Genomic DNA, 72,089 nt, shown 5'->3' with positions numbered 1-72,089 from the left:
TGATGTCATGTCGTCCTCTGGCAGCGCTCTCTTTGTGTTTTATTGATTTGATTTTATTAAGGATCCCCATTAGCTGGTGCCATAGCAACCAGCTAGTCTTCCTGGGGTCCAAACATACAAACAAATTAGTACAATTGCAAATGTAAAATTATTAAATGTCAGTACTCAACACAAAATACATAATGAACAAATAAGATAGCTAAAAATTACATCGAAAAAAAAGAAACAGAAAACAAAAACAAATACAGATACTTTACAGTGTTAAATAAACTTTAAGATTCTTTTTAAATGTTAATTTACTGTAAATGCAACACAGGTTTAGAGGCAGGTTATTCCAAAGTGTCAATGATCTAAAAATAAAAGATCTCCTTAAAGCATTGTTTTTCGGAGACGGTAATACAAGCTGCCCATTGCTGGATCCTCTTGTGTAATGGTCATGCACAGTATTACTAAAGATTATCTGTTGATGTATAAAAACTGGAGTTTTACTGCTCATGACTGACTTAAACATCACAAGTGAATTGAAAGACAACCTATTCTCAACTGTAAGCCAGGAGAGGCAGGCATGCATACGGCTCACATTAGACCTTAGTGGGCAGCCCAGGACCAGCCGTGCTGCCCTGTTCTGGACCACCTGGAGCTTCCTAAGGTCACCACTTGCAGCAGATGACCACACCATAGAGCAGTAGTTAAGATGACATAAAACTAAACTTTGAACTATCTGACATAAAAGGGGACGGGCAACAAAAGTAACACATTTTCTGGAAACACCAATAGCTCTTCCCATTTTTGAAACAATATAATTGATGTGGTGAGACCAAGACAGAGTGGAATCCAGCATTACTCCAAGGAGTTTAGTACTTTCAACTTGTTGAACTGCCGAATTACACAAGTTTAAATCAAGCTTTGGGCTTGTAGACAACCTGTGCCTTGTTCCCAGCACAATACATTTAGTCTTGGAGATGTTAAGGACAAGTCTGTTACATACTACCCAGTCATGCACAACTTTTAGTTCTTTGCTCAAGACTTCATTAAGTACATCACATGATGGTGCAGCGTAATACAATGTTGAATCATCGGCATAAAGAACTGTTGTGGCACATTTTGTTATCCAGGATAGGTCATTAGTAAAAACTGAGAAGAGCAAAGGTCCGAGGCAACTTCCCTGCGGAACACCACACTCTAGACCTCTGCTACTAGACAGGCTGCCATTTAGATACACCTTCTGTGATCTGGAGGACAAATAACTTAATATCCACTTTAAAGCAGAAGAATTAAAACCATAACATTTAAGTTTCTCAACCAGTAGAGAATGATCAAGAACATCAAATGCAGCACTAAAATCTAACAGCACAGCTCCCACCAGCATTGAGTTATCTATAGCTTTAAGCCAATCGTCAGTCATCTGTATCAAAGCAGTAGAAGTTGAGTGGCCAGCTCTATAGGCATGTTGATTGTTTGTTGCAAGCTTATTTGATATAAAATAATCTTGAATTTGGGAATGCACCAACTTTTCCATAATTTTGCTCAAAACAGGTAAAATACTAATGGGTCTAGAATTCCCCTCATTAAAAGCAGCTTTGGTATCCTTAGGTAAAGGAATAACCTTAGCCTCCTTCCACATCTTTGGAAATAGGCCCACCTCGAAACATTTATTAATAATATGACAGACAGGAGAAGCTATGATACCAGCAGTCATTCTCAGCAGTTTACTATCCAGGTTATCTAGGCCTGCTAACTTACTATCAGGAAGAGAGCGGAGTAACCTCTCCACCTCACTGACTTCAACCTGAAGAAATTCAAATTCACAAACCTTATTTTTCATTATAATATTCTTAATACAGTCATTTGCTTTGATATTGTTTGAAATATTCATAGCCTTCCTTAGTTTAGATACCTTACCCACATAATAGTCATTGAAATGATTTGCAATATCACCTGGTTTAGTGAGAACAAATCCATTTGATTCCACTAAGGGTGTGCACACAGTTGTCTTTCGACCCATGATTTCATTAAAAACATTCCATATCTGTTTGCCATCATTTCTTGCATCATATAACCTTTGTTTGAAATAGTCCCTTTTTTTCACCTTGTTTAGTTTTGTGACCTGATTACGTAATGTACAGTATTTATGCCTGTCATCAATGGATCCAGAACTAACTGATGCTTTTTTGGCCATGTCTCTCTCTGTCATTAGGGTCCTAAGACTGTTGTCAAGCCATGGAGCAGATCTATTTTTTACTATGAACTTTTTTAAAGGAACATGCTTGTTTACAACATTCATATATATTGACATAAATAAATCCAGTGCAGCTTCAGCGTCACACTCACTACACACCATGTTCCAGTTTATACTAGATATTTCATCAATAAATAAAACTTCATCAAATCTCTTATAGGACCGTGTTAAGATGATTTTAGCTTTAAGTTTTGGAACCTTTGTCATTCTAGTTACAGCTATTATATTGTGGTCACTGAAACCTACAGGGACAGAGACGGCCTTAGAGCATTGTTTAGAAACATTTGTGTAAATATGGTCAATGCATGTCCCAGAAATAATACCATCACTGCCTACACTTATTATTGTAGGAGATGCAACAATTTGAGACAAATTACAAGCATTTGATATAGAGAGCAACTTATTCTTGTTGGGACATGACTGCACCAACCAGTCTACATTCATATCACCCAACAAGAAGATTTCTCTATTTTCATCTGATATCTTGTCAAACATCTCACACAACCCATTCATATACATAGCATCGCCACTAGGAGGCCTATAGAAACAGCAAACTAGAATTGGTTTTAAATGAGTGTGATGTCGTCCTCTAGCAGCGCTCTCTTTGTGCTTTAGTGTGATGTCATGTCGTCCTCTGGCAGCGCTCTCTTTGTGCTTTAGTGTGATGTCGTCCTCTGGCAGCGCTCTCTTTGTGTTTTAGTGTGATGTCGTCCTCTGGCAGCGCTCTCTTTGTGTTTTAGTGTGATGTCATGTCGTCCTCTGGCAGCGCTCTCTTTGTGTTTTAGTGTGATGTCGTCCTCTGGCAGCGCTCTCTTTATGTTTTAGTGTGATGTCATGTCGTCCTCTGGCAGCGCTCTCTTTGTGTTTTAGTGTGATGTCGTCCTCTGGCAGCGCTCTCTTTATGTTTTAGTGTGATGTCATGTCGTCCTCTGGCAGCGCTCTCTTTGTGTTTTAGTGTGATGTCGTCCTCTGGCAGCGCTCTCTTTGTGTTTTAGTGTGATGTCGTCCTCTAGCAGCGCTCTCTTTGTGTTTTAGTGTGATGTCATCCTCTAGCAGCGCTCTCTTTGTGTTTTAGTGTGATGTCGTCCTCTGGCAGCGCTCTCTTTGTGTTTTAGTGTGATGTCGTCCTCTAGCAGCGCTCTCTTTGTGTTTTAGTGTGATGTCGTCCTCTAGCAGCGCTCTCTTTGTGTTTTAGTGTGATGTCGTCCTCTGGCAGCGCTCTCTTTGTGCTTTAGTGTGATGTCATGTCGTCCTCTGGCAGCGCTCTCTTTGTGCTTTAGTGTGATGTCATGTCGTCCTCTGGCAGCGCTCTCTTTGTGTTTTAGTGTGATGTCGTCCTCTGGCAGCGCTCTCTTTGTGTTTTAGTGTGATGTCGTCCTCTAGCAGCGCTCTCTTTGTGTTTTAGTGTGATGTCGTCCTCTGGCAGCGCTCTCTTTGTGCTTTAGTGTGATGTCATGTCGTCCTCTGGCAGCGCTCTCTTTGTGTTTTAGTGTGATGTCATGTCGTCCTCTGGCAGCGCTCTCTTTGTGTTTTAGTGTGATGTCGTCCTCTGGCAGCGCTCTCTTTGTGTTTTAGTGTGATGTCGTCCTCTGGCAGCGCTCTCTTTGTGCTTTAGTGTGATGTCATGTCGTCCTCTGGCAGCGCTCTCTTTGTGCTTTAGTGTGATGTCATGTCGTCCTCTAGCAGCGCTCTCTTTGTGCTTTAGTGTGATGTCGTCCTCTGGCAGCGCTCTCTTTGTGCTTTAGTGTGATGTCATGTCGTCCTCTGGCAGCGCTCTCTTTGTGTTTTAGTGTGATGTCATGTCGTCCTCTAGCAGCGCTCTCTTTGTGCTTTAGTGTGATGTCGTCCTCTGGCAGCGCTCTCTTTGTGCTTTAGTGTGATGTCATGTCGTCCTCTGGCAGCGCTCTCTTTGTGCTTTAGTGTGATGTCATGTCGTCCTCTGGCAGCGCTCTCTTTGTGTTTTAGTGTGATGTCGTCCTCTGGCAGCGCTCTCTTTGTGTTTTAGTGTGATGTCATGTCGTCCTCTAGCAGCGCTCTCTTTGTGTTTTAGTGTGATGTCGTCCTCTGGCAGCGCTCTCTTTGTGCTTTAGTGTGATGTCGTCCTCTGGCAGCGCTCTATTTGTGTTTTAGTGTGATGTCGTCCTCTGGCAGCGCTCTCTTTGTGTTTTAGTGTGATGTCATGTCGTCCTCTGGCAGCGCTCTCTTTGTGTTTTAGTGTGATGTTCTCCTCTGGCAGCGCTCTCTTTGTGTTTTAGTGTGATGTCATCCTCTGGCAGCGCTCTCTTTGTGTTTTAGTGTGATGTCGTCCTCTGGCAGCGCTCTCTTTGTGTTTTAGTGTGATGTCATGTCGTCCTCTAGCAGCGCTCTCTTTGTGTTTTAGTGTGATGTCGTCCTCTGGCAGCGCTCTCTTTGTGTTTTAGTGTGATGTCGTCCTCTGGCAGCGCTCTCTTTGTGTTTTAGTGTGATGTGATGTCGTCCTCTGGCAGCGCTCTCTTTGTGTTTTAGTGTGATGTCGTCCTCTGGCAGCGCTCTCTTTGTGTTTTAGTGTGATGTCGTCCTCTGGCAGCGCTCTCTTTGTGTTTTAGTGTGATGTCATGTCGTCCTCTAGCAGCGCTCTCTTTGTGTTTTAGTGTGATGTCGTCCTCTGGCAGCGCTCTCTTTGTGTTTTAGTGTGATGTCGTCCTCTGGCAGCGCTCTCTTTGTGTTTTAGTGTGATGTGATGTCGTCCTCTGGCAGCGCTCTCTTTGTGTTTTAGTGTGATGTCATGTCGTCCTCTGGCAGCGCTCTCTTTGTGTTTTAGTGTGATGTCGTCCTCTGGCAGCGCTCTCTTTGTGTTTTAGTGTGATGTCGTCCTCTGGCAGCGCTCTCTTTGTGTTTTAGTGTGATGTCATGTCGTCCTCTGGCAGCGCTCTCTTTGTGCTTTAGTGTGATGTCATGTCGTCCTCTGGCAGCGCTCTCTTTGTGTTTTAGTGTGATGTCATGTCGTCCTCTGGCAGCGCTCTCTTTGTGCTTTAGTGTGATGTCATGTCGTCCTCTGGCAGCGCTCTCTTTGTGTTTTAGTGTGATGTCATGTCGTCCTCTGGCAGCGCTCTCTTTGTGTTTTAGTGTGATGTCATGTCGTCCTCTGGCAGCGCTCTCTTTGTGCTTTAGTGTGATGTCATGTCGTCCTCTGGCAGCGCTCTCTTTGTGTTTTAGTGTGATGTCGTCCTCTGGCAGCGCTCTCTTTGTGTTTTAGTGTGATGTCATGTCGTCCTCTGGCAGCGCTCTCTTTGTGCTTTAGTGTGATGTCATGTCGTCCTCTGGCAGCGCTCTTTGTGTTTTAGTGTGATGTCATGTCGTCCTCTGGCAGCGCTCTCTTTGTGTTTTAGTGTGATGTCGTCCTCTGGCAGCGCTCTCTTTGTGTTTTAGTGTGATGTCATGTCGTCCTCTGGCAGCGCTCTCTTTGTGTTTTAGTGTGATGTCATGTCGTCCTCTGGCAGCGCTCTCTTTGTGTTTTAGTGTGATGTTCTCCTCTGGCAGCGCTCTCTTTGTGCTTTAGTGTGATGTTCTCCTCTGGCAGCGCTCTCTTTGTGTTTTAGTGTGATGTCGTCCTCTGGCAGCGCTCTCTTTGTGTTTTAGTGTGATGTCGTCCTCTGGCAGCGCTCTCTTTGTGTTTTAGTGTGATGTCATGTCGTCCTCTGGCAGCGCTCTCTTTGTGCTTTAGTGTGATGTCATGTCGTCCTCTGGCAGCGCTTTCTTTGTGCTTTAGTGTGATGTTCTCCTCTGGCAGCGCTCTCTTTGTGTTTTAGTGTGATGTCGTCCTCTGGCAGCGCTCTCTTTGTGCTTTAGTGTGATGTTCTCCTCTGGCAGCGCTCTCTTTGTGTTTTAGTGTGATGTCGTCCTCTGGCAGCGCTCTCTTTGTGCTTTAGTGTGATGTCATGTCGTCCTCTGGCAGCGCTTTCTTTGTGCTTTAGTGTGATGTTCTCCTCTGGCAGCGCTCTCTTTGTGTTTTAGTGTGATGTCATCCTCTGGCAGCGCTCTCTTTGTGTTTTAGTGTGATGTCGTCCTCTGGCAGCGCTCTCTTTGTGTTTTAGTGTGATGTCATGTCGTCCTCTGGCAGCGCTCTCTTTGTGCTTTAGTGTGATGTCATGTCGTCCTCTGGCAGCGCTCTCTTTGTGTTTTAGTGTGATGTCATGTCGTCCTCTGGCAGCGCTCTCTTTGTGCTTTAGTGTGATGTCATGTCGTCCTCTGGCAGCGCTCTCTTTGTGTTTTAGTGTGATGTCGTCCTCTGGCAGCGCTCTCTTTGTGTTTTAGTGTGATGTCATGTCGTCCTCTGGCAGCGCTCTCTTTGTGCTTTAGTGTGATGTCATGTCATCCTCTGGCAGCGCTCTCTTTGTGTTTTAGTGTGATGTCATGTCGTCCTCTGGCAGCGCTCTCTTTGTGTTTTAGTGTGATGTCGTCCTCTGGCAGCGCTCTCTTTGTGTTTTAGTGTGATGTCATGTCGTCCTCTGGCAGCGCTCTCTTTGTGTTTTAGTGTGATGTTCTCCTCTGGCAGCGCTCTCTTTGTGTTTTAGTGTGATGTCGTCCTCTGGCAGCGCTCTCTTTGTGTTTTAGTGTGATGTCGTCCTCTGGCAGCGCTCTCTTTGTGTTTTAGTGTGATGTCATGTCGTCCTCTGGCAGCGCTCTCTTTGTGCTTTAGTGTGATGTCATGTCGTCCTCTGGCAGCGCTTTCTTTGTGCTTTAGTGTGATGTTCTCCTCTGGCAGCGCTCTCTTTGTGTTTTAGTGTGATGTCGTCCTCTGGCAGCGCTCTCTTTGTGCTTTAGTGTGATGTTCTCCTCTGGCAGCGCTCTCTTTGTGTTTTAGTGTGATGTCATGTCGTCCTCTGGCAGCGCTTTCTTTGTGCTTTAGTGTGATGTTCTCCTCTGGCAGCGCTCTCTTTGTGTTTTAGTGTGATGTCGTCCTCTGGCAGCGCTCTCTTTGTGCTTTAGTGTGATGTTCTCCTCTGGCAGCGCTCTCTTTGTGTTTTAGTGTGATGTCGTCCTCTAGCAGCGCTCTCTTTGTGCTTTAGTGTGATGTTCTCCTCTGGCAGCGCTCTCTTTGTGTTTTAGTGTGATGTCATCCTCTGGCAGCGCTCTCTTTGTGTTTTAGTGTGATGTCGTCCTCTGGCAGCGCTCTCTTTGTGTTTTAGTGTGATGTCATGTCGTCCTCTGGCAGCGCTCTCTTTGTGCTTTAGTGTGATGTTCTCCTCTGGCAGCGCTCTCTTTGTGTTTTAGTGTGATGTTCTCCTCTGGCAGCGCTCTCTTTGTGTTTTAGTGTGATGTTCTCCTCTGGCAGCGCTCTCTTTGTGTTTTAGTGTGATGTTCTCCTCTGGCAGCGCTCTCTTTGTGCTTTAGTGTGATGTTCTCCTCTGGCAGCGCTCTCTTTGTGCTTTAGTGTGATGTTCTCCTCTGGCAGCGCTCTCTTTGTGTTTTAGTGTGATGTTCTCCTCTGGCAGCGCTCTCTTTGTGCTTTAGTGTGATGTTCTCCTCTGGCAGCGCTCTCTTTGTGTTTTAGTGTGATGTCGTCCTCTGGCAGCGCTCTCTTTGTGTTTTAGTGTGATGTCATGTCGTCCTCTGGCAGCGCTCTCTTTGTGCTTTAGTGTGATGTTCTCCTCTGGCAGCGCTCTCTTTGTGTTTTAGTGTGATGTCGTCCTCTTGCAGCGCTCTCTTTGTGCTTTAGTGTGATGTCATGTCGTCCTCTGGCAGCGCTCTCTTTGTGTTTTAGTGTGATGTTCTCCTCTGGCAGCGCTCTCTTTGTGTTTTAGTGTGATGTTCTCCTCTGGCAGCGCTCTCTTTGTGCTTTAGTGTGATGTTCTCCTCTGGCAGCGCTCTCTTTGTGCTTTAGTGTGATGTTCTCCTCTGGCAGCGCTCTCTTTGTGTTTTAGTGTGATGTCGTCCTCTGGCAGCGCTCTCTTTGTGTTTTAGTGTGATGTCATGTCGTCCTCTGGCAGCGCTCTCTTTGTGCTTTAGTGTGATGTTCTTCTCTGGCAGCGCTCTCTTTGTGCTTTAGTGTGATGTTCTCCTCTGGCAGCGCTCTCTTTATGTTTTAGTGTGATGTCGTCCTCTGGCAGCGCTCTCTTTGTGCTTTAGTGTGATGTTCTCCTCTGGCAGCGCTCTCTTTGTGTTTTAGTGTGATGTTCTCCTCTGGCAGCGCTCTCTTTATGTTTTAGTGTGATGTCGTCCTCTGGCAGCGCTCTCTTTGTGCTTTAGTGTGATGTCGTCCTCTGGCAGCGCTCTCTTTATGTTTTAGTGTGATGTCGTCCTCTGGCAGCGCTCTCTTTGTGTTTTAGTGTGATGTCGTCCTCTGGCAGCGCTCTCTTTATGTTTTAGTGTGATGTCATGTCGTCCTCTGGCAGCGCTCTCTTTGTGTTTTAGTGTGATGTTCTCCTCTGGCAGCGCTCTCTTTATGTTTTAGTGTGATGTCGTCCTCTGGCAGCGCTCTCTTTGTGTTTTAGTGTGATGTTCTCCTCTGGCAGCACTCTCTTTATGTTTTAGTGTGATGTCGTCCTCTGGCAGCGCTCTCTTTATGTTTTAGTGTGATGTCGTCCTCTGGCAGCACTCTCTTTATGTTTTAGTGTGATGTCATGTCGTCCTCTGGCAGCGCTCTCTTTGTGTTTTAGTGTGATGTCATGTCGTCCTCTGGCAGCGCTCTCTTTGTGTTTTAGTGTGATGTCATGTCGTCCTCTGGCAGCGCTCTCTTTGTGCTTTAGTGTGATGTCGTCCTCTGGCAGCGCTCTCTTTGTGTTTTAGTGTGATGTTCTCCTCTGGCAGCGCTCTCTTTGTGTTTTAGTGTGATGTCATGTCGTCCTCTGGCAGCGCTCTCTTTGTGCTTTAGTGTGATGTCATGTCGTCCTCTGGCAGCGCTCTCTTTGTGTTTTAGTGTGATGTCGTCCTCTGGCAGCGCTCTCTTTGTGTTTTAGTGTGATGTCATGTCGTCCTCTGGCAGCGCTCTCTTTGTGTTTTAGTGTGATGTCATGTCGTCCTCTGGCAGCGCTCTCTTTGTGTTTTAGTGTGATGTCGTCCTCTGGCAGCGCTCTCTTTGTGCTTTAGTGTGATGTCATGTCGTCCTCTGGCAGCGCTCTCTTTGTGCTTTAGTGTGATGTCATGTCGTCCTCTGGCAGCGCTCTCTTTGTGTTTTAGTGTGATGTCATGTCGTCCTCTGGCAGCGCTCTCTTTGTGTTTTAGTGTGATGTCATGTCGTCCTCTGGCAGCGCTCTCTTTGTGTTTTAGTGTGATGTCGTCCTCTGGCAGCGCTCTCTTTGTGTTTTAGTGTGATGTCATGTCGTCCTCTGGCAGCGCTCTCTTTGTGTTTTAGTGTGATGTCGTCCTCTGGCAGCGCTCTCTTTGTGCTTTAGTGTGATGTTCTCCTCTGGCAGCGCTCTCTTTGTGCTTTAGTGTGATGTCGTCCTCTGGCAGCGCTCTCTTTGTGCTTTAGTGTGATGTCGTCCTCTGGCAGCGCTCTCTTTGTGTTTTAGTGTGATGTTCTCCTCTGGCAGCGCTCTCTTTGTGTTTTAGTGTGATGTCGTCCTCTGGCAGCGCTCTCTTTGTGCTTTAGTGTGATGTCGTCCTCTGGCAGCGCTCTCTTTGTGCTTTAGTGTGATGTCGTCCTCTAGCAGCGCTCTCTTTGTGCTTTAGTGTGATGTCGTCCTCTGGCAGCGCTCTCTTTGTGCTTTAGTGTGATGTTCTCCTCTGGCAGCGCTCTCTTTATGTTTTAGTGTGATGTCGTCCTCTGGCAGCACTCTCTTTATGTTTTAGTGTGATGTCGTCCTCTGGCAGCACTCTCTTTATGTTTTAGTGTGATGTCATGTCGTCCTCTGGCAGCACTCTCTTTATGTTTTAGTGTGATGTCGTCCTCTGGCAGCGCTCTCTTTATGTTTTAGTGTGATGTCATGTCGTCCTCTGGCAGCGCTCTCTTTGTGTTTTAGTGTGATGTCGTCCTCTGGCAGCGCTCTCTTTGTGTTTTAGTGTGATGTCGTCCTCTGGCAGCGCTCTCTTTGTGCTTTAGTGTGATGTCGTCCTCTGGCAGCGCTCTCTTTGCAATTTAAATCTAGTGAGGTCTGCCTAATGGGAGAGATGGGATCTGGTATGGGGCTGAGGTTTGACTTGCAGTGAGAGCATGATCTGTGTGGTGCTGGGACTCATATTTATAGACTGCATGGATCTTTGTAATTACCCCCACTGCACTGCCATGGCTTGTCTCTGTGAACCAGCAGCACTCTCCTCCATCCCGCTGGCCGGCAAGCCTCCCAAACAGGAATGCTAAATACATAGGACCAGAATGCCCACATGCCATTATAGGACAAACCTCAGTGGTGGCTGCGTTTCTGTTGCAGTCCACATTTTGCACTCCCTCTTCCACACAAATGCACTTGCAATGACAGTGAGAAAATGCTTCACTCGTCATACCATGCAGGCAGTCTTGTATCTAAAATATAATCATGTCATCCATGATTATCTTTTAGATATGGGCTTATTTCAGAAGTTCGGGCAGTGGTGGCCCGGGACCGGCAGGATAAATCTGGGTGGGGAAAGTGAAAAGGCAGCGCTTGCCCCTCCCTCATTACCACCACTGAGGTGCCCTTGAGCAAGGCCCTTAACCCCAACTGCTCCAGTGGAGCTGATCAGTGGCCAGCAGATCAGACTGTGGTTGTACTGGTCAGCTTCCAGGTGTGAATGTGAACAGGGCACTCCTGAAAAAGAGAGCATTGCTCTCCGTGAGACTCCCCCTGTATAAAGGTAAAAAAAAAAAAAAAAGTTCTGTGTTAATTATCACCAGTCCAATCAACACATTTAACCTTCTCTTGTATCAGGCGTGTATTTTGTAGCACAAACCTGCAACATCATGTTAAAAATAATAACAAACCTAATTGCAAACCATTATGTTTCCTATAACTAATGATAACTTAACACAATTAAAATTCATGATAAACTTATTATTGTTATTAGTAGTAATAGTAGAATTAGTAGTCGCAGCAGCAGTAGGAGTAATCAAGCTATAACAACAAATAAACAGGAATTTAGCAACTTTATGGTTTATTTTATTTTTGTAACAGTATATATTTGATTATATATCATTTATTTTTGTGTAACCCACACTGATCTTCTTGTCTATACATTGTAAAATGAGAACTGTATTTGTCCACATAGGCTGAGGTGTGAAGTTAGGAAGACATCCAGAATTCTAGGAAATAGCAAATATGATGTCATTGGTCAAATAAAGGGTCGTACAGCAAAGGGTGGGGAGAGCTCTCCCTCTGTACACTATCACATCTCTACAGCAGTTGGCTGGTGATAAGCAGTAAACACACACATCCACAAATTTGGTTTGCTTTTTCTTATCCACCCTGTGGCTGAGCCTAGGATGGATGAGAATAGAACAAGCATGGGGGTAGATAAGCTGTCCCTTCTGTTTCAGTAAATATACAGTATGTGCTGCTTTTCTGCATTATTGACATCATGGCCTCATTCTGATTGCACGCTGTGTCCACATTAGGGGTGTAACAGTTCACAGAATCCACGGTTCGGTTCGGTTCAATGCGATACAGTGGTGTCACGGTTCGGTACGTTTTCAATATAGCAAGAAATTTCCTTGATTTTAAATGTTTTAATTTATATGTATTTGTTTATTCTTATATTCTACTCATTCTACTATTTTTCATTTTCACAGTCTAGTTTCAATGTTTTATTTCAATTTACAATGTTTTTTTTTTTACACCTTTCGTCTTTTTCGTCTCCGTTTTAGTTTACCATAACATCCTTACAGACTAGCACTGTTCAGCAGTGAGGGATTCGTTCGGTTTGCAATGCATATCGCCTTGTACCTAAACGGTTCGGTATGAACATGCGCATTATTACACCCCTAGTCCACTGTCTGTATCAGCATGTTGTTTCATGTGACTGCATCCAAAGCGTGGCCATATGCAGGACTGGAATGTTCTCTATTCCCGAGTAAACACTGACCATATCCGCTCTCCCCCTGGCTGCTGGCTGCTGGCTGCTGGCTCCGTCATTGATCGGCCCGGACAATTTATTAGCCATTGTGACAGCTTCCTGTATGGCCAGTTGCAACAGGGGAAACGCAGAGGTATGCAGATAAAGTACTTCGAAACATGCACAATACCTATTGTGTTTTAATTGCAGGTTGAACTGCTACCTCTCGAATGTTTTCCACATACTTTTTAGTGTGCGTGTGTGCTTGCTTGCTTTGCCACAGACCGTACGTGTCCTACTGTGATAAGTTACGATCTATTCCCTCGGCATACTGAGTGATCGCATAGCATCTGGAAAATGACACGTTTAAGGTTAAAACATTCAAGAACAAAAGGAAAATACCGTGGCAAAGCAATGAAACCCTTAACGTCAGGATCCTTGAACTTCAGCTCTTTCCCTTGTGGCATTGTTAAGTTCTGTGAACAATTTCAGCGAGGAAATATCACAGGAAATATTTTGTGCTATAAATTAAAAATTTCAATTCTACTACAATATCCCACATCATCCAAGTCTTCCTTCGGGAAAGGTTATATTCAGACTAATCTATAATAAGATGTCAATGCAGCCCAATTACTGTTTGACCTTGTACTTGAGAATGACTAGGGCAATGACCTTTGACCTAGCCTGCATGGTTTACCCCAGTACAACACAATAGGGACATGCGGTGACATGCTCTCAGGGTTTGCTGAGGAGGGACGTAAGACACCTCCACAGCAGCTGTCTGGGCAGTTTAGAAACTGACTGACAAGCTGCTGTCATATTGGAGAATGTGAAAATTCTTTGTGTCAGACTGCGAGTCTCCTCTGCTCGTCTTTGACAGGAGCAACCAAGCCTGAGACGATGAATGCAAACCGCCGATCAGGTTGCATGAACTCAGCAGAGGTCAGACTTCCACTCACAGCTCAGCTTCAGGGGTCAGCGATTATCAAAAGTAAACATTTAGACGGAGCGCAAGTGTCAGAAGTAAATACTTGTATGGTTGGTTTAGCACAGTAATAAGTCATACAGACAGCTGCAGCAGTCATCTGTGTTAATGTGGTTTATGAGCAGATCCTCTCGCAGCAGAGGGCCAAAGCAGTGCTGTGGTTTATGAGTGAAATAGCGTTCATGTCTTCACCACATCATATGAAAACTGATTAGCATGAAGGAACGAGGATGCTGTACACTTGCTACAGCTACAGTACAACGTTTGTGACTTACAGTTCGCCTACCAGCCTGGGATCGGGGTGGACGACGCTGTCATCTTCCTCCAGCACAGGGCCCTCTCTCACCTGGAAAAGCCTGGCAACAGTGTAAGGATTATGTTTTTCAATTTTTCCAGCGCATTCAATACAGCCTGCGCTTCAGAGGAACAAGCTGGAAATCATGGGTGTGGATCCTCTCCTGTCAGCATGGATCCTGGCTTATCTCACTAACGGACCACAATATGTGAAGGCACGGGACTGTGTGTCAGATACGGTGGTCTGCAGTACAGGGGCCCCGCAGGGAACGGTCCTCGCCCCGTTCTTTTTCACTGCATACACTGCGGTGTTTTCACCGTGTGTGTGTGTGTGTGTGTGTGTGTGTGTGTCTGATTAGGGTAATTAACGATAATGTGTGTGTGTGTGTGTGTGTGTGTGTGTGTGTGTGTCTGATTAGGGTAATTAATGACTTTTGTGTTGTACTGTATGTACTGTAGCCTACAGTATTTATGTTTTTGTTGAAACAAAAACATAAATACAAACATAAATAAACGTCAACTTGAAACTATGTTTCAACTCCCACACACAGCCTATAATATTATAGCCTATGTTTATAAAAAAACATAGGCTCTGTAGGCCCCTGTACCAAATGCGTTGCGGCCCAGTACCGGTCCGCAGCCCGGTGGTTAGGGACCACTGACCTAGGCGACCATGCTTGTAGCCTATGCGGAGAGTGATACTGTGTAGATAGGAAGAAAGTGTATCAAGCTTGGTCCAGCACTACTGATGACATATACAAATTTATCATAGGTGAATTTTAATATTACACAGTGCACAAGGCTCAAACTCAGAGATTCTGGTAGGCTAAATCAAAGCACTTTTAAGTCCTTGATTATTTTTTTCTTAAATCCAATCACTGTGACCTGTGGCAACTTTATGTACTAATTACTTTTTTTAAGTGCCCCCAACATTTTGTAAATGCCCCCATTATTTAGACAGTGGGGCAAAAGCTCCCCCCAAAATATGTTTTAAATTTCGTACACTGGTCTGTGTGTGTGTGTGTGTGTGTGTGTGTGTGTGTGTGTGTGTGTGTGTGTGTGTGTGTGTGTGTGTGTGTGTGTGTGTGTGTGTGTGTGTGTGTGTGTGTGTGCGCGTGCGTGCGCGCGTGCGTGCCATCATGGCAAAATGTGGTCCTGGAGATAGAAGCCGTTTTGAGTACTTTGCCAGGTGTTTATATATGTCTCTGGACAGGTTTTGTCAACACGATAGCATCACAAGTTCAACTGTGCAATATGTAGTCACGAAACTTTACAAGTGTGTTCTTCACATTAAAATGAAGGCCGAGTACGAAGATGGGTGTGGTCCGAGCATGGGGGCCAGAAATAGGGGGGTAGGAAGCAGGGAAGGGACCATTGCCCCCCACTTTACGCCCCTGGACCACATTGGTTTGAAGTTGAGGGCGTTGTGGCTGGTGTGATCCCATTGCAAGATGGTCTCTATTGTCGGCTGCAATTCTCTTTCTATCACATATGCTTATTAGTCAGGTTATCATGGGCACTTACATCATTAATGTGCTACCCAAGACACAGAGGGACATTCAAGATCGTTAAGTTTGCAATATTGGAGTGCATATTGCCATGACAGTTGAGAAATGTGAACACTTTAGATCAGCTCCACTGTACAGTAAACATCTATTAGTAGACAATTGGGAGCCTCTCATTCACATTGTCTACAGTTATTCCTGACTTTGGTGACTAGTGTGTCACCAAAGTAGATCAGAGTAGACCAGAGACCAGAGACCAGTAGACCAGAGTAGACCAGAGTAGATCTACTGACAAGGGGAGAGATGGAGAAAGTGAAATGTGGAAGTGGACTCCCCACACGCTGTGAGATACACTGTATAGAGAATGGATCATCCTCCATCTTTAACTACATTAGCCTCAGCCTCGGGCCCCCTCGCTCCTCATTAGCAGCCAGCAGCTGCACGCTGCCTGGGACGTTCAGAGATGGAGAGGTTCATCTGTTGCTCCTCAGGTTCATCTGATGCTCCTCAGTGTGGCTGTTTGGGCTAATTCAGCATATTCTGCCTGCGGTTTGTGTCAACTGATTTGAGGGAAGGGGGGTAGCTGGGTTAGCTCAGCATATAGGCTACAGGAGGGTCAGAAAAGAAGCGGGTAAAGGCAGAACTGCACCTGCGCTGGCCATTTTTAAATTCTGGTAAATGTCAGCAAAGCAATCCTCTTGTGGGCTTTTATCTTATTCTTTTATTGGATATTTTCAAAACAGCGCAACAGGGGAATGTGTTGGCCACCACAATTTCGTGTCTTTTGCAGTGAGTCATTCTCTTTTTACATTTTTAAAGAGTGGTGATTCCTGCAGCAACTGTGGCAGAAGAAAATTGTTGACCAGACAGAAATTCTATAAGATTTCAAGGTAAATCCATGATGTAGTAGAGTATACATACTGGTTATACTAGATGGTTTAATAGGGTTTGTGAGGCAATGAAAACCTTTCACAGATCAACTACTGAGCAGCACATCTGGATCTGTTCCCAATGTTGAGGAGTTGATTCCATAGCTGGCAACGTCAAATATTTTGCATTGTAATACCTACTTAAACTAGAACGACCGTACCGCGGATATATGCCTCCACCACCAAGTGAGCAGTCGACATCCACGCCTGTCCAGACATGGACGTTTGAGCCAAATGTGAAGAAATGATGTCAAGGCGTTACTGAGATATTGCATTTACGAGCTTTAAAATGGCATTCGTGAGGTCACAGTGACCTTGACCTTTGACCACCAAAATGTAATCAGTTCATCCTTGAGTCCAAGTGGACATTTGAGGCAAATGTGATGAAATTCAGTTACTGAGATATCGCGTTGAGGTAGAAAATGGCGTTCGTGAGGTCACAGTGACCTTGAACTTTGACCTTTGACCACCAAAATTGGACGGACGGGCGGGCGGGCAGACGGACGGCAAACTATTGTACAATTGTTTTTGATCTTTTGCAAGTTTGTGTAGTTGGACAGAAGCAAGGATAGATAGATAGATGGATAGATATAAAGATAGATAGATAGATAGATAGATAGATAGATAGATAGATAGATAGATAGATAGATAGATAGAGAGACAGACAGACAGATAGACAGACAGAGACAGAGAGAGAGAGAGAGAGAGAGAGAGAGAGAGAGAGAGAGAGAGAGAGAGAGAGAGAGAGAGAGAGAGCAATAAAACAAGCTTTTCCCCCAGAATATATAAACATTTAATTTTCAAGTACAACAGTGCAACAACAGTGCCATCATCTGGGGGGTAATGCTATAACATCAAAAAGCCATAGGGAGGCCAAGGCTTGGGCTTCTTGGTCGTGCCCTGCTTCCACTATGAGTCTGCAACGTTGTGTTGCTATGAGAAGACAATGCATGAAAATGTCACAGAACATGAAATATCATATGAGAGGAGTCAGTGTCTCCACTCCAACTGGAGACAAGACAACTTATTGAGATTGTATGATTTCCTTTCAAAGAGGAGAGGCAAAATGGCTGGATTGTGTCCTCAGTCTTTTCCTCGTATCTCAGCCATTGGCAAAGCAACACTGGCTGCCCAGATGGGAAACTAAAAACAAGGACAAAACCAGGGAAGCCAGTAAAGACATTTAATATAATTAATGTTCAGTAAAAAGGGAGACTAAATAAATAACCTATCTAGGATTTTTTTTAACTTGTGCAGGAGTAGAAAAGTAGTCATAATCAAAAACTAGTCAAGTATTAGTTACATTGCAACAATAAGATGGTAACACACACAAAAGCAACCAAAAAAAATGCTTGTCATTGGTGCTAATTGAACCAATTAGATTCACAGTCACTTTCATACAATTACCAAATAAAAAGTCAATCAAATCAATCAAATCAAAACGCTCTGACCATTCACAAAGTGCCACTGCTAGCTACACTAATTCACACCCCTCGGTGAGTACATTCAAGGCACAAATAGGCTGAAAATAAGATGACCGTAATCCAATTTTAAAGTAATGTCATTTTCTCTGGATCTGTCATCAGAGCTGTAAAATTTTCGACAATTAACTTTTCAAGTCAGTACCTAATGTCCCGTTCTCTACATCAGTGCATGACTCTTTAGTTTCCTTTTTTTTGTGATCAAATTTTACTCTTTAGTTTCCTGAGAATTTGTACCCTAAATACACGACAACCTCCGTTCCTAGAGACTGTTACTGATTTTACACCTTTACCCTAGTGCTTGGCTCCAAGGAAGGCTCAGGAATAGGATCCTGCTGCTTTGGAGGATCTCCTGGTAATACAAGAACACACACACACACACACACACACACACACACACACACACACACACACACACACACACACACACACACACACATGCTAGAGGTGAGACGTTCTGCAGCACAGTAGGAGCTCTCAAGAGACTTCACCAAAGAGATTGACTTGGAAACAAAGTTGTTGGTACAGTATGCACGCATGCACGCGTGCACGCATGCACGCACGCACGCACGCACGCGCACACACACACACACACACACACACACACACACACACACACACACACACACACACACACACACACACACACACACACACACACACACACACACACACACAAAGCACATGGCAGCTTGAAATGGTAAATTGTAAATGCTCGGCAAGCCGATAAACGACCCAACAGAATGGAGAGAATGTGGTCAGCTCAGATACAAACTAGAAGCACAATGTTGTCTTTATGTTGCCTGGCCCCTCTCTGCCTCTGCTCAGTTTGTTATTGGGGCATGTGTGCTGATAGGGGGAATTCGGAGGACAGCTATCTGATAGGAAGTGAGTAGCATAGAAGACTATTGTTAGGGAATGGGCTGACACTCCAGCATTAGTGTGCATGACGCTGGCACTAATACGCAAGCTCAGTGAGGACTCAGGCACATGATGGCAGTGTCTCACAGACACTGCCAGTCAGTCACAAGCGGGCATTCACACACACACAAAACCCCTTAAACATACAAAATTGAACATTCTCAGAATTATTGCATAAATTATCAAGCGTAAATTATAAATCCCCCCCCCCCAGATATTTCCCCCCTTTTTCTCCCCAACTGCACTTGGCCAATTCCCTGCTAAGATGTCCCGAACATTGCTCCGATCTGCCGATCTGAAGAGAGTTGTAGACTCGCACATGCTTCCTCTGATACATGTCACCAGCCGCTTCTTTTCACCTGACAGAGAGGAGTTTCACCGGCAGACGTAGCGAGTGGGAGGATCACGCCATTCCCCCCAGTTCCGCTTCCCCCAAACAGGCGCCCCGAACGACCAGAGGAGGCACTAGACGACCAGGACACATACCCATAATCCAGCTTCCCACCCGCAGACACTGCCAATTATGCCTGAATGGACGCCCAACTATGCCGAAGGTAACACGGGGGCTCGAACCTGCAACCCTCGTGTTGGTAGGCAGGGAATCTACTGACTACTGCTGCACTACCCGGATGCCCTTTTTGTTGTTTATCAATATCAAAGGACAAGCTGTGGTAAGGATGGAGAGAAGGTGATAGTGCTGTTACCTTCAACCAGTAGCTGAGCTGCCTTCCTGTCTTGGGTGATGTAGAGTGCAGTCATGAGGAAAAACAGCCCACCCAGGACCCCGACAAAAGGACAGAGCAAGAAGCTGTACTTCAGACTGCGGAAGCTCCACTCCAGGGAGTCGGGATAGTATGCGCTCACAGCATCAGAGATCTAGTGGTACAGTGTGTGAAGGGAGAGGCAGGGGTCAATGACATTGGCAGTGCAGGATGAAACAGTCCAATTGAAGTCAATCAAAGTTGAAAAGTGGAATTATTTCTCACCGCTCCTACTAGGTAAGGGCTCCCAGCATCACCCAGCAGATGGCAGACTGTAATCTGGAGAGCCTCAGCTGTGGCCCTTCTGGTCGGTACAACAACGTACTGAAGAGACAAAAATCACAGAAGAACCCAAAGACAACAAGTTTCAGTTGGTTGTGCTATTTTTAGTCCCAAATGGAATAATCAAACTCACCAGGAGGATGTCAGCCAGAATGGGCCAGTTCAGCGATAGCAGTGTCTCTCCAATGAAAATGAACACCTGAAATAAGACAATAATCTTAAATAAATATATAATAAAAGGTCTGTGGAAGCTGCAAAATATTCAGATAACTGAATCCTTCACAAATAGAAGTATCATTTACTCATAGGACAGCATCTGGGACCAGTGTTGTAGTTGAGTCGTCAGACTCATTTTCAGGACTCGAATTGGACTTGAGCACTGATGACTCGGACTTGGACTCTTTGGACTCGGAAGTTGGAGATGAGGACTCAGACTTGTTAATTGATAAAGACTGTTTTTTTCCCTTTTCTTTTTTTGTAACAGGCCCTAATAATTTGGCATAAGATATTGATGACTATATTAATATTGTGACATTATTCAATTTCGTGGAAGGGAAGGCACATGTGTTCCACCTACATGTGGATTCACGCTCATGTTCAGTAACTCCAGATCAGGACTCAAGTGATGGGGACTCGACTTAGCCTAGGTAAACCCAGCCACCACGTGACCTGCTCTCTCAGTTCCCAGTCACTAGCGTCTAGACTCCGGGCCATTCACAACGATTTCTGGGGCGATTGAAAGACCCGCGCAGACCCGCAGCCACCCCGCAGCCAATGAGTGACGGCGTGACTGCCAACATCAGTCCTGCCGTGATCGGCCAATCAGAGAGTGCGTCTTTGTCAATGACGTGTAACAGCTGCAGCGGCTTAGCACTACCTAGCCGTTAGCATTTGGCCTCTCTAAAGCATAGCTCCCGAGCTAGCTACTAGCTGGCTAGCTATATGGCTATGCAACTACGTGAGGAAATTCAAGTGAAAACAGCTGTTGAGGTTGAGGTCTGTTGATCAAAATAACACCTAGCGTTATCGAAATCGGATTTTAGCGGACCATACAAGCCAGGGCTTCAGAGCTGATCACCTGGACACATTTTATGGCGAAATTATCTGATAAACTTGTCTGTGCTGCTCTGTGGTGATCAGCTAATGTCTTCATAGCATTGTGATTATGATTTAATGCATTATGGAAGATAAACGCTGGTTTAACATAATTAAAATAATTCCCTACCAAACATGTAAAGTGACGCTTCTGGGCAGTAGACCATTTGGGCATAACATTATGTAATGTGACATGAGATCACCACATTTCAATAAATATAACGTTTTTGCACATTTGAATGCTGCTGGTCGTTTGTTTAATGCTGTATATATTGGATATTTAAAGCTGATACACAACACAATTGTGTTGAGGTAATTCTGCAAAGCTCAGTTAAAAATATAACATGTAACACTTTACACAATCAAATCTAACTTATTCACAGCAATACACAGTCCAGTAGTACAGTGGGCTAATTGTTTGAATTATATCGAAATATATTTGCATGGTGTAGCATGTAATGCAGATAATGTAGCTAGATACTCTGACACAGAAAGGCAGACAAGCTAGCAGCAGGGATCTTGTCACACTGATTCCAGATAAACTCCTCTGTCTAGCCAGCTATACAATATTGATCAAAATAACACCTATATCGAAATCGGATTTTAGCGGACCATACAAGCCGGGGCTTCAGAGCTGATCACCTGGACACATTTTACGGCGAAATTATCTGATAAACTTGTCTGTGCAGCTCTGTGGTGATCAGCTAATGTCTTCGCATTGTGATTATGATTTAATGCATTATGGAAGATAAACGCTGGAAGGCTGGGTAGCATTAGCTGACGTCATCCAGGCTACAGTAACATTAGGCTATTATAGTTATGAAACGCTGATTCAAACGTTACAATAATAAGACACAATAGGAGCCAGTTACCCTACTGTAGATAGAGAGTAATTTCAGACCACCAGATATCACCATATTTATGTTATTAAATGCTGTAACGTTAACGGTAATTCTCATGTGTATGGTTTATTTATAAGCATTCATTGATTGAAGCAGAGTGCTGGTCGGTTAAGTTTCTCTGTAGTCATGTCCTCTGCTCCAATCTTCGTTCGTAGTTTCTTCTGTCTCTCGTCCAGCAGCTGCAGATGTCATCATTATCCACGTTATTGATTATTATTTATAAAAAAAATCTCGTGTAAATATTTTGTGAACGCACCAATAGTTAGAGAAGGAAACCTCTCTTTGCATTTTATTTTTTAATAAAAGTAGGCTACTTGTGATATCTCACGTGGTCGATCATCATTGCAAATTTATGTGAACAGCTAGGTTTAATGACAAATATGGAATATCACCCAAGGAAATACCACGGTTTAATGCCAACAGATAAACCATACAGATTTGTTGTAATTGTGAACACATAAGGGAGCAAAGACATGGTTTTCAAGTATAACACAACTTTTATTCAAAGACAGGATTGAAAAATATAGGTCACTTGTATTCACTTCAGTAATGTCAGGTCTCAGTCGCATTCACGCTAACCTCTTAACGTCTAGCTATAGCTAGGTTACATCTGGATTATGTATAATATACAGAATTAAAAAACCTTACTTCCAACAATTAACTAGCCTGCACTAACTACTGCACAGTAACGTGTACAAATATTGAACGCAACAGTCTCGTTCTGGAGCGAACCCCTCAGCTGAATTCACGTTGGAATATGATATCAAGGCTTAATACATTTGATTGTAGCTACTCATACAGCCGTGTGGAGCTTATCTAGCTAGGTTGCATCTGGAATATGATATCAAGCCAGTAATGTAGCTAGCTAGCGTTAAATAGGTTTATCTGTAACCACGCTGAAATGTGAGGGCATTAACGTTAATATTTCTAGCTAGGTCAAACACACCTTAACGTTATGAGTGTGGCCGTATTTGATTAACATTAAGTCCACGATCAAGTCTAGCATTTCGGTATATTCCTACCTCTTAACATCTAGCTAGCTAGGTTGGATCTGGAATATGATATCAAGGCTTGATACATTTGATTGTAGCTACTCATACAGCAGTGTGGCGCTTATCTAGCTAGGTTGCATCTGGAATATGATATCAAGCCAGTAATGTCAGGTCTCAGTCGCATTCACGCTAACCTCTTAACGTCTAGCTATAGCTAGGTTACATCTGGATTATGTATAATATACAGTATAATACTACGCTCACTACGTCATGACATTCACATTAACGCCTCCAAAAATCTACTGTAGCTAGCTAGCGTTAAATAGGTTTATCTGTAACCACGCTGAAATGTGAGGGCATTAACGTTAATATTTCAATTAGGTCAAACACACCTTACCGTTATGACTGCGGCCGTTTTTGATTAACATTAGCGTTAAGTCCATGATCAAATCTAGCATTTCGGTATATTCAGTGTGTGTGTGTGAAAAGGATGTTAGCATGCTAGCATTATTAGCACAGAATGTATACAGTCCATGGTACAACGTTAGGCCTTCAAGTCCTGAGGCGAACAGCACTGGAGGATGAAGTCTGCAGACTCGCATTCAGTGTCCAGCATAACAAGCACGCCTGTTTCCTCATCAGGTTGGCAGCAGCTGTATAGATGATGACTGTTCTTCACAGCCACAAATATCTCTCCAGATCTGCGGCCATCTGCAGCAGGGATCGAGGTTTGGGTCCGTGGAGACAGTTGTCCTGTTCCTCTTTCATTCCCTGACCACCGTCACGCGATGTTCTCTCTTCTTGTAGCTGGTTGTAACCATTTGCGTGCTAGCAGTACTGAAATGAAAAGTGTTAGCTCATGCGCTAACAACAAAGGTCGCAGAGTGATGACGCCATCTGCTGCACTGCGCATGTGCTCTGTGCACTAAACTGGTTGGATGATGGTTGCGTAATGGAGTGGTCTATCGGGGGGGGGGCCCAACAACCGCAGGAAATCGTTTAACAATGGTGGGAATCCAGACCATAGTGACTGAGAACAGGTCTGAGAGCAGGTCACGTGGGGGATGGGTTTACCCAGGCTAGACTCGACTCAGTCTCTTCTTTGGTGAGTCGGACTCCAACACGGGGGACTTGAGACTGGACTCGGAGTGGACTTGACTACAACACTGGCTGGGACAGAGGTTTGGCTCTTACGTAAGCGGCCGGGATGTTTATCGATGCCAGGAAGATGACAAAAAAGAGGCAAGGGGCGGATCCCAGCATGCCCACGGCGCAGATGAGGGGGTCGGCATTCGGCACCCGGTCCCTCCACAACCTGGAGAGCATGGCGCCGAGACACACTCCCAGAATGCCCGTCACCACTGTCACCGCGCCAAAGATGTAACTGTATGTGTGTGTGTGTGTGTGGGGGGGGGGGGTTTGGGGAGCAGAGGCAGGCCACATCATTAGAATTTGATTTTTGATGGAAAGGAGGTAAACAGAGGTGGAGGACGCGGGTCAAGGGTCACCCTGTACCTGTCTGTGGTGTCGCAAGGCTCCTCTGTGCACGGGGGACGGGTTCCTTGACTGACCTGGGCCCTGGCCAGGAAGGTAGGGGTCCAGAAAGCAAAGGCTCCAGTGAGGAAGGCCATCGCCGTCACTCCCATTGATGACCACACAAAACTTTTACTGGAGGGACAAGAGATGAAGAAGAAGATCTAAGAGCTGACATCTCACCTTTGTGGATTTTATAGTCTCTCAAGACAGATGCGTTGGCTCCTGCAATTTCCAAATGCCCCCGCATCCCCGTCAAGGGTCTCAAAGAAAATAAGGCAGGTTATCCAGTCAAAATAAGGCAGGATATCCAGTCAAAATAAGGCAGGATATCCGCTCAATTCCCAACTTGTGATTGGTCAAATATTATCGAACTTCCTTAGGGTGCATTGGAAGATTGTGGAAGAGACAGGCTTGAGAGACTAGTTTTTTGTTGTTGCAAATGACAGTATTGGTTTTCGTGTGCTCTTGCCTACTTTTTCAGAAGGTACTTGACGTCCTCTAGGTATGAGCTCTGCCCTGTAACCCCCTCTCCATGGGTTTCTGCAGCTCCTCTGGGGGGGTTCGGGCACACGAAGATCAGCAGGACAAGTCCCACTGTGCCCAAGATGGGAGTGAGCTGACAACACAGACAAATGTCAACACTGTCAGCGCTCAACTAACATTTATACCAGAAGAGTTATTCTTAGTTCAGAGACCAGTGCATTATTATTAGACACTAATAGAATAAATGTTCTCACCGTAAGAGCCCAGCGCCAGTCTCCTGTGAGAGTAGCTATTGATGAGCCCATTATATATCCAAGGCCACTAAAAACACACAGAAGGGTGAAACCATCTTAGATGTGTCATGATGATGTGACCACACAAACAAGTATTCCGTGCTCGACTACTCACCATTTTAGCATCTATCCATGATGGCAACCACCACTGGGGTTGCTGCAGTGTAATTATACTTATGGTTCTAACAGTTTTAAACATCCTCACACAGGAAAGGAGATCCCTATAAAAAGAGCTATTTCATGTCACACTAAAAGTCGCTCATTTATCTTATCCCTTTGCTCTTGTGGTAAGTCATATCTTGGTAAGACAAGTAGAGCACTGAAAACTTGTATTGCTGAACATAAAGGTCATGATTATCCAGTGGCAGCACACTTTGTTGAATTTAATCATCCTATCGCTTCTCTAAGATATATTGATTTTGGAAAGGTCTCACTCTCCTAAGAGGAGGTAACTTAACTTGGATGTTTTACTTTCCAGGAGGGAACACTATTGGCTTCGCCACTTGAGAACCCATACCCTCATGGATTGAATATAGACTATTGACTTGAAGTGTTTTCTGTAAAATACCTCTATTTATTGGATGTTTACCTTAAGTTGTTTATGATGTTCATCTAGAGCTGAAGTTGATCTTTTTCTATATATCTATTAGAAACCTATTATATTCTGAATGTATTTTTTTTTTTTAGCCTTTGAATATACTTGACCTTGGAATTGTAATGTTGTCTATATGGTATGAAATCTAATGTTCTTCTGTCACTTTGTTGGAACTTTGTTTTATGGTGATTTGATTGGCTGTTGTTTCTGACCTGTCACTGTTGGTGAACAGTTTTGATTGGCTAAAGTCCACTTGATTGTTTTTTCACACCCTAATGGTAGAGGATGATCCTCTAACCACCAGCAGATGTGTTAGGTGTGGCCTAGCCTATATAAGATACCCAGTGCCTGTGTCTTACTGCACTATTGTTGATCTTGAAGATGGCCGAAACATCAGCTATTTACTAAAAGAAGTGCATATGGAGCCAGAGTTTGCAACACTTTTTTCAACTCTCTTTGATTTCTAATGTTTAGCAAGTTAAGATAACCTCTCTTTTGTACGTGGCATTTCATGGAATTCAATTATGCTTCCTGTCATTTCACTAATTCAATTCCAATTCTGTTTCCAATTGTAACTCCAAAATGTACCATGCATTCTCAATTCAATACATGAATAGCCTCAACCCTGCTATGTAAGTTGATTTCACTTCAGTCATAAAAACTCCAGACAGCTTATTTACAAGGGATGGGGAAGAGTTGTGTTTTTACCCCTATAAGAGCTCTAACCTTCCGACAGGAATGAAGATGTAGAAAGCAGAGATCATGATGGTCCGCTGCGCTCCAGTATAGAGGTCTGCTATGATGGTGGGAGCAATGGTGGAGTAGCTGGCCTCTCCTGTCCCCACCAGGGCTCGCATCAGCACCAGAAACCAGAAGTACTGAGAGCAGGACACATCGGCATAGAAATGGTCCAACTGGGATTCATCTTTCATCAAATTATTCCCCACCCCCTTCTAGAAAACACTCAAAATGTGATCTGTTAGAAAATAAATTGTTGCTGTACGAGAAAGGATCCCTTTAGCTCATACATGGGCAACATACGGCCCGCGGGCGCCCCCTGTGTGGCCCGCGATGGAATTGCAAAAAAAAAAAAAAATTACAGTGCACCTGAACGCAACATGCAAGATACCCGCTGAATAAGTGTCCAAATGTTCATGTCATTCTGGCCAATACTCTTCTGTTATAGCATTTCAGTCTGGAATATGGAATATCTTTCAATAATATTTATGACTAAAAGGCTAAAAGTAATCTCATGTGTAAGAAATGACTGTTCTACATTGAAGTAGAAATTTAAAAAATTAACTTGTTGGTTTTGGATTTATTTAGCTTCAAGAGTGCATTTTTGTTCTTGTGTGACCCTCAACACAGGCTTTGAGAATCCCAGGCCACTTACTGATAGTTAAATGCTTAAATTAACCCACTCATATTCTGGTTTATTTCAAGAAAAACATTTCGGCTAGTGGAAATTCGAATTGGCTGGTAACTTTAACATCTAGCAGCCATATTGGCAGGTGGTGAAAAAAGTTAATTTCAAGCCCTGCAGGGAGAGCAGGTGGTGACATAGGAGTGAGTGAGAAAAGGATCAAATATTGGTGGTTAAGACTGAATAATGACATCACAACTGTTAATTTAAAATGAGTTATTCCTCTAAACCTGGCTTCAAATGCCCAGAATTTTTCACGCTGGCGCCGTTCAGCCCTCAGCAAAAACTGGTAGCGAGGACATTTTTTTGTGGCCCTCTCTATCATCAAAGTTGCCCATCCATGGGTTATGGCATGACAATATTTGTTCGGCCCCCGGCAACAATCTGGGTTTCTCATGTGGCCCCCCATGAAAAATAGTTGCCCACCCCTGCTTTAGCTTCTATGATATATGGCAACCTGTACTGACTTGCATAGAGAAAATAGACGCTTCTAAGATTTCAACCATTGATACTCCATGAACCACTTCCTCCTTCACAAATTGTTTATATTATTACTTTATCTGATTAATCTATTTATTTACTGACTTATTTTGTTTGTTTTTTCTTTTCAATGTGTGTATATGTATAGCTTTTTACTAAATATGATACATTGGTGCAATGGGGTGGGGCTCTGTTGGAGATTGAATGGGAGGGGGGCAGGGTAAATATATTGTAAACATTTTTTTTATATTTACATGTGCAAAGGCAATAGAAATAGAAAAAACCTATTGTCTTTCATACTCATATGTCATCTTTAAAAAAAAGCCTTCAAAACCCACCTTTTCACTGTTGCTTTTGACCTATAATCTTTTTCCCCATCTCATCTATTTTAATATTTTCTCTCTTTATTAAAGTTGCTTTATACTGTGTTTGTAAAGTCTTTGAGCACAAAAGCAACAGTGAACAGTGAAGCGCTATATAATATAAATGTACATTACATGTAAATGTAGTGTACAACATTACATTACTAAACATACAATAATGAGTATTAATGTTCTGTAATTCTACTCATATTGTAATATTTCTTATATTTCCTTTCTTATACTTATTAAACAATAACTACAATAATTACTATCTGATTAATAACACTAACAATAATAAAACAACAATAACAATAATAATGACTTTATTATTATTATTAGTAGTAGTAGTAGTAGTAGCAGCAGCAGCAGCAGCAGCCTATTATTATTATTGTTGTTATTATTAATAATACTTTATTATTCAGAGACCAATTGTTGTAATTATTGTACAATAATAATTCCTCTAAATCTGGTTTCAAACAGCAAAAAAAACTGCCAAAATGTTTCGCTGGCAAAGAGGGAGAGAGAGAGAGAGAGAGAGAGAGAGAGAGAGAGAGAGAGATACCATGATGATGCCAGCCTTAAAATGAGATATTCCTCTAAATCTGGCTTCAAACGGGCCAAATTTCAAATGTAAAACGGCTGACTCCTGCTCAAGCGGGCCCCCCAAAGCTAAAAGTCAAACTCCGCCTATGCATACACGGTAGTGCAAAGATCATCTTTTACTGATGCAGTTTAGGGGCAAGAAAATTAATCTCTTCTCTCCTTTATCTAGCTCTTGGAGACAGTGATGTATAGTATGTTAAACTGAACTGTCCTTAGACAACCAGTGTTTGAAAGCTGAAGTTCAGGGCTGTTTCCCTCTGAGAAGCCAGCAAAGATGAAGCTGAATGATTGGGAATGAACAGGACATGCAGGAAATTCTAGTGTCTTCTCCTACATTGTATGAGGAAACTACATTCTAGAGCAGTGGTACACAACCTTGCCCTACTCAGGAGCCACATTGGGGGGGGGAGGGGGATCTTTGCAAGAGCCACCATCTAAAAAAAGGTCCCTTTCCTCCCTTTATTTATTTATTTATTTATTTTAAGTAGGGCTTAAAAGAGCCACAACTATCCATAAAAGAGCCGCATGTGGCTCTAGTCTAGAGCCTCGGGTTGAGTATCATTGTTCTAGATCAATTAAAAAGTCAAGCACGTTACCGTGGAAACAATTAAGCTTAGCCCAAAATCACAAATCAGAATGAGGGGGTCCGCGGTATATTTTCTGTCTTGTAAGGGGTCCTTGGCTGAAAAACATTTGAGAACCTCTGTCCTACAGTGTATGAGGAAACTACATTGCACACATTTCGAGCTTCACTCACCGACTTGGTGACGAAAGAGCTGCTGACTGCAGTCACAAGCCAGACACTCAAACCACCAATCATGATGAACTTTCGGTTGTAGCGGTCTCCAAGGTAACCAAAGATAGGAGCCAAGATTATGAAACTGCAGATGAAAACTGTAGGTGCATTAGTATTTGATACAATAAGATTTCAGTTCCCCACCATTACATGACACGTTGACGTAGTCACAACAAATTAGTGGGCTGAAAGAGCATAAGAGTCAGGTTCTGGTACTGGATGCATCATCATACCTGTCTGCAGCAGTCCAGCTGTGCTGTCCTTTATATGAAAGAATTTCTGTATGTTGGGAAGGACGCCTTCGTGACAATAAAGAGAAACTTGTGTGTGAGAAGTAGAACTCAAATACCAGAAGCAGAAAAGTGTAGCTGTTGAAAAAGGAAGTCATGTGTACACACTACAGCGAAGGTCAAGAGGTCATCTAACCTGCTATGGTGTAGCGCTCCATGTAGTTGAGCAAGTTTATGTAGCAGAGCACAGCTACAGTGATGCGAGCGCGTTGAGGCGATATAGCTGCTTTCTCCACTGCTGCCGGAGTAAGTGATGAAAGGCTCTTAGCAATGGAGCCATAGTGTGAAGCAGAGTGGGAGCTCGGACTGTCTCCATCCTGGTGGGACGTCACTGATACGTTTGATGCCATCCTGAGCAGCTTTATTCACCTGGAAAGAGAGCATGTTATTCGTATTACTGACTTGTAGTGAAATCCTCCTCACAAAGACTGTAATGTTTTTTCCCATTTTCTCCCCACATCTACTTGGCCAATTCCCCCTGCTGTCCCGGCCGTTGCTCCACCCCCTCTGCCGATCTAGGGAGAGTTGTAGACTAGCACATGCCTCCTCTGATACATGTGCAGTCACCAGCCGCTTCTTTTCACCTGACAGCGATGAGTTTCACCGGCAGGACGTAGCACGTGGGAGGATCACGCTATCCCCTCATTTCCCCTCCCCCCAAAGAGGTGCCCCGACCGACCAGAGGAGGCACTAGTGCAGCGACCAGGACTCATATCCACCCCACAGGCTTCCCACCCACAGACACGGCCAATTCTGTCTGTAGGAACGTCTGACCAAGATGGCAGTACCGGTTTTTGGGGCATTTTTGCCTTCATTTAGATAGGAGAGTAGGCAGACAGGAAAGGTGGGGAGAGAGAGAGGGGATGACATTCGGCAAAGGACCTCGGGTCGGATTCGAACCCGCATCGGTCGGCCGTGTGAAGGACCAAGCCTCTGTCGTACACGTGCTACCAGGTGAGCCACGGTAGTGCTTTTACCGCTACTCTACCCAGACGCCCCACAAAGACTCTAATCTGATTATTTCCTTATTATTACACATATAACTCGATAATGACATTTTAGTGCCACAAGTGAGTTATTTAAGACTGGACTGTATATAGACTGGGGAAAGTACACACATAGGCTACTTTGTAGTGGATAAGAGAGCAGCTTTTTCATCTCAGGTCGAAATGCTTAATAGGTTCAAGTGTAAGTTCACTGTCTCTATACCAGTGTTTCTCAAACTGGGGTCCAGGGACCCCCAGGGTTCCTTGAGGTGGTTTCAGGGGGTCCATAGCAAAAAGGGAAATAATTGATTTTCACTATAATTCCATCAATAAGTAACACAATGACAGAATGTATGACTGTTTTGGTCATGGTTTCATACACTTTCAGTAATAAAACATTTAAAAGCAAAAATCTTATCAGATGGAGGTCCGTGGTCTAATTTGTGTCAGTTTAGGGGTCCTTGACTTGAAAAGGTTTGAGAACCACTGCTCTAGTACAATTATCAACCTAATGAGACACAGTACCAAGAACAGTGATCAGGCTATTACCGGTACCTTTAAAAAAAATATCAGTTTAAATTCAAATTAAAGTGTAATTAAGCAAAATAGCATAAGACTAGCTCTGATGTGGAGCTGCCTAAAAACGGCAGGGGAAGGAGAAGTAAGAGTTCTGTAATCATCAAGCTCTTGAGTCAAGCTCTTTTTTTCTGGCTGTTATTAGTTGCAACATCATGGGCTTTACTGTACCTCAACACTTCCTGGTCAGAAACCAGAGTTATGACACTGCATTTGTGATTTCCATGTCATTTGGATTGTTTTACAAGTTATTTTGTAAGTGTTTTACATTATATTTTATATAGGCTATGCTGTAATCAGGGTGTCCTTGAAAGAGAGAGCTTCCTCTCAATAACCCCAAATAAAGGTAAACCACAACAACAACAAAAAATCTCCCCTTTGTAATCAAGGGGGAGAATTTGCCTTTCAGCTTACCAACACATGCCAACACACATTTAAAATTAAATGTTAAATTAATTAAAATTAAAATCAAAACAACATTACACCAAATTAAAGGAAAATTAACAGACTTTTGGAAATGAAAATATACTTGCCAATTTCTATTCCTTCCTAAATTCATCCAAACTCCCAGGTTAACATTGTCTATTGTCAGGTCAAAACACAACAAAAGCCTGGTCAGGCCACGAAGTAATATGATAAAAATTGTAAATGGTGTAGATTAAAAAGCATATCCTTGCTCAGATTAGTAATTGATTTCAAATGCGGTCCCTTGCTTTGTATGTATGTACAGTATGTATGTATGTATGTATGTATGTATGTATGTATGTATGTATGTATGTATGTATGTATGTATGGTTGCTGCATGATATGCTTACAGCCCAATGTTTCAGCCCAGTTTTGTGACTCGGTACAATACAACAATACAATGCCATTGTTCAACCTTTGGCTGCCAAAACCAAAGACCTGGCTCTGTTTATAAGACACACAAACACACGGACATCCATTCCACACAGCTGCTGATGTTTTCATTGCATTGCTCTACAGGCACACTATGAATCACAATCCTCTCTTTACAACTTTTCAAATGAAAACTTCCATAAAGCCTTACTAGTTAATGAAGTCTTATGTTGCTGTCCTGCTCAGCTTATTCCATATTTGCAGTTTTCAGTGGAGAAAGAGCCTCCCAGTGTATAAGAGAGATCTTCCCTCGGCTCTCAGCCTGAGATATTAAGTTAGCAAAGGGAACAGCCCACTCTGGTTGGTCATATGCTCTCGCACAGATCTTCACTGTGATGCAATGCTGTAAACAAGCCAAATGTCAAATGTTGCTATCTCCCTGGCCACTTCCTCACAACTGGCTGTGCACAAATACTTTCAGTTTCAAATTTTTATAGGTTCAGGCATCCTCCCTGAGATCCAAGGAAACTGCTTTATTCCCCTTTTCTTTCCATTAAGTTGCTTTATGTCCCAGAGTAATATCTAAAAATAATAAAAAAAAAACATTAGTCTAATGGCATGCTACCTCTGCTACCTATTCCCTTTTATTCTCTTTGATATTAACATGGCAACCATAAAATATATATTTAATAGCCAATGTGTCCAAGTTACATACCTTTGACAAAAAGATGAAATCACTAATCATCATCATTCAATCATCACTAATTGACCCTTGGTGGCACCTTTCCTCCCATCCGTGGAAATATCTTTTTCCTGTTTTCAATTTAACAGTTTTATTAGAAATACTTAATGTAAATCTGCTGCATGGAGGATTTCCATAATGAACGTTTGAATTCAAACTTAATGTAAATCTGCTGCATGGAGGATTTCCATAATGAACGTTTGAATTCAAACTTAATGTAAATCTGCTGCATGGAGGATTTCCATAATGAACGTTTGAATTCAAACTTAATGTAAATCTGCTGCATGGAGAATTTCCACATGAATGTTTGAACTACGAGGGAATTAACACTGCTTTATAATACAGCCCCTGCCCCTGTAGTTACCATGTAGTTATGTGTTAAGATGTTATTTTTTATATTCAATTGTATTATTGTGGGGCTAATTTCTCTGTACTTTGTCCTTGAGAGCCACAACTGGAACCAAATCATGTAGTTACCCTGTAATTATATGTATTTACTATGTAATTACTATGGAACTAGGAGGCAATTGACCCTGCTTTAGAATACAACATGCGCCCCTGTAGTTACTACTAATATGTAACTACGAGGGAATTAACACTGCTTTAGAAAACAGCCCGCACCCCTGTAGTTACCATATAACTAGGGGGGTATTATTAACACTGCTTATAGTTACCATGTACTTACAGATGTTAAAATGTTTTTTATATTCAACTGTAAATATTGTGGGGCTAATTTATATGTACTTACTTTGTCCTTGAGAGCCACAACTGAAAATAAATCTAGTAGTAAAGCAGTGTTAATCCCCCCCCCCCCCCTTCCCCACAGTTACATAGTAACTACATGGTAACTAGTACTACAGGGTTAATAATCCTAAACTCTCCAGCTGTAGTCTACTATAATCATAAACTATCCAGCTGTAGTCTACTATAATCATAAACTCTCCAGCTGTAGTCTACTATAATCATAAACTCTCCAGCTGTAGCCTACTATAATCATAAACTCTCCAGCTGTAGCCTACTATAATCATAAACTCTCCAGCTGTAGTCTACTATAATCATAAACTATCCAGCTGTAGTCTACTATAATCATAAACTCTCCAGCTGTAGTCTACTATAATCATAAACTCTCCAGCTGTAGCCTACTATAATCATAAACTCTCCAGCTGTAGTCTACTATAATCATAAACTCTCCAGCTGTAGCCTACTATAATCATAAACTATCCAGCTGTAGTCTACTATAATCATAAACTCTCCAGCTGTAGTCTACTATAATCATAAACTCTCCAGCTATAGTCTACTATAATCCTAAACTCTCCAGCTGTAGTCTACTATAATCATAAACTCTCCAGCTGTAGCCTACTATAATCATAAACTATCCAGCTGTAGTCTACTATAATCATAAACTCTCCAGCTGTAGCCTACTATAATCTTATTCCAGACTTCAGCATATTCAAAAAACAATATATATAGACCGGAGCCTCATACCAATGTCCTGGTCTTCTGCAATAACAACAAGCCCAAAATTCAGAAATCTGTCATTTGTTTAAATATTTTATTGAACCCTGTAGTCACACTGAGACTGACATTTCATATTCAAAAAAACTAAGGCGGTTCAGCAGACACAGAAATAAAAAGCCCTGTATAAATAGGTACAGCCATTAATCAAACCCTTCATCTTACTCTTCAGTTTGCTCTTTAAAATAGTCAACTATAATGAGATGAGGAAACCTCAAAGATGTTTTAAAGTGCATTCCAAAAGAACAACTCCTGTTCAAAGAAGTGGCCCTTCAACAGACTCAATTACATCAGCTGGTTCAGCAACTCTCCTGTCTTAACATCACATACTTTTCAGACAGAAACGTCAAACAAACCAAATCTTTGAATAAATTAGGTATTCCTATTTGGACCAAATAACCAAATCAATATAAGACAGAATACAAAGTGGAAGATTATCCAGGACCATTGACCTCCACTGGAAAGAGACAAAGCACACAGAAGAAGACTGCTATGTAGGTTGTAAAGGGAAGTGAGTGCATGTGTGGTCAATGCTTGTTGGGAGAAGCTGAGATATATAGTTTCACTTCCTCTGAGACATTCTTCTTACAAACACACGGGTAACAAAAATAATATTTGCCTATTACACGTAACTGCATATCTCAGTGGTCACTACACTTACTCAATTTTATATATGTTATTAATTTATTATGTTCTGATTCTCCATTACTTGATATTTACATAGTCTCATGATCAGTATTTATTGTATTTTTTATTGATATTATGTTTATTTTATTATTATTATATATTTGAATGCAATTGTTTGATGGTATTACATTTGCTATGGTTATTCATTACTATTATAATCCATGTGTAAGGGACTGAGGGTCATTGTGCTGGAAGGCCATTAAGTTGCCATCTGTTGCCGCCATGCAGTGTCAGCTGGGAGCATTACATGATGCTCCATCAGGTCAAATACATCATCATCATCATCATCACTTTATTAACAGGTCCATACTGGACACAAGGTCCAGTATAAAAACAGACAATACATAAAATCATAACATATACATACCTCAATACATTACATTAAAGAGTTGTAGCAATGTGCCCAAATGCTGGACTGGTACTTAATAGCACTGAGACCAGGTTGAGACAGCAGCATGATAATCAAGTTCTGACACATTAAGACGACAGATAAACTTGTACGTCAGATTCCTCAGCAGGGCATAAAAGGTGTAAACTCCTGCACCACAAAACATTTCACTAGCACTGCAACACCTTGGCTTTCTGAGCAGAATCCTCATGCAGTCACTTTTGAATGCTAGCCTGCTTAAACTTGACCCACAGGGGGGCAGTATAAAGGGGAGTACTCTAATAGGCTCTAAACAGGCTAATCTTGACCTCATCAGAGCAAAAATATAACTTTTTCTCAACTTCTTAACTCAAAATTCTGCAAAGGTCAGATAGGTCACATCTCAAGGACAATAAATGCAGTGTAAATCCATATTGAGCCGATGCTCAAAATTGTAAGCTGCACTACACCCTCCCAACCACTGAGCACCGAACCGATAGGCTACATCCGGCGCTGTGTAGCACCTAAAAACTTCGGCACTGGCATGTGAAAAAGTGCTCGGTATTGGAAACTACGCACTATTTGGGAGTGCCAGGGCAGCGTTATCTTGGATAACAACATTGGCTCGGAGGTAGGTACCGTTTTATTGTGAGTGATAGCGTGTATATCGCGTGCAGCCACTTAGCCGGCGTTGCAGTGGCTGAGGGGACCACGCATCCGAGACTCTTCTTCTTCTTCTGTTTGGTTTTACGGCGGTTGGCATCCAAAATGTTGCATTACCGCCATCTACTGAACTAAACCTAAACTGATCTTAATTTAACTAAAATAAACAAAATAACCCCATATCCATAGTACACCCATCCAAAGTACTCCGATTCATAATTACTTTCCAGATGCAGACGCCTGAGTTTGCACAAACGCATCTCTCAGTATTTTATCTATCTCTGCTCCAGATACATCAACCACATCCAGAAATCTCTTTGCAGCGTCAACCACCATTTCAGTCCTCTCCGTCTTCCCAGTCATACTAGCAGCACAGTTTAACACCATGGCGATGAATGCCAGGAATCGCTTCTTGTCCATACAGATAACATTACTGTGACTTGCTCTTTCCTTTTCCGGCTCCCTTTGTGCAATCACCCTGTCCTCGTTTCTTTCTCCTTTCCACCTTTTAACAGCCTCAGCATATGACGACCCCCGTTCTTCTCTGATTTTGTTTACCTCCCTTTCCTTCTTTCTTCGCGGACAATCCACAGACCCTGCATCATGATTCCCCTCACAATGCAAACACCTGAGCTGTTCCTTCCCCACACTGCAACTTTCAACACCACTTCCATAAAGTGCTACTCCACAATCCTCCTTCCCACATCTCCTACATATTCTCTCCCTAGTACACACTGATGCCACATGTCCATACTCATGACAGCAATAGTACCTGATAGGCGCTCTCTCAAATGGCCTCACCCTGTAACAAACATACTCACTGTTGGAGAAAAATATTTCAATCATGAGAGACTCGTAATATAATTTTAACAAACTTTATTGAATCAGAATAGACAGTTTGAGTATGGCGTATGACTCCATGATGTGACGCTCCTCTTGCTTATGAGAGAGGGGCGTCAGTGCTGTATGAGATAGGACATCCCCCTTAAGGGGATCTGTTTCCAACAGGAGTCATAACATTGGTGGTGATCTGGGGAGGTGGTGGGATGAAGCTTCTTGCTCTGGAGATGCTGGATGAATGCGTGATGCTGACACGAGGTGAGTGATGACTGCACAAGTGTGATTTAAGCTGTGGTGATGGGGGCTTTATATAGTACCAGGAGAAGGGCATTTATGATGTCATAACTGACGTCATTTGGGCAACTGACGTCACACTGCAAAGGTGACGTCATGGAGAAGGTGACGTCGGAGATGGAGACGTCATTTAGTGACGTCATTTGGGCTGAGGGTTATGACAGCATGGGGTGCTCTAGTAATGCCTTGTTTGGTCTTCCATGATTGAAATTCAGTCTATGACTACACTTCAATCATGAGAGACTCGTAATATAATTTTAACAAACTTTATTGAATCAGAATAGACAGTTTGAGTATGGCGTATGACTCCATGATGTGACGCTCCTCTTGCTTATGAGAGAGGGGCGTCAGTGCTGTATGAGATAGGACATCCCCCAAAGGAATTTAAAGTTATTTCAGGAACTGGGAGAGTGAAAACGGGGGTCATGGAGCTCGCCTGGGGTATGCTTTAGTCAGGTCGTCGGCTGACGGGGGGAGAATTTAGGCATGTCGGGAGATGAGGGGCTGACCGGGGTTTTTTAAGGCAAAGCGGGGATGCAAGGGCGTGGATGTGGATAGCCCGGGCATGGGCGCATTGATGAGGAAAAGGAGAGTTTGATCACCACCAACGAAGTGCTTGTTGCCTCTTTAGTCATGGAAGGAGGGATCTTTGGGCTGATAATATGGTGTCTTGCTCTGGTCGAATGAAAGATGCATAGGCGGATGAGGACCAGCGCCCCAGTTGTTGAAGGGAGGCGGAGGACGCCCCCTGCATGGCTGCTGATGTGGCTGCTCCGATCCTGAAGGAGTGACTGGAATAGTTCTCTGCAGGGATGTTGCATTTCTGGAGTGTGGTCTTGAAGTGAAGGATGAACCAGGATCCTGTCATGTGATGATGGGGAGAGATGAGGAAAAGGGGGCCAAGGGCTGATTGAGGTTTATGCAAATGCCGGAATGATGGGTTATGCAGATTGTCGGGACATTGGCTGACTTGTCAGGACGTGGGCTGACTGAAGTTTAAGCAGGATGCAGGGATAATGGGTTGAGCAAGTTGTCGGGATGTGGACTGACTTCTCGGGACGTGGGCTGACAGGTTTAAGCAGAATGCAGAGATAATGGGTTGAGCAAATTGTCAGGACGGGGGCTGACTTGTCAGGACATGGGCTGACTGATGTTTAAACAGAATGCAGGGATGATGGGTTGTGCAAATTGTCAGGACGTGGGCTGACTGAGGTTAAGCAATGGCAAGGACACTTATGGGGTTATATGCAAATTGCCCGGGCATGGGCACCAAACGGGGATTGGGAGAGAAGACCGCCACCAACGAAATGCATTAATACTTCCTACCAATCATGGAAGGAGGCATCTTTGGGCTGATAATATAGCAGCTTGCTCTGGATGGATGTAGGACGCATGGCTGATGAGGACAGCAGCCCAGTTGTTGAAGGGAGGACCCCCCCGGGAGGGGACCACCCCCCCCAAGGGCTTTATATAGTACCAGGAGAAGGGCATTTATGATGTCATAACTGACGTCATTTGGGCAACTGACGTCACACTGCAAAGGTGACGTCATGGAGAAGGTGACGTCGGAGATGGAGACGCCTGCACGACGCACACACATTTCCATGAGATCATCCCATTCCTCTCCCCTCCTCTCTGCTCCTCTTCCTTTACAGTATAAAGCGTATGTCAAATTGTGACATCGCCGCTGAATATTTGACTCTGTACATTAATCAGACATGTGTACATTGAGATTCAAGCCCTCTGACAATATACATATTGCAGAGATTGTATGGTATTAAATATACTTTTATGTTACATCTTCCTAGACTCAAGGCTTCAATTCATTTGGTATTAGATAAGCTGTGATATACATTTACATATACATTTAGCGGATGTATAGAATTTTATTCTCTATCAGTTGGCGTCACTTTTGCAGGATATCTACGGCAGAGCGGGTAAGTCTGAATTAATTTCATAATTCATTACTGAGCTGTCGTCTGATATTTAAAAGAATCTGAAATATTTGCATGTTGTGGGTTTATCAAAAGGCTTTTGAGATATGGATCTATAAATACTGTAGGTCCAGCAACAGATCCAAGGAAGCAGGACCAAGTTGATGCTTTTGAACAAATGGGTCTTTTCAATATGGATCTCCTTTTAAAGGAGGTCCAGCAACAGGTCCGACGCAAACAGGACCTAGTTGAGGCTTTTGTGAAACAGGTCCAGCAACAGGTCCGGCGAAGCAGGACTTAGTTGAGGCTATTAAGAGGACATAACAAGTCCAGCAACAGGTCCAAACGCAGGACCAAGTTGATGCTTTTGTAAGATCCCCCATAACCTGCCACTCACTCGGCGGGGTGTAGCCCCATGGCGCGCTGGCTAGGATCGGCCAGAGATATTGAGCACCGAGCGAGACTGGGAAGCAATCATAGTTGTATAGCAATATGGTTGATATGTTTTTTGAGATTCCCACAATGTGTAACAAACAACATGTAACAAACAAACAACCAAAAATAAGCAGCTATTTCATATTGGACTGTAAAACAAAACAATTTCTTAAGAAGCCTATGTTAAAGAAAAAATTGAATGGGAAGTTTGCAAAAAGTGTATTTTAACCACCCCCAAAATACAGAATCAATTATGTCCCTTGAACAAATTGATCTGTCACCAAAATTTGTAGTTCCAGATACCCCACACACGGACGGAACTGGTCAACAGGAGAACAACCGTCCCTCTGTCACCACCCCACATCGACTAAAAGGTAAGGTGTTGAAAATTACTTTACACACACATGGACACAGATCGAGACAAGTAAGTGATAAACAAAAACACTAGCTCTCTCTCTCTCCCTCAATGAAGTAAGCAATTTTAACACCCTTAGTGCATAGATAATGCAAGACTGAAATATAAAGAGTTGAATGTGAATCAATGAGACATTAATATGAATGCGACATTCACAGTAAATAGAGGAATCAGTGCTTTGCCTTTTGCCAAAGGGAGTGATTACGAGAGAGAGAGACACGCAACAGAATTGATCAAAACAACGGCTCTGCACCGAGACGTGTGTAATTAAAACAAATAAGATAAGACACTGTCTGCTCTCTGAGAATGGACACTGAAAAAGGGCCTTGTAGAAGGCCGGAGTGTGAAGGAGCCAGAGAGAAAATTAGACAGCTTGAGATTGTTATCAAAGAAAATGAGAGAGCTGAGCATTTGGTTGGGCCCCCACAATTAGCCACAGGGCCAAACCCAATTAATAATGCTGTGATTCCCCCCAATCAATACACCACACAGGGTGCCCCTCAGCCTAAATGCCCTCGATATACATGCAAGCACTGCGGAAAGAGAGGACATTACGTAAAAGATTGTAGATATAAAAAACGGGAGCAGCGAGTGGACAAACAGCCATCTTGTTGATTCAATTGGCCCAAGTAGCGATGGTCATTCTTCCCCTATACTGTAGCTGGCCCAATGTGTTGGAACATAGCAGGCTGAAATAATTTGTTTATGTTCCCTTGGAACAGTCAGTCTTCCAACAAGGTTAAAGTTAGCCAGAAACAATTGAGTACCCCAAACCTTTGAGCAAACAGTGAGCCAGCCACCGCCTTTCTAGGTCGGAGAGAATAAGCCCTGTGTCACAGGTTCAAACCCCACAGTATTATTCATTATGCAATTGAATGTCGAAACAAGCCCCAGGTTCAATCCCCAAACCTTTATAAAATAGAAAAGTAATCCCTTAAATAGATTTGACTAGATGTTGGTGATAGGTATTCAATTATTGGGAAAATGTTTTATATTAATAAAGACTCACCAAAGTCATTCAGACCAAAAGTCAACTTGTACCCCACAGTATTATTTCAAAACATACCAATGTTCTCGACAATAAACAGGCTGATTGTGTTAACACACCCTGGGAGAACAAAGTTTGAATCAAATGTTTTTGTTTGTTATGAATCAATAGAGTGGAGTAAGCTCTGCATTATTTAAAGTGCAGTAAGCAAATTTGAATCAATCAATTAGTAATAAATAGACTGTTGATTATTATTTTGAAAATAAATCATAATAGAATGTGTGGTGATGGGTAAGAGTTCCTGTGTGAGATAATCTGAACCTGAAGTGTTTTCTTAAACAGGAAAATATACATTTATGAACCACCAATTGGGTGGATGAGAAATATTATTATAAAATGTGCATACCAACATTTAACTTTTGGTATGATTTACACATAAGCAAAATTTACACTTAAGTACGCTGGAGATGTTTTCAAAAGTATCTATAAATAAGACAATGGCCTCTGAGGACGAGATTACACTTGAGTTTGCGTTTAGAGTATTGTTGTTTTGCCTCAGTCTGGGGACTGACCCACCCCAATAAGCTAGCTCTTAAAGCAGTTTTCTTTGGGAACTCATCCAACCCACTCTCAAGACAAGTCCACGAAATCTGTAAACTTGAAAGGCAGACTCCAGGAGCCATCTTGTTTATGAGGTTCATTGCAAACAAATTATAAAGTAAACAATTGAATATGTACTCACAGAGTATCTCAAACATTATCTGCCATACGTGCGTACTTGTTGTACTAATAAAATACAAGAAATTATTTTGTCTAAAATACAGGCACATTGTGAAATCTAATGTTTACAGTTACAGGTTGTACGTCACAGGAAAACCTTCACACCAGCACAAATCTGTACTTTGAGTACTTTGATCCACAGTTCAAGAGGTCTACTTGACCTAGTTTTTTGTAGAGTAAAGAAAATTCTTTCTATTTTCAATATTAAATAAAATTAAGTGTTTTAAAGTGTCATTTTAAGACTAATCAGTTATATGATACTGTGATTATGGTTTAATGAATATGATTAATCAATGTTATGAATGTTTTGCATTTTAGATAGTTTCAGTTCTGTATTCCAAACAAACCAATATTAAAGTAAACTAGAAATAGAATAAAATAGTTCCCAAACAAAATAAAAAAAAATAAACCACTGCGATGGAGTTGGGCTATTAAATAGTTTTAATAACAACAACTACAACAACAACACCACAAACAAATAAATGAATGAACTAGAGTCATCACATGAATGATGAGAAATATTGTTGTTGTTGTGAATACTTTGAAAATAACATGATTCCTTTTCCAGGAAGGGTTGAATAAAGTGAAACTGGAAAAATATATATACATACATATATATAAGACGCTTCTTTTACAAAAGTGAAAAAGATTTAAGTGTGATTTGGAACACACTGAATATTAAGTTCAATGCATTATATAGTGATATTAATTAGACTGTTTGCATTGAACCATATAGAGTTAACATTAAGGCCCACTCCTATATATTATAGCCGCAGTGGTGATGTAATTTTGTCATTGTATCACTAAGATTTGTTTTTTCTCTTCCCAATAGATAATGGAGATGCTGTGATATGAGCTGAGACTGCGCTGGACTGCATATTGATCAAAAAATTCTGTGTTTTTTCAAGTGTTTAATGTTTCCTATGTTTCAAACCCCCCCCCCTGCCCCCCTGGCCCACAATTAAGTACAGATACAAGCATTATATTGAATAGTGAACTTAAATTTTGTTATTATTATTGTTATAGTTGATAAACATAACAATTGGGTGGATTGTTGGAGAAAAATATAAGTTCCATGCCATTTCCTAATCAATAAGCTATAATTGCATACACATAATTAATGCTATTAGTCCCTTTGCTCTGGCCCATGACATTTCACACATATAGGACTGCTCCTTTTGCTGAGACCTTGTCCAGTGCATCATGTTCCAATAACAATTGATACAGACAGGGGCCTGCACGACGCACACACATTTCCATGAGATCATCCCATTCCTCTCCCCTCCTCTCTGCTCCTCTTCCTTTACAGTATAAATCTATGTTACACTGTCGGCCATTGGCTGAATATTTGACTCTGTACATTAATCAGACATGTGTACATTGAGATTCAAGCCCTCTGACAATATACATATTGCAGAGATTGTATGGTATTAAATATACTTTTATGTTACATCTTCCTAGACTCAAGGCTTCAATTCATTTGGTATTAGATAAGCTGTGATATACATTTACATATACATTTAGCGGATGTATAGAATTTTATTCTCTATCAGTTGGCGTCACGAACAGAAATGTTTTCAAAACCCCACCCTGCCCCCCCCTGGCCCACAATTAAGTACAGATACAAGCATAGTGAACTTAAATTTTGTAATTATTATTGTTATAGTTGATGAACATAACAATTGGGTGGATTGTTGGAGAAAAATATAAGTTCCATTGGCATTTCCTAATCAATAAGCTATAATTGCATACACATAATTATTCTCTCCTTTGCTCTGGCCCATGACATTTCACACATATAGGACTGCTCCTTTTGCTGAGACCTTGTCCAGTGCATCATGTTCCAATAACAATTGATACAGACAGGGGCCTGCACGACGCACACACATTTCCATGAGATCATCCCATTCCTCTCCCCTCCTCTCTGCTCCTCTTCCTTTACAGTATAAAGCGTATGTCAAATTGTGACATCGCCGCTGAATATTTGACTCTGTACATTAATCAGACATGTGTACATTGAGATTCAAGCCCTCTGACAATATACATATTGCAGAGATTGTATGGTATTAAATATACTTCTATGTTACATCTTCCTAGACTCAAGGCTTCAATTCATTTGGTATTAGATAAGCTGTGATATACATTTACATATACATTTAGCGGATGTATAGAATTTTATTCTCTATCACTCACTAAACACTACCGATGGCAATTCCCCTTCAAAGGTTAAACACACACAATTACTCTCCTCTCTCTTTCCTTCCCGAAATATCGACATTCTCCTTGCTTCATACACACCTTCCACCTCCAAAAAAGTATTAGCATCCACTGACAACGGCACTTGACTTACCACACCTTTTCTTCTCTTTTCTACTCCCAACGGGAAACACTTCACACGTTCATTCTGTTCAAGCTCATCAACCTAAACAATCTCCAACACTTTTCTCCTCTGACTCTCAGACATACACTCAATCACCACCATACCACTTTTAGTAATCTTAACTGATCTCACAACTCCAACTTTCTTTCCAATAAACCTTCCTACAACATGTGGATCCTTAAAGATCCCGTCTGCCCATGTCACAGACACCATTCCCACAAGAAAAGATTCCTTTCTCCTCACAGACTCATCGCTCAATTCCTTCTGTTTTATTTCCTTTATCTTTCCCTCCAACCGTTCACTCTCAGCTTCTACCACCGCCATTTCCTCACTCTCGTTGTCGCTACCACTACCTCTCTCTCCTCCATTCGACTCTTCCTCCTCACTACTAACAGGGGCATAACGAAGAGCCCCACCACTATCATTCAGAGAACCACTATCATTCAGAGAACAGGCTTCCATTCCTTTCCCTCCACCTTTGTTTCCCAACTTGTGCTTTTTGTGCTTCTTGCCCATTACTGTCCTCTCTTTTCCCCAAAACAAGATTCTCCGCTTTTCCCACATCCGAGACTCTGAAGGAAGAATGACTGATAAGACCAAATCAGCGGGGATGTTTACATTTACTTCCGGTTACCCCTGGTTCCGGTTACCTCCGCACAAACTGACGTGTTGAAGACAAAAACAGACAAAGAAGACAAAAATGGTTAGTTCGTGTTGTGTTGTTGGGTGTCCAGTGACCATAAAGAGCAAGTCAAGATTTGGATTATTCAGAATTCCCTCTGCAAAGGGCAAACATGAGCAAAGAGAACTCTGGATTCGGCGGCACAGACTACAGCTACAACATCCGGGTTCCGAGCTGTATCCGAGCGGCGTCAGTAGCCTCTGTCTGTAACGTAACGTTAACGAGTCTGCAAAAAAACAGCGAGTTTGACAGTTGTAAACAAACGTTATTAGCTAGCTAACACTACATAAAACAAACACAGAAGAAAGGCTAGATACGTTGGACAAGCATGTTTACCAACCGTTTGAGCATTTAAATTGAAAGTAGTCGGCCGAAAACAACGAGAGTTTGACAGCATTTATTTGACAACATGCAAATTTAAACCTGGCGCCTTCCCAAAGTGGTACCCGGAAGTAAATGTTGTTTACATGGTGACGTCACGGTGATTTGGTATTTGAGGCAAGGAGTGGAGAGTCTGGAGGTCGAAAGAGGAAATAGGACAAGATTAAGGAATGGTCATACTGCTTAAACAGTTCCCTATTTCTTATTGGGAAACATAATAATGGGAGATGTGAGTATTGTGGAGAGGAAGAGACACTGGATCACGTGTTATTATATTGTCAGAAGTATGCGTCAGAGAGAGATGTGTTAAAGAACGCACTCAGAGAGATTGGACAGGAACATATTAGTAATAGTCTAAGGAAATCTTCAGGGGATAAGTGTTGGATGCTCCTTCTGGAGTATTTAATATCAACAAGATTAATAAATAGAATTTGAAGAAGTTATTATAGTTATTTGGTTCCTTATTATTTAATTATGATTCGTGTGTTTATTGTTTGATATGAATTAATTTTTTGTATCCACAGAATTACATAGATAGATTTTAGTCCACACTCCAGATCAGTGGGTGGCGGTAATGCACCCGAAAGTTGTTTGCCAACCGCCATTAAACGTAAAAGAAGAAGAAGAAGAACTAATACTCCGGTACAGTAAGTGGCGACAAAGAGCGTGGAAGGAAAGAGTCGACACTCCGGCCATTTTTGGAAACAGAATGCGCCTCGCAGTGGTCAGCTGCGGTAGCGCTGGCCCCTATAATCAGCCTCTCTAAACAGTAACTCAACGGGAGTTGAACCTCGGGTCCTTTTCATTAGGTATTTATCTTGAAAAAACTAAACAAAGAAAACGAAAAAGTTTGCTTAGTTTCCACAATATGGTTGTTGTTTTACATCCCTGCACTACACCACTTCAATCAAGATTTGCAGTACGCCCGGAAAAGATGTGAATCCCCAAAGTTTAGAGTGTTCTCCCGTTGAGTTACTGTTTAGAGAGGCTGATTATAGGGGCCAGCGCTACCGCAGCTGACCACTGCGAGCCTGTGCGAGGTTCTTTTGGCGCTGTCACGCTTCCAAAAATAAAAAATGGCGGAGGCTGCTGGGCGCTGATGTTGCAATGGGGCAATATGGAGCTGTCATTTCTTTCCATAAAAGTTCTTTGGTAGAACTTGCCCGAGAGACGAAGAAGACGAAGAAGAAGGATGAGGAGAATGCCAAACAGAAAATAGACGGGACGCAGCTGTTTATTTGACGATAAGTTAACGCTGTCGTCCGAAATATTGTCATTAAACATAGCTGCATTTCCATTCGCTAAATCATGACGGAGCCTCAGTCAGCCCTGTTACTCAGGAGACAGCTTGCAGGTAATTAAACATTAGTGGCAATTGGATGCTGGCTGCCCAGCTAATGTCGGCTAGCTGTCGAGCTAACGCTAACGTTAGCTTTGATTCAAGTGATGCAGCAGCTGCTGGCGCAAACTTATCTTAAACCTTCCACTAGCATTGATATTATTGCAGTGGCTATTGACAGAACTATTTCTCAACAAACATAAATTAAACGTTTTCTCACCTCATTTGTTTGTTTGTGTTGACGGTGCATTTGAACTGAAACCCTCGCTGTCAGAAGTATCAGCGACTTTTGAAGTCTGCTAACCTAACCTAGCTGGCTGGCCCAATATGTTTACAACGTCAATGTGTCTTGAGCTAGCGTTAGCTGCCATAACAATTTGTTGTTTTGTATTTTTATATTTGATGTTTTCTAGCTACTCAACTAACGTGATCCTATCGTTTTATTGATTTAGCTAACGTTAACTGTTACCTAACGTTAGTTGACCTACTTTCCCTTGATTGGTTTGCAAACGTTTTTTAGCAAGCTATTAACGTAGAGCTAAATACTAACGTTAGCGTTAATTTAGCGTATGTGACTTAGCTGTGACATGCCAACTAGTTAACCTAACGTTTATCTAATGTTAGCATCTTGTGTTGTGTCTCAGCCCATTGTAATGAAAGATTAAACACATTACCCAGTTTTCTCCCACATCACGTCTGGCCTCTCACACATCCAACAAAACAAAGGCGACAGCCGCCCGTGTAAAAGTCTTATGTTCTGTAAAATAGTGATGGCCAGTTGTCTCTAGACTCCGTTACATTTAGAATATGGGTTTACTCTTAATCTGACTCTTAAATGACGTGGGGATTGTAAAATGTGATGGATTTTATACCATGGCCCCATAATTCTCAAATGTCAATGCACACTCAAGCTGATACTGTGAAAATCCTAGATGCTTTAGTTACTTTATATATGAGTGTAGGCTATTAGGGTGTCACCAGGATGGCCGGCTTGCATCTGTTTTTAATGTGGGAACCTCGAGGTCCATCATTCAACTTCTGAAAGTTCTGAAAATATTGGAATTACTTGACTATATGTCTGCTCTTTATGTGGACATACATTTATCATATTACTATTACATTTTAACCACACAGGTAGCTATGGCAATGTTGTCACATTTGGTTATGGAAAAGCAAGAATATGCCTCTAAAATAAGTGTGGAACTTCAGCTGCATTTACAAGTGAAGACTCAAAATAGAGAAGTAAAACAGCCTCTTTTTTTGCTAACTGATTTGAATGTTTTCCTCTGTCCCACCATTCCCACCACATCAAACGGCATCAAAACAGGAAGGAAAGCCCGCCTTCCGCTTGATTTGATTAACTGCCTGGCCCAACTGACATTGACGAGCAGTGCAATTCCATGCCTTTGCCTTGTGCTGAAAAGTTATTGAGGATATTGAAACTTTAATGTGCGCCTAAAAACCACCAGAAAAACACGTACCATAGGGAAACAATGGTTTTTGGTGGTGGCGACGCATTGATCGCCCAAGGGTGCCCCCTCCACCCCCCCCCCCCTGTGCTTTATTTAAGGCTACTCTTTAAATTTGATTGTGTGATTCACTGTCTTCTTGCCCAACTGCTGGCCAGTCGTGATATTCTTTTCTGGCATTTTCCCACATTGATAAAATACTATGAGTTCTCGATGAAATGACTCAATTAATTCACAATCTCATTGTCAATTGTAAGTTGAGTGGGAAATCAGCACAGTATTTCAACTTTGTTTTCTCCCTGGACAGGATATTTCAGTCTTGGAGTCCACTATGAATAGTAGACTATGGCTGGGTTGATGAAGAGCATAGACCTGAAAAACATTGCATTTGTTCATGGTAATGAGCAGGCAGGACCATGCAATATATACAGACTACCTAACTGTTCTATGCTTTGTATTCTGTGTGGCACCTGTTTAAGATTTTTGTACACGTTTTTACTCTTTACAATACATAATTATGATTATTAAAAATGTATTGGGCATACTGATGAAGACCAAATCACACTATGCATAAACTTAGCAATTACGAAGTGCAGCATATATCTGGAGCTTTTGAGTCTGGTCCAGTGACTGACTGTGATTCAGCCCGGGACTACGGTGGTGTGTGGTTACTGCAGTCTGCAGCTCCTTACGAAACACCCCAGCCAAGGCCTCTTAACACAAGGGTTACGTTGTCTCTCCTGTGTGGTCTTCAGAAGAGTGCCGTGTCAGAGTACTTGATATGACCTGGCAGTGCTGTGGCTTATGTGGGCATTTGTTTTTGTTTTTTATCTCTAGAGCTGAACAAGAACCCAGTGGAGGGATTCTCGGCAGGCCTGATTGAGGATAATGACCTTTACAGATGGGAAGTCCTAATCATCGGCCCACCAGATACACTATAGTAAGTCTAGCACGTTGTTTATTAATATGGGGTTTAGAAGGAGCTTGTTGTTTCAGCAAGTTATTTCTCTCAACATTACTTGAGTGTTTTTCCTGTATTGAGGAATTTTTGGCACCCCCCCCAAAGAGGTTTTAGGCACCCCCCAAAGTAGTGTTTTTTTTAGACTTCTGTCAAATGTCCTTGTTAGTTTTTATCATATTTAGTCAACCTCATCCTGTTTTTATTTAGTCAAGTTTTAGTAGACTAAAAATGAGTATTTTAGTCTCATCTTAGTCAAAGAAAACTTGAACTATTGTTTCTTTAGAATTTCAAAACTCATTGAAAATGTCTATTAATCTGTTATTCTGAAATGGTATTAGGGGATAAACATGATACAGACACAGATTTAACTGTTTAACTTCTTCTCTTCTGGTTGGATTCTCTTCCCAATTCCTCCCTCCCTATCATTTTAGTCGTTTTTATTTGTAGACGAAAATGTCAATAGATTTCCTCATAGTTTTTGACGTCACAACTTTGTTTTGTTTTCACCAGTGAAAATAGGTAGTCAACTGACATTTTTCGTCATAGTTTTCGTCAACGAAATTAATGCTGCGCCAAAAGCCCAAGGCCCAAAAAAATCCTGACAATGACTGATATGTTTGAGTGATATATTTGACTGATATATATGATATATTTATATATATATTTGACTGATATATTTGAGTTCAGGACTAGTCTAGGGAATCTGTGAGAAAAAATGACCCAACCTTAAAGGGATAGTTCGGTTTGTTTGAAGTGGGGTCCTATCAGCTAGTAAGATACACTAACTTAATTAGGTACAGTGGTCTTGAAGCGGGGCGCAGCGTCGAACGAGATCCGGCACCCAGAGCAGCAGCCTCACCAGCTTTTTCTCTGTAAGTCCTGGGGGTCAACAACTAAAACGTAATTTAGCACCTAAAACAACACCCACCTAAACAAATCGATATCCGTGTACATGCACGCTCTATTTTGACAATTTTCAGCGCTTTACTTTTCCGCAAAACAGCAGTTTCATTCGGCACTGCTTTTTCTCCCAACCGTACAACAACCGTATTCCTCCGCTAAAAGCCTGCACAGAGCCGCAGCACTGGATTACTCTGCAGTTATTTGGGGGTATTTTATTTCTCTCGGTTTGTTAGTGAAGACACAACAAATAGAATACACGAACGAAAATATGAGTGATTTTGATAGCGAGGATGATATGCCATTCACCTTGGTGACAAGAGGATACAATTATGAACCAGAGAGAATACAGAGGAGGAACTTTTGCAGAGAGTGAACAGGCAGAGAGATGCGCCTGCTGCCTAAATGCCGGGGTGCCCTGCAGACCTTTTTCACGATTCCCAGGATAAATTGTGGAAAACGTCCCAGACCAGAGAGGCCAGGTGACTTGTTGTCTCTAAAGTAAGTCAGTGTTTTATCTCTCTTCTAAGCCTTCCTGTTTTGTAAACCGCGGCTCTGTGCTCTGTGCTGGCTTTTAGCGGAGGAATACGGTAGTTGAATGAAACTGCTGTTTTGCGGAAAAGTAAAGCGCTGAAAATTGTCAAAAAAGAGCGTGCATGTACACGGATATCGATTTGTTTAGGTGGGCGTTGTTTTAGGTGGCTAAATTACGTTTTAGTTGTTGACCCCCCGTACTTACAGAGAAAAGGCTGGTTTGGGTGCTGCTCTGAGTGCGCGGTCTCGTTACACAATGCGCCCAGCCTGCAGACCACTGTACCTAATTAAGTTAATGTATCGAACTAGCTGATAGGACCCCACTTCAAACAAACCGAACTATCCCTTTAAACTAATTGCAACAGAAATTATTTAAGTTGTATTCAGCTCTTGAAACCTTCCAATTTAAAATACAAAAAATCCCAGAAAATCCCAGTAGTGGAACATTGTCAAAATTGGCATTGTCTCCACAAAGGAGGTGATGTTTTCGGTGTAATTTGTCTGTTAGCAGGAGGATTACGGCAAAACGACTGGGCCGATTTTCATGAAACTTGGTGGAAGGGTGTAGCTTGGGCCAAGGTTCAAATATACATACTACTGCATGCGCTGGGACGCGTCATCAGTGATGTTAACTGGGGTCGTGGGGTGTTTCGGGTCTGTCAACATCATACACCCTCGCCCAGTAGACCCGGCCGATTACGACCCCGACCCGCGTCCCAGAAGCAGCCGCTCACGGATCAGCCTTCCTACTCTGTCTGCAACGTTGCCCGCGGAAGGGTTGATCACGCCCAATCCGCTGCAATAGAGTTTAGTGCTACACCGCAGTATTGAGAGACCTTCGGTGCATGGAGGTCTAAGGCCCTGTGGGGTGATTCCAGGCCTGGCACCTCCTTCGTCTCACCAGAACCTCCCGCGGAAAAAGGCAATCCTACCATGCCGTACCATGGGCAGGGAGGATGCCTCAAGGAGGCCTGTGCGTTGCACGTCATTCACCTGCACCGAGCATCTCGCTCTAGCCTGAAGGACCACAGGCCGCACCGATGTTTACGCAGATTTTCAGGAGGCTGATCCGTAGCGTTTGTGGATTTCTCCCTCACGAGAGAGCCAGGCTGGGGTGCTAAAACCCATCCCGTACCGGATGCCGTCTCTCCGACCGTCAACTGTCTCTCCAGCTTGTCACCAAACTATACTTGGTTGTCACCTAGTCTATTCCCAAGTGTCACTGGCCAGGGGGAGCCAGGGGTTTAGGTTCAAATATACATACTACTGCATGCGCTGGGACGCGTCAGTGATGTTAACTGGGGTCGTGGGGTGTTTCGGGTCTGTCAACATCATACACCCTCGCCCAGTAGACCCGGCCAATTACGACCCCGACCCGCGTCCCAGAAGCAGCCGCTCACGGATCAGCCTTCCTACTCTGTCTGCAACGTTGCCCGCGGAAGGGTTGATCACGCCCAATCCGCTGCAATAGAGTTTAGTGCTACACCGCAGTATTGAGAGGAAGGAAGAACCCATTACATTTTGGGGCGGATCTGATCCGGGTAGGCTCAATGGAGGGGGCGGAGCTAGGGAAAAGGGTCCATTGCTAGGGATAGGAAGGTCGTAGAGAGTCTGGATTCGAGAGCTGGGTAGGGGGCATGGACAGGTGTATCGGGGAGGTGGTGTGGTCAGGAAAGGGGCGGGGCTAGGGAAAAGCCCTACCAAACATACTGTAACATAACAAAACAAAACATAAAAAATGTAAGTGTGGCTAATATGTTCTAATGTTAAGTTAGTGGAAAAGGGTGAGTTTTCATGCACATCTTGTTCCTTCAGACTTCCTTTTACCAGCTCAGTGGCCTTGTGGTCTGAGTGTCCGCCCTGAGACTGGGAGTTCGTGAGTTCGATCCCCGGCCGAGTCATACCAAAGACTATAAAAATGTGACCCATTGCCTCCCTGCTTGGCACTCAGCATCAAAGGGTTGGAATTGGGGGGTTAAATCACCATGTGATTCCCGAGCGCGGCGCACGCTGCTGCTCACCGCTCCCCCAGGGGATGGGTCAAATGCTGAGAACAAATTTCACACATTGTGTGACAATCAGTGGGACTTTACCTTTACCTTTAGACAGCCATCGCAAACCATAACTTCATAGTCATGTCATCTCGAGTCTCGCATTGGAGGCAATTTGATTTCGGCAAGGCACAGCGCAAGTTGTAGCTCAAACATGCAGACGAGTGGACAGGCTAAGTGCTCTCCATATCCGAAGGTTATGGATAAGTTGACCGCCATTTATCGTCTGTTACCAATGACAGTCATTGTCTGTTACCATTCAAAGTAGGCTAGCTTAATAAGCACTTACTAGTTAGCTAATAGCTTACTAATAGGTATAGCTTAATAATAGCTTATTAAGATACTTGTACTGTCTGTTGTTATTCATGTTCTTTGTGCAAATAAACAATAAACAAAAATAAATAAACAATAAACACTTACTCTGGAGATGATGTACCACTTGTGCTCTTCTCCCTACTTATAAACTTATAACACTTATAAAGCCTCAGCCAGGCGGTAATGCAACATAAAGGATGCCAACTGCCATAAAACACCACAGAAGAAGGATTTATTACATCACTGATGACATCACAATTGCTCAAGTGACATCACTGACGACATCACAATTGCTCAAGTGACATCACTGATGACATCACTGATACATGACAATCGTGACATCACAATCATGGCACACATGCTGCCCGCCCACTTGTTTCCTGTTAGGACCACTGCAAGGCATCAGTCTGCCAGAAAGCCATTAGAAGAAGAAGAAGACTTTCAGGAAAGACCAACAAAAGAGGAGAGGGGATCGGGTTTTACAGAATGTAGGGAAACAGTGGATGGATAAATTCAGAAGGAGGCGTTAATGCAACATAAAGGATGCCAACTGCCATAACACACCACAGAGGAAGAAGACCTTCAGGATTCATTTGCCCAAGATCTTCATGCTGCAGATGCCATCTATCTGTACCAAAATACAAATACCTCAGACCTTTGATACATGGTTGTCCAAAGAAAAAGAGCAGACAGCTATTTAGAACAGAATGATGATGAGCAAATTGCACTTGGAGACCTAACTGAAAATTGAACAATACCTTGAAGTGGTGATCAAATAATCATTACAGAAATCGATGGCAAACCAGAAGTGGTTACATTGAAGCCGAAGGCCTCAAATATTTTCAGTGCATTTTTGCATGCATCTAGGAAGGACAATAATGATGTTGATGAAGAAAAAGTGTCTTGTAAAAACCGCTGCCAGAGTGGTAAAGACTGACATAAAAGATATCAAGATTCCCAGAGATGCATATCCCTCAAAATATATAATCTGCCAAAGGAAACATGGAAACCCTTCAGCTTCTCCTCAAAGAACTGTTTTCTGGCAAGAACTGTGAGTTAAACATAGCTGCAATAGGACAGGCCATGCAGGCAGCAAGGGCAAGGGTTCTCATCACGCCATTACAGATAGGACTGACAAATGCATCACCAATTTGGATCTAGATTTTTGGTGAAAAGACTTGGTAACCTTCGATTCTGTTCCTCATATCAGGAGGTGAAAAAGTTGAGTCAAGTGCAGCTGCTTCTCTAGGAACATACCTCCCTGGCAATGTCACTTCATTCAGGCCACTTCATTCAGTACATTGCTGATAATGTTGACCATAACATCAGAACCGTTGTTGGTTGGCCACAACATATTACATGGTATGGGCCTTATAGCTGGAGTTACACCAGAGAGCCAAACCAGTACTTCTGATAGCTGTGACATCATAGCAGCAGTTGGACCCCTGGCCCTTGCTCTTATGACATCACTGATGATGTCACAACTGCTTTTATGACATCACTGATGGCATCACAACCTCTTATGACATGACTGATGTTATCACAATGCCTCTGACATCACTGATGATGTCACAATTTATGACATCACTGATGACATCAGAGACTTTGTGGGTGTGTGTGTGTGTGTGTGAGAGAGTGAGTGGATTTATGACATCACTGATGATGTCATCAGTGGGACAAACAGACAAACAAACAGAGCCCTAGCTCCCTTAGATAGATGTGCTCATTTTTTATGTATTTCCAGACACTTTTAGAGACACTGTGAGGGAATAAATGCATTTACCGTAACACATTTTTAATTGGAAATATGGAAACGACAAACTTTTTTTTTTCAATGGCAAGCACTTTAATATGCTCAAGGGTAGTGGGTATCACCTAGTCTCTTAAAACAGACTGTCTCATCTACATCCGGCGAATGCAGCTATACAGTCTGTACGTTACACCCCCAGAACATGCACAAGGAAGTTGGGAAAAAACCTTCAGACTGGAAGGAAGTTTGACAAAATCCGACCAATCACGACACGTGTGTCCACGGAAAGAAATTCTGATTGGACTAATGAGCGGAAGACCCGCCTTAAAAAAATTCTGATTGGACTAATGAGCGGAAGACCCGCCTTTCTGCTTCCCATTCCGGTTGGTGCATGATTCTCCCCCACGAATTACAGACGGTATGGCGGAAGCATTTGAAAATTGCGGAAGCCAACTCGTCTGTTCTAAGAGACTAGGTATCACCCAAAATGTGTATACCGTAAATTCCGGACTATAAGCCGCGGCTTTTTTCCCGTTTTTTGGCCCCTGCGGCTTATATAACGGTGCGGCTTATCTATGGATTTTTTCAGAAAAAAAAAAAAAATACAAATAAAATCTCTCTTTTTTAGCACTCTTTCTAACTATAAATCCACTTCTGTTTTAATTTCCTCTCTTGCCCTCTTTTCACCACACCGCGGACACTGTGTGCACTGTAAAAATAAACAACGGTGGTGTTGTGTTATGTTGTTTTGTTGAAATGTTACGGTAATACGGTAAATGGGAGCTTCCTCAAACAGCCATCTCTTTCCCGACAATCCCCTCTGTGCGTGACCACTTACATATGGTAATTACGGTAAGCAAACGGCCACTCGGCCAACAACTCCCTCCCCCGACTACCAGGAGAAAATCACAAACTTCGGCGAATTCACACAAAGGAAGATCAAGGAATATTCACAACAAGACGAGCAGTAGAAGCAACACTCTCACTTACCATGGGGAAGGTACGCAGAAATTCACACGACGCAGCTTTCAAGTTGAAAGCAGTCAATCTCGCATTAAAAGAGGGAAACAGAGCAGCAGCGCGTAACCTGGGCATCGATGAGTCAATGGTGAGGCGTTGGACGGTGCAGCAGGAGGAACTGTCTCAGTGCAAGAAGACCAAAAAGTCCTTCAGAGGTCATAAAAGCAGATGGCCCGAACTTGAAGATTCCCTTGAAGATTGGGTGTTGACCCAGAGAGCAGACGGCCGAGGCGTTTCCACGGTGCAGATCCGACTGAAGGCCAAAACAGTCGCCACCGAAATGAAAATTGAACATTTCAGAGGTGGGCCATCTTGGTGCTTCCGATTCATGAGACGAAAGGGACTGTCCGTCCGGGCGAGAACTACTGAACAACTCCCTCCCGACTACCAGGAGAAAATCACAAACTTCGGCGAATTCACACAAAGGAAGATCACGGAATATTATAGGAGTGTGAAAACATCCACAATCACCAACGGGTTCCAAAACGCTGGACTGCTGCGGGATGAAGAGGATGACGCCGCCACAGCTGGCGCTGAGGGCCGTCAGAGGCTTCAGAGGCTGTTCGATGCCGACAGTGACGAAGAGGAGTTCGTTGGTTTTGAGTGACAATGAAGGAGAGAGGAGAGTGGTTGACGAAGCCACCCTGAACCTGTTCGTTTCCGACACTGAAGATGAGGACTTTGGTGGTTTCAGTACGCAGGAAGAAGAGGAAGACGAGGATTAGTGACTTGACTTCTCTGGTTACAGCCGTTTGCTGCACATATAGCCTATTGTTGTGTGATTTTGTCTGGGGATTAGTGACCTGACTTTTGTTTTGTTTTGTTGAAATGTTAATAAATGGGAGCTTCCCCAAACAGCCATCTCTTTCCCGACATTCCTCTCTGTGCACGAACCCTTTCATATGGTAATTAAACATCAAAACACCCGCGGCTTATAGACCGGTGCGGCTTATATAAGAAAAAAACAGTCAATTTTGGTGCTGCGGCTTATATACCGGTGCGCCTTATAGTCCGGAATTTACGGTAATTAACATATACGAAGTTGTAGCTAACATTGTGAGAAATGCCATGTTGTATTACGACTACATACTTACATTAAAAAAATCAGTTCTACTTAGAGACTCAACAACCATTTCTGTGGATTGCTTGCCTCCAAAAATGTGGAAATAGACACCAAATTTGTAATTCTAGGTCTAGTTGGAGTCAAGATATGGCCAAAATTGTAATAATGGCAGCCATTTCGAAAAAACTTCATTGTTTCGGGCATCAATATGAACATACAAATTTGAAAATAAATTCTGTTGCAATTAGTTTAAGGTCAAACCTTATTTTCCCTAGACTAAACCCAGACTACATACTAACCCAAAATCAAGCATTTTACTGTATTGTTTTAAAGAATTTCAAAGTTAAACTGACACATTTTTACCTTCAAATGGTTCCTTTCTAAAACGTGGGGTGCTGTAAAAACACATTGCTCCATAAGTTTTGGCAATGACTCATATATTTGAGATCAGGACAACTGACTACACAACAACTCAAAATCAAGCACTTTTATGCCTCCGTCGGCGATAACCAGGCTGGAGGTTGTCCGATGTTTGTTAACGCGATATCTGAGGAACACCTTGACGGAATTTCATAAAATTTGCCTCAAACGTCGACTTGGACACAAGGATGAACTTATTCGATTTTGGTGGTCAAAGGTCAAAGTTCAAGGTCACTGTGACCACACAAACGCCATTTCCAAGTTCGTTAACGCGATATCTCAGGAACGCCTTGATGGAATTTCTTCCAATTTGGCTCAAACGTCGACTTGCACTCAAGGATGTACTGATTCGATTTTGCTGGTCAAAGTTCAAGGTCACTATGACCTCACGAATGCCATTTCCAAGTTCGTTAACGCGATATCTCAGGAACGCCTTGATGGAATTTCTTCCAATTTGGCTCAAACGTCGACTTGCACTCAAGGATATAGATATATAGATAGACCCTGGGGTAGCTGGCTGGGGGCGTGGTCAGAGTGGGGTAAATCCTCTCGTTCTCCCCATTCAGCATAGTTAGCATAGCTAGCCCAGCCCAGGCAGACACGATTGTGGATTTAACCCCCGCAGTAAACGCAGACTAACTGTATCTAGTATGAACTGATTAGATTTTGGTGGTCAAAGGTCAAGGTCACTGTGACCTCTCGAACACCATTTTCAAGCTTGTTAATGCGATATCTCAGGAATGCCTTGACAGAATTTCTTCAAATTTGCCCCAAACATCCACTTGGAATCAAGGATAAACTGATTAGATTTTGGTGGTCAAAGTTCAAGGTCACTGTGACCTCACGACCGCTCGTTTCATGCTCGTTATTGCAATATCTATCTCTGGAACACCTTGATGGTATTTCATCAAATTTGTCTCAAACGTCCACTTGGACTCCAGGATGAACTGATTACACATTTTGGTGGTCAAAACTAAAGTTCAAGGTCGCTGTGACCTCACGAATGCCATTTTCTAGCTCGTTAACGCGTTATCTCAGGAACACCTGGATGGAATTTCGCCACATTTGGCTCAAACACCCACTTGGACTCAAGGATGAACTGATTACACTTTGGTGGTCAAAGGTCAAGGTCACTGTGACCTCACAAATGCCAGTCTCAAGCTAGGTAACACCAAACCTCAGTAATGCCTTGATGGAATTTCTTCATTTCTTGCTCAAACGTCAAAGTCTGGACAGACATGGATGTCGACTGGTCACTTGTTGACAGAGGCATATATCCGCGGTGCGGTCGTTCTAGTTTACTTTATCAATTTTTTTAGAGAATTTCAAAGTTAAATTCTGACATTTGTACTAGGGCTGGGCGATATAGCTGAAAAGTATATCGATATAAAATATTTCATATCAGTCGATATCGATAATTATTGATAATTTTTAATGACCCGTTTTTATTAATAAAAAACATCAGAAGAAAAGGTGGCTTGCATTTAACCACTTTATTTTTAACCACCTTATTTTCAAGGCACACAGGTAATAATTGTAATGCTGACACTGTCATACATAGTGACTGAGTGCAAGCAGTAATTTACAGACATGGTGACGTTTTATTTTGATGACATAGCCTAGTGTTGCCAGCATTCTCAAACAAAAAACAATGTTTGGTAATGTGTGTTTCAGGGTTGTTTAACGTTAGGCGATTCAGTGAATGATCTGCCCCGCATTCCACAAAGTAATGTTGGAGATGTCCGCATTTGTGAAATTGCTGTAACAGTAACATTAGTCTACAGTAACGTTAATGTCCCGTGGACTTGGACTCAAGCATGAACTGATTAGATTTTGGTGGTCAAAGCCAAGGTCAAGGTCACTGTGACCTTTCGAACGCCATTTTCAAGCTTGTTAACGCGATATCTCAGGAATGCCTTGAAGGAGTTTCATCAAATTTGCCTCAAACATTAACTTGGACTCAAGGATGAACTGATTAGATTTTGATGGTTAAAGGTAGGGGTGGGCGATATGGCAAAAATATATCACGATTTTTTCAGGCAGGATCACGATCCACGATCTTATCACAAATCTTTTTCATATTGGTTTTTAAGACTATTTTGCAAGTTACTGAACAGTACAAGTACAAACTAATTTCAGGGTTTGTATGGTCATGAGAAACCTGGAAATTTAAAATACAATTTGTTTCATAAATATTTTCATGTTGTTCATTTACCCTGAGTTTACAATAATTCATATGCTAAGAAATAATGTTCACAAGCATCCACATGCTCATAATATCTATCTATCTATCTATCTAGCTAGCATTATCTATCTCTCTATCTATCTATCTCTAGCCTATATGTATTGGTTCACTATTATTTTGGCTACAGTAGGGTTGGTCGATGGAACGAATATGGGCTATCTGCGATTTGAGTCCACCTTCTGTTGCTTTTGTTGGGTGATTCACGTGATTGTTGTCATTTTAATTAGCTAGTGAGAGAGAGAGACCGACAGACGGGAGAGAGAGCTCTCAGCTCTGTCTGTCTGACACGCGGCTCCCATACACACACACACACACCACAGCATTGAGTGAGAGAGGGGAAAACGGAGCTCCCCTGTGAATACGAGGCAGGATGACAGCAGATTAAGAGCAATGCCTCCTCGCATTTAAAATAACTTTGCGCCATGAGTTCGACTCTATCTGCCTGTCTCTCTACCCGCATGTTTGTTTAGTGTGCGTGTGTGTTGTAAAGAGGTTGCATTTGTGTTTAGGCTTTTTTTTTTTTTTTTTCAACCATCGTCCCGGCTCCGTCCCCAAATTAATTTCCATCATCCCTGACGCTATTCTTAACGTCCCTGGGATGACGGGAGGTCCTGTCGAGCCCTGGTTAAGTGTAAGTGTGTGTCAAACTAATCCCCCCTCAGTGTTGTCGTCCTCCGCAGCAGCACTTTGTGAAGTGAAAAGGGGGAGGGGAGGACAACTTTGAAAGTTGAAAAGAAAATAGAAATGCAACTGATAGAATGTGCACTGCATGTTGCGCATTGACTGTATATAGTCTATGTGGCGCGATTCTACGATCTGTCTGGAAAGGCAGATCCATTGGAGCCATCCAGTGGAGCCATTCTGATCGTCAACGATCTAAGATCGTCATATCGCCCACCCCTAGTTAAAGGTCAAAGTTCAAGGTCACTGTGACCTCACACACCCAATTTCCAAGCTCTTTAACGCAACATCTCAGGAGCGCCTTGACGGAATTTCTTCCAATTTGCCTCAAATGGCGATTTGGACTTAAGAATGAACTAATGGCAGAGGCATAAATCCACGGTGCGGTCGTTCTAGTTTCTGTTTTAATTTATCTGAATTCTGTGTTTTGCTTTTTACACTCATTTTACCATCAGAAAGTGTCTAATACATGGGGATGAATAAATGTCCACAATTTAATAAGATATAACAACAATTTACACAACAAAGCACTATTTTTAACAAGTGCTTCAAGTCAGAAATACAGTAGATGACTGTACAAAACATTGGTAGATGTTTTTGTTTGTAAAGTGCTTTTAAGATTCTCATTGTGTGCTTCAAGTAAAGAAAAAACAACTTTGAACAAAACATTAACTTTAAACATCAGAAAATGCTTCAAATGTTATTTTATTTTGAAAGTTATAACAGGAAGTGGTGGTGTTTATCTGTGCTAACTTTAAATGGGTCAACGTGCAGCTCCTAGAGAAAGGAGAAATTGTGTAAAAACGGCATGAGTCAAGTAAATAAGAATGCACAGCCACATAGGAAACTTTTCCAGGTTATCAGGTGCAAAAGTGGATATTTCGTCTTTCATTCCCTGTTGCCATCTAGACTACGGTCTGAAGGCTTTGACTAGGAAGGCAAGTAACATGCACAACACTGATAACGGCGTCTACTAGGGCTGTCAATCTCCCTCTATAATCAAATTCGAATTTCAGTGCTTTATACATTTTAATATTCGAATTATATTCGAATATTTTAATTAATTTTTAATTGAATTTTGAATTTTGAATTTTTTTTCTTTTGGTCTGAGTGAATTGTTGTCTTCTCTTATGTTATGTTCTGATTCTAAATATAGCTGAATCTTTGGGTTTGACCAAGTAAAACTTTTTCTAAGCATTTTACCAAATGTAGATGGAAAAGTGAATGGTGGATGAATATTCAAAATAATATTAGGCTTATCACAAATAGTCCAGCAATGATGTTTATTTAAGAAAACATGTTCCTTGTACAATGTACATACATTCATTGCATTAGAAAATAGGTCAGATAAGCAGAGCTTAGTTAATATTCATCAGTGATGTATTGGTGCTGTCTGAAATGCTAAAATAAAATAATTGATAATAAAAAAAGACACAGCCTTTGTTTGAGCTCCTTATCAATAAACAAATAAGTAAACTTTGCCAAAACAACAATGAGCCATGAACAAAAAAAAATCAGTCACGTATTGCACTTAAGAGCTACAGGTTTACATTCAGTATAGCAGCTTCAACAGTCAACTTCAGTTAACAATGAATGAACATACATTTTAAGAGCTACAGGTAGGTTTACATCAGTATAGCAGCTTCAACAGTCAACTTCAGTTAACACTCTTTTCTTCAAGTATGTTGTCAGAACTTGTCACTGTTCTAGTGTTCTAAAAAAAAAAAAAAATCGTTTAAAAAAAATAATAATAATCGAATTTCGTTCATAATTATTAAATTCGAATAATATTCGAATATCAAAATTCGTTTCAACAGCCCTAGCGTCTACAAAGTATTTAAAGAGTCAGTCAATTGAGGTAACGTGATCAAGACCATCTGCAAGTAGTTAACGTTATGCTAACGTTTTAAACGAACAACACAACAGAATTAAATAGAATATTTAAGTGAGATGGTCGAATTGGCAGAATCATTCACAGCTGACATCTAACGTTATGTAGGCTACTTCACGCACACTTCAGACAGGGTGTTCGACATGTCCATATTATTGTCTATGCACATGTTGTCACCGACACTATTGCGGGGGGAAATGCGCTTGTTAATGCGCTCGTTAACTAACGAGTAAGCGAGACTAACTAACAAGTAGTGATATAACGTTACTGCAGAGTCCACTGTAAGTGCAGGCAGCTGCGTGTGTGGAAGACAGGGAGAGTGTGTGACATCATTACTGAATTTCAGCCCAATTATGGCAAATTCTGCAGTATTCCACGTTTTACAGTAGATTCCATTTTTATTGGTCAATTCCGTGATTCCGTCCGCAATTCTGTTAACCCGGATTTCATATGGCTCTAATTGAACGGCTCTATCGAGCCATTTTTTATTGTAGTGATCACGTGTCTATCGCGATAAATATTGCTATCGTTTTATCGCCCAGCCCTAATTTGTATGTTGAAATGTCTGAAACTTGGGGTGCTGTGAAAACGCATTGCTCCATAATTTCTGACAATGACTGATATAATTTGTGTCCCCTGGGGTTGGCACGATGGACGATGGCATCGACCATCGTGATGGGCCGACCCCCCATCAACCTCTGAGCCTTCTACATTGGATCATCGTAATTAATTATCTGTTCGAATTAAAATTGTGCCGTTTTAATAATAAAAAGGCCAAGTCCACTTACCGTGACGCACGGGGGACGCGCCGGCGGCATTAAACCAAGTGCACCCAGTTCAGTTCAGGGAAGCCTCCCCTCCCCCTCCTCCTCCCCCTCCTCCGCTCCACTGCTTCTCTGAACTGGGTGCGATTGTTTAATGTTGCCGGGGCATCCCCAGCGCGTGAGAAGTCGGCTGTGTTGTGAAAACTTTTTAAGACAAAGAAGACACTTCACGTTCTTTCCTGTTTTCAACCCACCAAAGTGAGTACAAGTCTTCAACTGTGAATTTAACTCGCCTGTTTCCAAAGTGAAAGTTGGAGTCGCTCCATACAAGATACAGCAGCTGCGTTAGCCATTTCTCCTAAACTCTCTCTAGGTTCAAAAGCCCACGCAAATCTAACGTTATATCAGCCAGTAATTCAGTCAGTTTTCTGCCAGCTAGTTAAATTCAACACACACACGTTGTTGGTGAGGATCTGTAACGTTAACGTTATTTGTTTTGCGCCGTTCAAATTGCTGGTAGTGACAGCCACTGCCCACTTCAGTCGCCTGGCTCTGTGCTGTAGCACAGAGCAGAGGCTAATAGCCTATCCAAGCCCACTGGTATCATAGAGCTCAGCTGTCCTGTGTTGTTAACGTGAACGCATTGCAGCGGCTAGCCAAATGGAATTACAGCAACGCAGCGACTTAATAAATAAATAATTATTCCCCCCACCCGCAACGATGCCATCGTCCAAAACGATGTTTCACTGTAAAACAATCACGATGGGTATTTTCATGACATCGCACAACCCTACTGTCCAGGGTCCATGACTATATACACTAACCCAAAAGTCAAATCTACGCATGACAGTAAACAACTCCACTGGCTTCCCGTCTCCTCCCGGATCACCTACAAAATCCTCGTCATCACATACAAAGCTCTTCACCAACTGGCCCCCCCCATATCTCACCAACCTCCTCTGCCCCTACCAACCCTCCCGGGCCCTCAGATCCACCTCTGCCGGACTTCTCTCCGCTCCCAAGTCCAACCTCGACAGTTTCGGTGACAGCTTTCTCCAGGGCAGCTCCCAAGCTCTGGAACTCTCTCCCCCCGGACATTAGAGAATCAGAGTCCCTCACTGTATTCCAATCCCGCCTCAAGACCCATCTCTCTGCCTTCTCTTAAGTTCCCCCTGCCTATCCCTGTGTGTCTGTGTCGTGTTTGTCCATTGTCTGTTGCACCTTCATCGCCCCCGCCCTTTTAGTGTTTAGTGTAAAGCGTCTTTGAGTCCTTGAAAAGCGCTATATAAATCCCATATTTATTATTATTATTATTATTAGCATGATCTGACCGGACAAACCCTGACATTACTCACTTCCATAGGTCTGGGTCTTTTGAAACGTGTAACTACTAATGATAAATATTGATTTTTCTCTTTGCTCTTCTTTGTTCACAGTGAAGGTGGTGTATTTAAAGCTCATCTGACATTTCCCAAAGACTACCCTCTCAGGCCGCCTAAAATGAAATTTATCACAGATATTTGGCATCCTAATGGTAGGTACAAAATCTAGTGTGCTATGAATTAAACTTGCTTTTTTTTTTGCACTAGGTCCTTTTCTGAAAATAGAGGTTATAGCTCTGTTAGACGTACAGTCAGTGGAATACTTGTCCAGTAGGGTTTACCAGGGCCAGGGTGAGCTTAAAGCGTTCATAGCGCAGTAGTTATAGCATGTTTTTATTTTTAAACTAGCGCACTGCTCAGAAATTCATCGTAGGTAAAGAAAATATATATAATGAAACAGTTGTGGTTTGGGAGAAGATTGAGTATCTTGAAGTCCGGTGGAAATGTGATTTTGATTATTGAATTGAATATCTTTATTGTCATTGTACCAGTCAAGTACAATTAAATTAGGTTGCGACTCCAACACTCGATGCCATAAAAAAGTACATTACACTAAAACAATATGTGGCGTTAAAATACGATGGTTAGAAGAAAAGTGCATTGCATTAAAATAACAAGATAAGAGGAAAGTGCAACATTTCAATGGTGACAAGAGGATGTACATGATGTAGATCACGGCATAGCTGCAGTTAAAATGTTCAAGGTGCAGATGTGCAGTGTCTGTTTCTGCAGTCGACAGTTTATTATGTGCCAAACAAAGCAAATGATGTGCAGAGGCCCTGTGCACTGACAGTTCAATGTTCGGGGCCTGTTCACCTTATGTTGCCCCACCCACTTTTTCTCTTCTGTGTCAGACACAATTGTATTTGTTCTATCGGTTCAGCGTTAGCCGGCCGGCTGGTTGCATTGTAAACTATGAATGAAGTTTGGCAACATTCAGCAGCTACACTGCGGCCAACTTCAGTTAATGTACATGCTCATAGCATTACTGCTGTGAGGAGCTGATGGCTGTACCCGGTCGGTATTTAATGTTCGTTACAAAAGCACATATTCTGCCATAAGCAAAGTATGTAGTTTGCATCATATCTCCTGAACCACACATGCTAACACAGAAAAGGTGATGTCTATCCCAACGTTTTCATGGTCAAGGATTACAATGATACCAAATAGAACATCATAAACTGTTAAAGTGACTAATCAATGGTGAATTCGATGACGTGAGAAGGAAATGACAGTATCTGATAACCGATGCTATAACTTCAAAACCATGACCATTCTCTGGCTAAGATGTTTTGATGAGTGATTTGACTTATATAGACCTTTTGTTAAAATAGCGCCCAGGTCCCTCCTAAAGATCCTGGGATTTTCTTTGCCAGATGGCCAAATCCAAGATGGCCACTGGCGCCATGTTGAAAAATTGACTTTTGACCCAGAGCACCTAGAATAATGTATGAAGACACTTTTCGGTGTAAGTCAACCATGAAGAATCCGATTCTGACATCAGTTTGACATTATGGCATAATTTTGACCCAGAATTCCAAGATGGCTGCCATCCAGTATTGTGGAAATGTAACTTTTGCACAGTATACCCTATACTGTGCGTTTAAGGTTTACCACAAGGAAGGAGATTGACAAGGTGGATGTTTTGGGAGTCATTTCAGAATTATGTTCACTGAAAATATGTTAACTCATTGAGTGCCAGCCACTTTTGGAGAACGGACGCTCCCAGTGCCAGAGTTTCAGAGCGTTTTCAGTGATTTCTCGAGGCCCACAGAATATTGTGTGATATTACTATGTAAACACCGAACACGTACAAAGAACGATGAGACTCTTCTATCATCTGCAAAAAAAAGTTTATTGATCCCATTTTCCGTTCTTTAGTTATGAGCCGGAGAAGATAGGCTGTTTTGAGCAAAAAGAGACTTTTCAAATTAGAAGCTGAGTTATTCCGCCTTTTGTGAAATGCAGCATTTCAAGCACATTCACTGAGTCTGAAGATAATATTTTATGATGTAGTGACGTGGGGTAGTTGTGTGGTGCCTGCGTGCCCCACCCCCCTCTCCCCCCCTCAGCTGCAAACTCCTCCCCACACTACACAGCCTCACGCACCCAGTCTATTTTCAGAGCGCTCCGTTTGTGTGCGCCGGGCGGCTCCCAGCGCGACAAGGAAATGCCAACCCGGACTGCAGGGAAAGGTTTGGCCCTTCGGCGTCGGGTGCTGCCTTTCTGGCGGCTAATCGTGTGAAGAAACTATGCAGACAGACAGACAGAGGCAGAGGAGCTCAGTTGTGTGCGCGGATTGACTGCGGTTCGCAGACAACCTCAGCTGCAGACAGAGCAATCTATATGGCTCTGCCTGCAGCATGCATCGGTTTCTCTTTGATCACAGCTTTTTCCTCCTGTTTTCCGGACCTTTCTGTAATCTGGAGAGCACTGTCGCCACCTACTGGGTCGGTAAAATAGGTTATAGACCTCCAATAGCTACAATATTTGTACAGGAGATGTATCGGGCATTGATCCACGTCCCATCGTCAAAAAACGCAATTGACGACAATCGTCGTCTTTGGCACTCTACGTTAGTATTCGAATTGACGACAACTGTCGTCATTGGCACTCAATGAGTTAATGTCAACAACCATTTTACCTTGGTACTTCTGTACCAACTACCCCCAGGATTTCTTGCAGTAAAATAATGAATGAATGTATGACAAGATAACTAAAATAAGCTTAAAAGGTGCATCTGGGAGGAGGAAGAGAAACTGAATGGTCTGAAGGTCTTCTTAAGCCCAATGAGTACACTTGGCCCAGGTGTACCCAATCAGCCTAACAACCCCAACACCAGGTTCCTGGAAGCACGGGGCCCGTTTCTCAATACCAAGAATGCATTCTTGTTCTTGGGTTCTTGGGGAGAACGTTCTTGCTAGTCGTTCTTGGAAGAATGAACTTGCTAGGTCACAAGCACACATGACGCTGTTGGCAGTTTGAGACGATGTGTTCTTGAGAGTATTGCGCAATACCAGCGCAGAGGCCGCCTGCAGTACTACACAAATAAAAAGCTCAGCTGATGTAGATGCAGCCAATTGTGTTCTGGAACTTTTTACCATTTTTCGCCATAAATGTTCGTAAAGTGGCACTTATTGAAACCTACTACCCTGCTTGTAGGCATCAAAAGTCATCAGAAATTAATTTAGTGATGAAATAAAACTTTAAATTGTAAAAAACTTTCCGGAGCTTATGGCGTCTTCTCTGCTGCGTTCTGCCTCTGCTTATGCTGAAATGCATGCTCTGATATCTGCCTTGCCAAGTTGACACAAGTCACCAACCAGAGCATCCTCGGTAAAGTGGGCGTGTCGAGAACACATCCGGGAATTTTAAGCGTTCTTGGCGAAATGTGAACTTTGTATCGGAACAGTACTTGGGCTGCGACTGATGACGTTTCACAGGGACACAAGAACGCAAGAACACACAAGAATGCTTATTGAGAAACGGCCATGACCAGGAGCTGGGATGGTCGTCACACTTTAGATGTTTAAATATTAGAGAAAGTGTATGAAATCCATGACCAAAACAGTCATGCATTCTGTCATTTTGTTACTTATGGATGGAATTATAGTGAAAATAAATTATTACCCTTATTGATTGCGAACCCCCTCAAGGACCGTGGGGGTCCCGGGACCCCACTTTCAGAACCACAGAACATGGGCATGTTAACTTTAATTATTATAAAACATTTGGTTAAATGTATTTATTACACTGTAAAACTTTGGTACATTCAAGAACATGCTCTAGTATATAAACAGTATTCAAGAATGAAATTGACAGCTAGTTTCTAACATTGAGTGTATACGGTAATCGTTTCTAATGATTCTTATCATTCCAAAAACATTACACCAATGACAGATAGCTTGACAATCCACACTACCCCATTCGACAATACACACTTTGTGTTTGCACATTTTGAGCAGAAAGCGGGGAATTTCGTAAACATATGTTATAACACAGGATTTGCTGCCTAAAACCTTTTCTCCCTCATGAATTCTAATGTTTTGTACTGTTTTGTTTCTAGTTGACAAGAATGGAGATGTATGTATTTCTATTTTGCACGAACCTGGGGAAGATAAGTATGGCTATGAGAAACCAGAGGAGCGCTGGCTGCCCATCCACACAGTGGAAACCATCATGATTAGTGTTATCTCTATGCTGGCAGACCCAAATGGTGACTCACCAGCCAATGTGGATGCTGCAGTAAGTTCACTTGTTAAAGGTTGATGATTAGCAATGTTATTCGAATGAAAACAATTGATGTGCTTCTTTCAAAACAACTTCATACTGTCCCTATTTGGTAGATATTCTTTTTACACAAAAAAGGCACAGTAAATACCATCCTTAGATGTTTTGTGTTTTGGATTATATACTATAAATCCATGACAATAAATAAATGAATGCCAATGAATACAGCAAATGTCATATTGATGGTAAATATTATGATCATAAAATTAGGAAAAATTGCAGCAATGGGATGCAAGCATCACAGTATGGGAAGAAAAATATATATAAACTCCTAGGGCTCTAGGAGCAGAAGCAATAGTGTATTTTAATTTTAACATGAACAGCATGATCATATGAAATGATCATTTTATGATAATTTGGAATGGCTAAGAAACCTTTGCACAGGGGTGTCAGACTATGTTCCAGCTCATTAGGGGTTGGGTAGTTAAATGGGGCTTATGGCACATTAATCAACTACTTTTCTATTTCCCCTTTCTCTCTTTCTCTCTCTCTCTCTCTGCAGAAAGAGTGGAGGGAGGACAGACATGGAGAATTCAAAAGGAAAGTGGGCCGTTGTGTACGAAAGAGCCAAGAGACTGCGTTTGAGTGATATTCAGCAAGGCTCTAGCTTCATGTTTTCAGGGTATGTGTTGTGTTCTGCACTCTTCGTTTTATAAGCTAGATCAGAACTGACTTTATAAGCTAGATCAGAACTGACTTCAGCTGCTCAGGAACGGCTCCAGTTGCAGTTAAACTCAAGTTTGAATGTTGGGCTAGGTTGAACAAACATTCTCACAAAGTCCAAGTTTACGCATTACAAAGATTTTAACGGTTGTACCAACTAAAATAGTTCCAACGTAAACATAACATAAAACTTAAATCTAAAAACTAAAGAACAGTTTAGCTATCTAACAATTACCGGTAATGTTTTGTTTACTTCTAAGTGATAGCAATAATTGCATTAGATTAGGTTTATCTGCATAACTTTGACCCTGTTGAAATTCATAGTTATGCCACTTGATGTCACTACTGTTGTCTGTATTGGTTACAAGGCATATGCATAAAGTAGATTTATCTGTGATTGTAGTGTGCATGGGAGGGAGACAAACCCCAAATGAAGTCTATTGTTAATACTACTACATAATATACATATTTAATGTTTAGTGTTTCTAATTCAGCCATGGCTATGCTCTTTTACTTTCACTTCACTGTAAATCAAATGATATTACCTTCATTAATAGGGGATGTATAAGAAATTGATTTTGGCCCATGTAAATGGCCAATGAAGGTAAAAACGTCATTGTCTGCATTGCAGCAGTATTTTGGTCAGTGGTCCTTTTACGCTCTACTAATTAAGATGCAGCTGATGCACCACATGTCTCCATAGTCCAACTCAACAAAGATGATCAAACTAAATCAATGGTTTCACTGTATTATTAGTAGGGATGGGCAACGAATTTCAATTTTTCGAATAATCGTTTTTATTATCAAGATCGGCTTTTATTATTGAAAGTCGAAAATCTTTTTATATATATATATAATATATAATTTTTTGTTTTTACCTGCGCCTGTCTCTTTAAGAATGACACCGTTTGTCCATGTGACGTTGCTGTAGGTGCTGCGCATTGTGCACTGGAGCAGAACAGCTCTGACAGTAGCAGCACCAGTGAGAAGCACCCAGTAGCTCTAGAAACGCTAGAAATGTAGTAGAAATGGTCTTAGACCGTCTATATTACAGCAACACTCAGCCACAAGGAAAATGTTTCAATGCTTGTTACTGCATGAAGAAAAGCTGATATTCTGTCTACTGTTCCATGGGCCACCTCGGTGCTACGCTAATGCTAACGGCTAACGTAGGTCTAGCTGCCTAATGATAATAAGAGTGCCAAAGTCACTCCCTGTCCATGGAATTTCATCCACCATTAATTTTTCCATAGACCTTGTGTAAAATGCTTATAAAAACTTTTACTTGGTCAAACCAAGCGATTCAACTATACTTAGAATCAGGGGAGACCATGTAAAATTTGACTCACCAAAATATATATATATATATATATATATTCCCCCCCACCCCCCCCTGACGAATTTAGCTGAAAAGTTGACTTTGGCCCAGTGAATTTCGACTAGTGTTTTTGCTAGAAATGCCTATCCCTAATTATTAGTGAAAATCTGACTTACGATCAAACACACGTCCAGCTGGCGCAACAGGCTGCCAACCTTTTACTGCACATTATCTCACTCATGTATGCCTGTTTTACTACAGTACTAGTGTCGCTTGCCAGCAGACTATCTCCGTTTCACGCTGCACCAGTGCAGGAGAGTCTGGCTGTTCTTTCTCTCACTCTGGTCTAGCGGGAAAAAAGGTTGTTATCTTACAGCCATCCACCGAAAGGACGAAGCAGGCCAGCTTAGTGGCACAATGCAAATCTGTTAAAACTTGCCATTTTCAGTGTGTAGATTGTTACATTGTGACATGAAGGGAGTGGAAGGGAAATGTCTTCCCGCTCCAACTGAAATGGTCGGAGCCGATCAGCACCGATGGCAGAGCTTAGACGCGCAGCCTGCTTCCAGGCAGTCAGACTACTACAGTGCTGTCTTTGTAATTAGAAAGTATGGCAGTGCAATTAACATTTCCGTCACTGCTGTATTACTAATTTTCTTTTATTTGTCGTTTGTTGTCCCATAGGTCTCCAATTGAAAATCAACATGCCACTGTTCCCTGCACTCTTCCAGCCAGTTGCCAGGCTTGTCCTCCTTGACTTGGTGGGAACAGGCTGGCCACAGTAGGCTGCAATAGAACATAACAGTGACTACAAAGGCTGACAGAAAACCGCCAAGCAAGTGCCAACTCAAAAAAGAAAACTGAAGCTGATGAAACATTTTTTCAAGTCTATGAACTGCTTCAACATTCAGGAAAATATTGTAAAGACGTGTATATAGCACAGACTAAACCGGATAATATATAAGCTCCCTTTACATCCATCAAGACACTTAGACCAAATGAATAGCCCTGGATTAGATAGAACTTTTGAGTTTTTTGTTTGTTTTTAGTCCATTTTCCCTTTATCAACTCCAGTGTGCATTAGTTCTGCTTAGATTGTTTTAAGAGGAGGTCTTATCGAGAAAGAAAATGCAATGTTGTTGGAAGAATCTCACCCCTGAAGAGCTTGATTGAGTCAAGCAGGACATGAATGACTGGTGAAAAGTCTTTGGTGGAATACTGGCCTATTTGAATACACAGCATGTCTTCATGGGTTCTCACACTCACAACCCAACACTGTATGTGGCTACGTGTAGGATGTTTTTTTTCTTGTCCTTCCCCCAGTTATGGGTCTTTCCATACATTCAGGCGGTGTCTCGTCATAGATTAGTGGTCAATTGGTCAGCTTGGGGGAAATCCTCCCGTTTTCCCCCACGGCCATGCACACACACAGACACACACACACGTTACGGGAAGTGGTTGCCTTTAGAAAGGGAACATGCCCATTTTTTGTCCATGCATGCAAAGAAGATTTTCGAAAGTGCCTCCTGATAAATGCTTGGCCACTTCACCCTGCATTGAATGAGTGTTAAAAATATTTGAAAAAATTTAGAAATTGTGTACCACCTTGAAAATTGTGTGTATGCACAAATTCACCAGGAGAGAGATATATATATATATATATATGTGTATATATATATATATATATATATATATACACACAACAATTTGGTGTAGCAATAACTCGCCTAGTGTGAAGTGTACATCTTGATAAAATTTGGGTTGTTTTGGGGTCCACTTCTCCAATATTCTGTTATTTTAGCAGCCTCTACTCCGTTTCTGTGTTGTCCTATTTAGGAATTGTTATGCATGCTTTATCTTTAGTTGACCTTATTTTGCTGAATGTTTCTGGGATTTGGTTTGCGAATGTTCTGAGTGTTTGTGTCAACAGTATGTGTGCCCATTTTATTTTCTCCCCCTCTCTGCTGATCCCAATTCTCTTGTTTATGTTCTGATGAACTATTGCAGTTTTTGCCTAATGTACAAAGTCAAAATACTGATGAATATTTTTCATGTTATGGAAATTGTCACCTGTAGTGAGCTATTCTAAAATGACTCTTTTTTCCAATATTTACTTGTGTATTTAATTCAGTTGTATTTTGGGTAAGACTTGAAGAATTATATTGAGCACTGAGCAGGAGGAATTCCAACAAACAAGCTAATAGTGTTGGATCTTTGTGTTTTGATTGTCTGACCATTCCGCTCGCCTTGACCAACTTGGTCCTCATGATAAAGACAACAGAAACCAGAGTATGAAGAGTGCCACTGAAAACACTTTACATTTTAGCATGACCTAT

At 42.3% G+C, this 72,089-nt stretch overlaps 2 protein-coding genes across 2 annotated transcripts; one reads left to right on the top strand and one right to left on the bottom strand.

The window, feature by feature from the left end:
- Positions 1 to 16,685: 16,685 nt before the first annotated feature.
- On the bottom strand, positions 16,686 to 31,910 carry spns3 (SPNS lysolipid transporter 3, sphingosine-1-phosphate (putative)). The gene is made up of 14 exons (XM_083644050.1): positions 31,806 to 31,910; positions 29,332 to 29,564; positions 29,139 to 29,204; positions 28,867 to 29,003; positions 25,968 to 26,119; positions 24,608 to 24,674; positions 24,344 to 24,486; positions 23,850 to 24,002; positions 23,529 to 23,718; positions 19,479 to 19,544; positions 19,289 to 19,387; positions 19,007 to 19,178; positions 17,675 to 17,733; positions 16,686 to 17,043 (listed from the first exon to the last, which is right to left on the bottom strand). The coding sequence occupies exons 2-14, from the start codon at positions 29,543 to 29,545 to the stop codon at positions 16,984 to 16,986; spliced, it is 1,578 nt and encodes a 525-aa protein (XP_083500176.1). The 5' UTR covers positions 29,546 to 29,564; positions 31,806 to 31,910; the 3' UTR covers positions 16,686 to 16,983.
- Positions 31,911 to 45,884: 13,974 nt separating this feature from the next.
- On the top strand, positions 45,885 to 71,852 carry ube2g1a (ubiquitin-conjugating enzyme E2G 1a). The gene is made up of 6 exons (XM_083638285.1): positions 45,885 to 46,051; positions 48,343 to 48,445; positions 63,537 to 63,634; positions 67,549 to 67,727; positions 68,275 to 68,394; positions 70,438 to 71,852. Exons 1-5 carry the CDS (start codon positions 46,006 to 46,008, stop codon positions 68,359 to 68,361), a joined length of 513 nt encoding a protein of 170 aa, XP_083494411.1. The 5' UTR covers positions 45,885 to 46,005; the 3' UTR covers positions 68,362 to 68,394; positions 70,438 to 71,852.
- Positions 71,853 to 72,089: the final 237 nt, after the last annotated feature.

This window comes from Poromitra crassiceps (genome assembly GCF_964638095.1).
Source record: "Poromitra crassiceps genome assembly, chromosome: 1".
NCBI lineage: Eukaryota > Metazoa > Chordata > Actinopteri > Beryciformes > Melamphaidae > Poromitra > Poromitra crassiceps.
Note: the sequence above shows the minus strand (reverse complement) of the source record. Positions and strands in the feature narration are given on the sequence as shown.

Excerpts from the sequence above, each read along its gene's own strand:
- spns3 (XM_083644050.1), bottom strand. The coding sequence starts at position 29,545 with ATGGCATCAAACGTATCAGTGACGTCCCACCAGGATGGAGACAGTCCG. Across the intron at positions 19,545-23,528 it reads TAAACATCCCGGCCGCTTAC|GTGTTCATTTTCATTGGAGA; the intron begins GTAAGAGCCAAA and ends GTCTTATTTCAG. Across the intron at positions 17,044-17,674 it reads CCTTGGAGCCAAGCACTAGG|TTTCCCATCTGGGCAGCCAG; the intron begins GTAAAGGTGTAA and ends CCTTGTTTTTAG.
- ube2g1a (XM_083638285.1), top strand. The coding sequence starts at position 46,006 with ATGACGGAGCCTCAGTCAGCCCTGTTACTCAGGAGACAGCTTGCAG. Across the intron at positions 48,446-63,536 it reads GGCCCACCAGATACACTATA|TGAAGGTGGTGTATTTAAAG; the intron begins GTAAGTCTAGCA and ends CTTTGTTCACAG. Across the intron at positions 67,728-68,274 it reads CAGCCAATGTGGATGCTGCA|AAAGAGTGGAGGGAGGACAG; the intron begins GTAAGTTCACTT and ends CTCTCTCTGCAG.